General features: G+C 34.0%; 10 protein-coding genes and 1 long non-coding RNA gene across 16 annotated transcripts; 5 read left to right on the top strand and 6 right to left on the bottom strand.

Annotated features, from left to right (window-relative positions):
• Positions 1-2,159: 2,159 nt before the first annotated feature.
• LOC115704308 (uncharacterized) lies at positions 2,160-3,745 on the top strand. Its single transcript, XM_030631522.2, has one exon. It carries the CDS (start codon positions 2,370-2,372, stop codon positions 3,597-3,599), a length of 1,230 nt encoding a protein of 409 aa, XP_030487382.2. The 5' UTR covers positions 2,160-2,369; the 3' UTR covers positions 3,600-3,745.
• Positions 3,746-6,435: 2,690 nt separating this feature from the next.
• On the top strand, positions 6,436-13,712 carry LOC115705597 (dynamin-like protein ARC5). The gene is made up of 17 exons (XM_030632971.2): positions 6,436-6,922; positions 7,668-7,832; positions 7,934-8,056; positions 8,353-8,574; positions 9,291-9,424; positions 9,532-9,624; positions 9,851-9,914; positions 10,074-10,122; positions 10,261-10,343; positions 10,664-10,821; positions 10,901-10,961; positions 11,133-11,195; positions 11,310-11,410; positions 12,185-12,242; positions 12,356-12,697; positions 13,156-13,320; positions 13,411-13,712. The coding sequence occupies exons 1-17, from the start codon at positions 6,599-6,601 to the stop codon at positions 13,501-13,503; spliced, it is 2,298 nt and encodes a 765-aa protein (XP_030488831.2). The 5' UTR covers positions 6,436-6,598; the 3' UTR covers positions 13,504-13,712.
• A 541-nt stretch (positions 13,713-14,253) lies between these two features.
• LOC115704326 (L-type lectin-domain containing receptor kinase S.4-like) lies at positions 14,254-16,220 on the bottom strand. Its single transcript, XM_061107112.1, has one exon. It carries the CDS (start codon positions 16,122-16,124, stop codon positions 14,475-14,477), a length of 1,650 nt encoding a protein of 549 aa, XP_060963095.1. The 5' UTR covers positions 16,125-16,220; the 3' UTR covers positions 14,254-14,474.
• Positions 16,221-29,114: 12,894 nt separating this feature from the next.
• LOC115705604 (prefoldin subunit 1) lies at positions 29,115-30,269 on the top strand. The gene is made up of 6 exons (XM_030632985.2): positions 29,115-29,247; positions 29,328-29,381; positions 29,477-29,582; positions 29,677-29,683; positions 29,772-29,856; positions 29,964-30,269. Exons 1-6 carry the CDS (start codon positions 29,224-29,226, stop codon positions 30,075-30,077), a joined length of 390 nt encoding a protein of 129 aa, XP_030488845.2. The 5' UTR covers positions 29,115-29,223; the 3' UTR covers positions 30,078-30,269.
• A 1,614-nt stretch (positions 30,270-31,883) lies between these two features.
• Positions 31,884-35,985, bottom strand: LOC115705595 (3-phosphoshikimate 1-carboxyvinyltransferase 2). The gene is made up of 8 exons (XM_030632969.2): positions 35,431-35,985; positions 34,105-34,349; positions 33,649-33,802; positions 33,224-33,438; positions 33,018-33,135; positions 32,707-32,917; positions 32,447-32,508; positions 31,884-32,339 (listed from the first exon to the last, which is right to left on the bottom strand). Exons 1-8 carry the CDS (start codon positions 35,776-35,778, stop codon positions 32,121-32,123), a joined length of 1,572 nt encoding a protein of 523 aa, XP_030488829.1. The 5' UTR covers positions 35,779-35,985; the 3' UTR covers positions 31,884-32,120.
• Positions 35,986-38,612: 2,627 nt separating this feature from the next.
• Positions 38,613-42,287, bottom strand: LOC115705598 (transketolase, chloroplastic). The gene is made up of 7 exons (XM_030632972.2): positions 41,666-42,287; positions 41,301-41,391; positions 41,071-41,176; positions 40,681-40,963; positions 40,374-40,522; positions 40,133-40,286; positions 38,613-39,897 (listed from the first exon to the last, which is right to left on the bottom strand). The coding sequence occupies exons 1-7, from the start codon at positions 42,161-42,163 to the stop codon at positions 38,938-38,940; spliced, it is 2,241 nt and encodes a 746-aa protein (XP_030488832.2). The 5' UTR covers positions 42,164-42,287; the 3' UTR covers positions 38,613-38,937.
• Positions 42,288-42,792: 505 nt separating this feature from the next.
• On the bottom strand, positions 42,793-43,648 carry LOC133033660 (uncharacterized). Its single transcript, XM_061108658.1, has 2 exons — positions 43,630-43,648; positions 42,793-43,310 (listed from the first exon to the last, which is right to left on the bottom strand). Exons 1-2 carry the CDS (start codon positions 43,646-43,648, stop codon positions 42,793-42,795), a joined length of 537 nt encoding a protein of 178 aa, XP_060964641.1.
• Positions 43,649-45,816: 2,168 nt separating this feature from the next.
• On the bottom strand, positions 45,817-49,276 carry LOC115707892 (DNA repair protein RAD51 homolog 3). 4 transcript variants are annotated; one of them, XM_061107085.1, is made up of 9 exons: positions 48,954-49,275; positions 48,518-48,622; positions 47,572-47,694; positions 47,435-47,468; positions 47,285-47,355; positions 46,969-47,195; positions 46,631-46,762; positions 46,327-46,393; positions 45,817-46,229 (listed from the first exon to the last, which is right to left on the bottom strand). In XM_061107085.1, the coding sequence occupies exons 1-9, from the start codon at positions 49,063-49,065 to the stop codon at positions 46,054-46,056; spliced, it is 1,047 nt and encodes a 348-aa protein (XP_060963068.1). In that variant the 5' UTR covers positions 49,066-49,275; the 3' UTR covers positions 45,817-46,053. The 4 variants fall into 4 exon arrangements, with proteins under 4 accessions (XP_060963068.1, XP_030491846.2, XP_030491847.2 ...); XM_030635986.2 differs by having other exon boundaries at positions 48,518-48,619; XM_030635987.2 differs by lacking the exon at positions 48,518-48,622 and having other exon boundaries at positions 48,954-49,276.
• Positions 49,277-59,421: 10,145 nt separating this feature from the next.
• On the top strand, positions 59,422-60,054 carry LOC133032746 (uncharacterized). The gene is made up of 2 exons (XR_009685334.1): positions 59,422-59,470; positions 59,551-60,054. It is a non-coding gene; the product is annotated as an uncharacterized LOC133032746 (long non-coding RNA).
• Positions 60,055-60,198: 144 nt separating this feature from the next.
• LOC115719980 (uncharacterized) lies at positions 60,199-63,575 on the bottom strand. 3 transcript variants are annotated; one of them, XR_009685328.1, is made up of 6 exons: positions 63,422-63,575; positions 63,161-63,240; positions 62,932-62,976; positions 62,793-62,840; positions 60,828-62,708; positions 60,199-60,732 (listed from the first exon to the last, which is right to left on the bottom strand). XR_009685328.1 is itself a non-coding variant. In XM_061107041.1 (4 exons), exons 2-4 carry the CDS (start codon positions 62,932-62,934, stop codon positions 61,422-61,424), a joined length of 1,338 nt encoding a protein of 445 aa, XP_060963024.1. In that variant the 5' UTR covers positions 62,935-62,976; positions 63,161-63,401; the 3' UTR covers positions 60,605-61,421. The 3 variants fall into 3 exon arrangements, 2 of the variants coding, with proteins under 2 accessions (XP_060963024.1, XP_060963022.1); XM_061107041.1 differs by lacking the exon at positions 63,422-63,575 and having other exon boundaries at positions 60,605-62,708; positions 63,161-63,401; XM_061107039.1 differs by lacking the exon at positions 63,422-63,575 and having other exon boundaries at positions 60,605-62,708; positions 62,932-63,401.
• A 3,278-nt stretch (positions 63,576-66,853) lies between these two features.
• On the top strand, positions 66,854-67,918 carry LOC115707894 (dehydration-responsive element-binding protein 1B-like). The gene has a single exon (XM_030635989.2). The coding sequence runs from the start codon at positions 67,049-67,051 to the stop codon at positions 67,667-67,669; it is 621 nt and encodes a 206-aa protein (XP_030491849.2). The 5' UTR covers positions 66,854-67,048; the 3' UTR covers positions 67,670-67,918.
• The last annotated feature ends 1,467 nt before the right edge of the window (positions 67,919-69,385 follow it).

The raw sequence follows: 69,385 nt of genomic DNA, 5'->3' as shown, positions 1-69,385 counted from the left end.
TACGTTATTGTTAGAAATATTTTACCAGGATCTAGATTTGCTAACAAGTATGTTTGATTAACATCCTAATATGAATTCTAAAACAATAAAAATAAACACATAAGAGTTTAAGAAAACCTTACAGTGGGTGCAGCGGAATATTATGACTCCTTCCGTTCAGATCTCTAGCCCTTGATTCCTTTCTGTAGCAGAGCATCACCAAGATCTGAACCTGGATCTCTTTCTCTCCTTCTTTGATGCTAATTTTCCATAGTCTTACATACTATGATTGAGGTACCACTTGATGTGTGTGGGCACTACTCATTCACTCAAGGGTTTCGAAATAGAATAGAAGAAAAGAGAGAGAAAGCGGCGTGTGGCTTTTCTCTGAAGGAAACAATGTGTGAAGTTGTGAGTTTCCTGAAGCCAACACTTTCTATTTATAGAATTTCCTCTAGGTTTAGGTTAGAATTGTATGGCATTAAAATAATGAAAACTATAAATGGCAATTTCTTGCAATGTGGCCGGCCATACAAAAGGAATTAGGCCTCACTTTGCAATTTTTCCATTTTGTTATTTTTCATTCCTATTTTCTCAAAAATGCCAATTTTCCAATTTAACCTTTTCAAATGCCAATTCTAATTATTTAATAAGTTGAAAATAATTATTAAATAATATTGCCATTTAATATATTTATTAATTTAGACATATAAAGTCTCTTAATCAATAAATAAACCTAGAATCTCTTTTCTTTACAATTTCGTCTTTGCTTAGTGAAAATTCATAAAGTAGACATAGTCTAACTTTTAGAATTATAATTGATTAATTAAAATCAATTAACTGAGTCTTACAAGCAGTATGATCTCAACTAGTATGGAGACCATGGGTCTATATAACCGAGCTTCCAATAAGTTGAACCGAATTTACCAAGTAAATTCCCTAACTTATTAATTCCTTATTGAATCCACACTTAGAACTTGGAATTGCACTCTCAGTCATATAGAACACTCTATATGTTCCATGATATAGACACGTCATTAGTTATCCATTGTTATAACCCTAATGTGATCAATGATCCTCTATATAGATGATTTACACTGTAAAGGGATTAAATTACCGTAATACCCTACAATGTATTTTATCCTTAAAACATTTAACCATGTATAAATGATATTTCAGCTAAGTGAAATGAGATCTCCACCATTTATTTTCGTTTGGTTAAGCTCGAAGGAAATCATCTTTTACTTTCTATTCACCAGATAGAAGCTATAGATTCCATATTTATGTTAGCGTTCCCACTCAATTGCACTACCGTGTTCCAAAAATTTACGTATCACCCTGACCCAAAAGTAGGCTTAACTAACAAATCAAAGAACACGAGTAACACTCTTGAGATTGAACCTAACCATATCAGGATTAAGATCATTTGATCTAGGATCAAGAGGTGATATTGAATTGAATAGATATTACGGTAAATTTTAATATATATATAAGCAAAGTTCAATATCGGTCCCTTCCGATGTATACTCCATACATCCGATACTGGTAAACTTTGCCAATGTCTTGGAAAGGACATAACACTTTTCCAAGGTGTTAGAATACCTATCGCTGATTATACCATGTCAGTCTAAATCCAGTGTTCTGACAAATCAGGGAATAAACTTTTGAACATATACTTAAGATTATATTCCATTGTGCTGACAATACTATAATCTTTAACAAATTCATATGTTCTGGACTTAAAAAGAATTCATACATTATATACATATAATCATGAAATAAATCATGTGAACCATGCTACATAAAATGTTATTTATGATCTTTATTAATAAGTAAATCTGATTATATTGAAATGAGTTTTATTTAGGGCATAAAACCCAACAGTTATAACTATTTAAGATAACCTACAAAATTTTGAAGAATAATTTACAATATAGAAAACAATGTTTAAAACAGTGTATTTTACACGACTATAAAATAAAATAGTCACGTGTGCAACACACTGTTTGAACGTAATTTTCGGCGTGTTAAACTATTCTAAATTTCTTAAAATTTTGCAGGATGTCTTAAATAAGTATAACGTACATGACCATGAGAAAAAATTTAACTAAAAAATTATTTCGGGTGCTAAAAGAGACAAGAGTGCATCAATGTATCTATTTTAAAAGGGTCTATTGTAGAATTTTCCAATAGTATTTTGCCAATAAAAAATTTATGGGGTCAAATCGGTAAAATTTCAAAATTGGGAAGACAGGAATAGGATAGAAGTGACCATAAAACAAATCCTAAAAGTTGCAGAGAGAACCAAATCCGGAAATCCCTACAAAGAGGGCCGCCATTGTTGTTGTGAGCTTCAAATTCCAATTTGTTGCTTAGATTGAAAATTCTCAATGTTGAGTTTCCTTCCCAAACCTCAGTCCCGCCTCCAACGTATCATCCTCTCCTTTCTCAATACCAACTCCAACTGTACTGCTACTAATGGCACTGGCAGAGCTAACGTCGGCGGCCATGGAAGTCCAGTTACCCTCAAATCCTTCTCCACCCTCTCTCTTTCAACCTCTTCCTCTTTGACAGCCGAAGGTCTTAGAGAGGAGCTTTTAAGCGTACCAAGGCCAGTAAAATCTCTCGGCCTCTCAACTGAGGCTTCCGCGGCGGTGGCGCAGAACATCGGCCGTGAAACTAGAAACAACACCGACGATGACGTTGCCCTTTTCAGTCGATACGGTTTCTCTTCCGATCAAATCGATAAAATCTTCACAAGAAGCTTCCAGATCCTCTCAGTGAAAACACTCGAACCCAAGCTCAAATTCCTCTCCGATAGCGGAATGTCCCGCGAAAATCTGGTTCGAGTCATCTCCGCCGACCCTCTAATCCTCAACCGAAGCTTGGAGAAGCAAATATCCCCTTGTATTCGGTTTTTGAAGAGCTTCTACGGCAGCATCGACCACGTGGTTTCCCTCTTTTTGGTCAAGCGCGGCACTTGGGTTCTCCACCAGTTCTCGGAAACAACAGCGTCCAATGTCGAAACCCTGCGGAATCACGGCGTCTCAGATTACAACATAGCGAAAATGTTCGTAATTCGACCAAAAGCTCTAGCCTGGAGCGTGGACGCATTCACTGAGCTCGTGAAGGAAGCTAAGAGTCTTGGTTTCAACCCATCGAGCTTGATGTTCATCCATGGAATGGCCAGTCTGTCGGGGATGAGAAAGGACAAATGGGTGTCCAAAATCGACGTTTTCAAGAGCTTTGGTTGGTCTGAAGAGCAGATTCGGGGTCTGATCGTTAGACAACCACAAGTAATGGATGCCTCGGAGGAGAGACTGAAGAGGGCATTGGAGTTCTTTACCACCCAGTTGAAATGGGGTCTTAGTGATTTTTGTAAGTACCCTAATGTTCTGTTGTTTAGCTTTGAGAAAAGGATATTGCCAAGGACTTCAGTGCTTCAGATTTTGCTTTCGAAACATCTTATGGATAAGAAGAGTATAGGCACGGCATTGTTGCTTCCGAATGACAAGTTCTTGAAAAGATTTGTTGAGCGTTATCAATCGGACATACCGGAGCTCTTAGACTTGTTTACCATTACAAATGTTGAAGAAGATGTTGTATGCAGTGGAAACTAAGGTGGCATCTCTAACTTGTTATCTCTATTAATGGATATTTATTTTTGTTGTAGTTAGTCCCATTTTTGGACCATTGGTTTGGGAATGATAGAAATACAGGATTATCAATAAAAATTTAAAAAAATAGTAGTTTTTTCTTTTATCAATATTTTGTTGGGTTTATACATTTCATTGGTGTAAATTTTCACTCAAATGGAAGAATTTATCTGGTACCGTTAAGATTGATCGAATTTTTAATTAGTGGAAGTGAAAAAAGTTCGAAAAGAAAGAAGAATGAACCACTTGAAACTCTTACAAGACTTGCTAATAGTTTAAGACAAGGTTAGATAGTTGAAGTCAATATGGGATGGGACAGAATCATTTTGGCCAGGAATCGGTTTTAGATGAGCTGGGCATTCTTACATACTTACATAGACAGTGTAAATGGAGTTTTCTTTCCTCAAAGGTGGAAACAAATGCCCCCATTCCTATAAAGGCATTATATTTCATAAAAATTATTATAAATGATGTAAAAATACAAGGTACATACTACATATGTTAGAATCCATAAATAGTCAACTTATAATCCCTCAATGTACTTAAATATACATAGAAAAAGTCAACATATAATCTGGACTACATATCAGTCAAGAGAATTAAAGAAGCTACAAGGGAACACCCTCCCTCCTGGCCAATGTTTTGCAGCTCAAAAACATATTCTTCAACTTCAAGACACCTACATACATTGGCCTCTAAGACATCTAACTCACTGTCAACAATTAGACCAGGATTTAAGCATTTTCATAGCCACCAGGAAATTTGAATTTTGAAATGATGTATAATTAAAAATACGTCTCAAGCCTCAAACTAACTTTATTTCATCGTATGTTGTACATAACTCAGCCACTGGAGGAGTTAGGGCTGAGACGGACCTAGGTACTAACCCCTATGGGGCTGTAGCCATAGCCACCAGTGAAAAAAAATTACACTTCAAAATGCTGAATATTTTATGTTTAATTTGATAATTACACTGAAATAGCCGTAAATATTTTGTTATAGCAATTAAGTTCCCCATGAAGTAAAATTCTTGAGTTCACTGGTTACTGGTTAGAGCTGTTGAACATACCAGAATTGATAAGCTATAACAACACTTCTTCCATATCCGTTAACGAATATGTTACTCAAGGTTGTGCGGGAGAAAATGGTGGTCTAAGGCAAGGTAAAATTATGGGGCCTTATTTATATAATTTTTTTTAGATATTTCATTGCAATAGAAAATTTTAGTTTAGTAAAAAATGTCTACACAGTTGCCACTATACACTAAGTTAAATATTTTGTTTTATATTATAGTAATTTACGGCATAGATACTTAAGTTTAATTTTCGGTTTTATGTAGGTACTTGACAGTTAAATGTTAAGTCATTATCAATGTTTTATTTTCTTATTAGTATATTTAAATTTAAACTATTTTTTTAAAAAAATAAAAATGTAATGATTTACTTAACACTTAACATCCAGTTACTTACAAAAATTTCAGAATTATAAAGTTAAATATTTATTTGTAACTGAAAATTAAACTTAAATATTTATGCCATAAATTATTCTTATATTATTATTTATTAAGTTTTATTATGTAAAAATAAATTGAATTATTTTTTGGGGGTCGGTAAGCGGGCCCTAGCCACGCGACTATTTCTAAAATCGTTCTTGATGCTACTACTCTCCTTGCTCACTCCCACTCCTACTAACACTAGATACACAATACATTTAGGATTGAGCATCAGTCGGTTTAGTCGATTTTTTTTCTATATTAAAATCCAGAATTTGGTTTTTGGTCTGGATTGGTGCAATTTGAAAACCGACCGACCAATTTAGAACCTATCTTAAAACCGACCGTTTTGAACATCGGTTTGGTCAGTTTAAACTGCCCAAACCGATCCTCTTCTTTTTTTCTTTAAAATATGATCCAATTTATTCTATAAACACATTATTCTACATTTTACAACTACAAACATACAAATTAATTATTCAAAAACTAATTATCTTATTCTTTTAATTTTAATATTAATAAAATAATAATATATTATTATATATTATTAGTAACTACAATAGATAAAGCCAAAAAAAAAAAAATAATAAATTAATGTATATGTATAACGGTTGGTTCGATTTTTTCGATTAGTCTATTAATTTAAAAAAACCAACTAATTAATGGTGGTTTTAACAGTTAATGGTTTTTTCGGTTTTTAGTTCCGTCAGTTTTGATTCTAACAGTATTAGATAAGTCGGTTTGAACAATTTTTTCAATTTTCTAAATTTTATGCTAAGCCCTAAACACATCCTTCTTTCTTAGAGAAAAAAACATCCACGTTAATATACAGCTGACCTTGAGGAGGGAAGGGATTTTACTTTTCTTATTACCATGAGTACCACTGAAGTCATTCAAATACTTTGCACTCCACCAAATTCTTTACAGTCGGGTCATGAATAAAATTAGTCTGCTATTCCAACTTGACAAGCTCATTATAAAAAGATTGAAATCAGCATAAGACAAAGGTTTAGCAATATTAGACAGAAAACTAGTTATAGCATTATCATATTTATTATATTCTTGAGACCAAGTGTTAAGAAACACTCCAATAGTAAAAGGGTAAGGTAGATAAGAAGAATAAAATTAATACTATAATGAAATAAATTTAATGAATTGTATTAAAATTGAATTACTTTTATTTATTCCATTCCAACTAAACAAAAACACATAATGTGAAACAAGACAAAAAGAAAGAAAAAAGTAGTGAGGTGTGAGTGATGTGTGATTTAAATATATAAATTAAAATTTGAAAGTGTTACTCAATTTCTGTAACACGTGTAAGCCTCATACAGTAGAGTAGGAAATCCGAGCGCGGATTATGATTGGAGTGAGTGAAGAAACACCCAAAAACCACACTCCTCACTAGTCACTCTCTTTCTCCTTCTTTCCTTATCTTCCTTTCCATTTTCTTCTCCTTCCTAACAAATTAATGGAAGAGCGGAAAATGGCGGAATGGGAAGAAAAGTCGCCGCTTTATGAGGCCTACAATGAGCTTCATGGCCTCGCTCAGGAGTTCCACACCCCCTTCGATGCCCCCGCCATTCTCATCGTTGGTCACCAGACTGACGGCAAGAGTGCTCTCCTCGAAGCCCTGATGGGTTTCCAGTTCAACCACGTCGGCGGTGGCACCAAGACTAGGCGCCCTATCACTCTCCATATGAAGTACGATCCTCACCGCGAGACTCCCGTTTGTCGTCTCGTCTCCGACGCCGACCCAACTCTCGCCGATGACAAGTCTCTCCGGGAAATTCAGGTGCTTTCGGATAATTGATGTATATGTAATTTTATTAGTTGAATGTGGCATCATATTATACCAATTGTTGGATCTAACTTGCCTGCCATTTCTATAATTTTGGAGGGTTTATTTTAAATCGTTTGAGCCAGTGATTTTGTTGTGGACAATCTGACTGTTATTATTTTTTATTTTTTTAAAAAAATTGAAACTTTTTGCATGTTATTTAAAAGGGAAGAAAAACAGTTTGCTTTACTTGGTTGCTGTTTGTAGAAGATTAAAATAGAAAGTTAGAAACATATTACTCTGTCCTGAAAAATACAAATATTTATTTTTCTTTTGACTAAAATGAAGTAAAAAACTTTACGAATTGAGGATTGTATTCTATGTTATGTGACACTGATAACTATTTATTTTCTTTATTTTTTTTTTCTAAAATGAGAAAAGAAAAAAAACACTACAACAAGACATGAAGACTAGTAATGGACTACTTGCATTCATGCTTGTTGGATTTACATGGATGAAATCTGCATTCTATACCAATTTTTTAGTATTCATGCAGATTGTTTCTCTAACTTATGACTGTTTTCACGTCACTTTTTGTGGCTTATACTGTAAAATAGTAGGCTTTCAAATATTTCAATGTATGCCTAATATGGTGAAACACTCTAGATTCTATCTTATGCTTTTAATTTTAAAGGTCAATTAATTCAGTAATAATATATTATCCCATGAGTCCCTTTCCATAATTTTTAGTGTCCTGCAGGCTTATATTGAAGCTGAAAACAAGAGATTGGAAAGCGAGCCTTGTCAATTCTCTGCAAAGGAAATAATTATTAATATTGAGTACAAGTATTGCCCAAATCTTACCATTATAGACACCCCTGGACTCATTGCTCCTGCTCCAGGACGAAAGAATCGTGAATTACAGGTCAAATATCCAATTGGTGAACCCCTTATAACATAGATTTCATTATTCCTCACCATTGTTGTGATGGTGGTCACAATTGTTTTCTATTAAATTCATGTCAGGCTCAAGCTCGTGCAGTGGAGTCGCTTGTACGAACTAAAATGCAGCATAAAGAATTTATTATATTATGTCTTGAAGATTGCAGTGACTGGAGTAATGCAACTACTCGAAGAGTGGTTATGCAAGTAAGTCATTTTGTTTAGTGCCAATAGTTCTGCTTTTTGTGACTCAAGCAACAATGTTATATGCTGTTATTACTATCATTTCCTGCTTTTTTGTGGACAACTTCTACTTTTCTGCATGGAAAATAATTGGCGCTTTGAGTTTTAGCCAAGCGCTGTAGGCTGTAGCTGCATTGAAGCTCTATGTGCTATAGTCCTGAGCCAAGGACATTCCGTAAAAATATTATCTTTAAAGTGAAATATGATAGTTGTATCTTATTTAATAATTGTTTTTACTTTTATTCATTGATGATGTGCAGATTGATCCTGAGCTTTCAAGGACTGTTATTGTCTCAACCAAGCTTGATACCAAAATACCCCAGTTTGCTCGCTCATCAGATGTTGAAGTTTTTCTTTCACCTCCTGCTTGCGCATTAGACGGCTTCATATTGGGTGACTCTCCTTTTTTTACATCTGTTCCTTCTGGAAGAGTTGGTTCTGGACCTGATACAGTTTATAGATCAAATGACGAGTTTAAGCAGGTTGATTCCTATAATTAATTTGTTCATATATTTATGTAGCGATGATAGGCTTTTAGGAATTTTATGTACTTTTCATGACTACTTCAAATCCTCCTATTTGAAGTTATGGGTAGTGTGACCTCAAATATACATATTCTATTTCTATGGTGAATTAAGGGAGAAAACTTGTTGTAAATGGCTATGTGCATCATAGAGATATTGGTTTTCAAGTATCAGAAAGCATTTTAAACAACTGAACTTGATGAAAGTCATGCATTGAGCACTTGGTCCCTTTGGAAACTTCTTGAAATACTTGGCTTGTCTTGTCTCTGTTGCAAAATGGTAACTCTAACCAGATCTGGTTTCAACTCCTTGATGGAGTAAAAGAGCTGACAGGATGACCCTAATCTGTAGGCTTGTCATTTACTGTAGATAAATGTTAAAATTATGATCTTAAAGTGAAACTAGAAAAGAGAAAAAATGAGTGTGATTGAAGAGGAAGCATGTATCAGCAATGTACAGTTTTCTCTTTGTTTTCCAGTTGAGGGTCGAAGAAGTGATCCCTTCCATTAGAACTCCAATGGAACTCCTTTCAGTTCTCTACTTCTTTTTCTTCTTTGTATTTTTTTTATAAAGTAATTAGATTAGGACTTAAATAACTGTTTGTTGATTTAGCTTCCTGTCTGATAAGCTATTCCTGAAACCTGTAGATTATATCTCTATTTTCTTAAATGTAGGCGATTTCCTTGAGGGAGATGGAAGATGTTGCTTCTTTGGAAAACAAATTGGGCAGATCACTTTCTGAGAAAGAAAGAAGTAGAATAGGGGTTAGCAAACTCAGGGCATTTCTGGAAGAATTGCTGCAGAAAAGGTATGAAATTTCCATACTTTATATTTGCCTCCCTATTCATGTGATGTTATGCTTTAATTTTAACCTACCATATTTTATATTACAATTTTGAAAGGTTATCTTTGCAGGTACATGGATAGTGTTCCACTGATCATTCCTCTGCTTGAAAAGGAATACAGGAGCACAACAAGGAGGATGAATGAAATAAATCAAGAGCTTAGGTTTGATTCTTCATTTTCATTTTTTTTAAAAAGGTTTCTATCTAGGCAGTTTTGTCGGGTTGAAGTATGTAAACATTGTTGAACTAGACAGCTGTGGCCCATGGGGTAGGTCGGACAGTAAGTATTATGTCTATGTTGGCTTTTTTCCCCAACATTGTTATCATAGTTAGATGTTATTCTCTTCTTTACTGTATCTGATTGTATTCCTATATTTTTGTACTTGCAGTTCAGTGGATGAAGTAAAACTCAAGGAAAAAGGAAGAGCCTTTCATGATCTATTCTTGACAAAGGTTTTTATAAACTAAGGCGATCAATATATTTTTTAACTATTTCATTTATAATTATATCTTTTTCTCTTTTTTGGGAGACAAATCTTGTTTATATTTTATTTATAGATTACTGCTAATTTCACCTTTACATGAGCTGAACAAAAGTTATTTGCTACTCAGCTGTCATTGCTATTGAAAGGGACAGTTGTTGCGCCTCCAGATAAGTTTGGTAAATTATCTTGAATTAACTCTCACCATTTGCCATTCTGTTTTTGGGTGTTTGTCACTATTGGAAGCGTGTTATTATTTTTGTTCTAGCCTTGCTGTATTGGTAAAGATATTTATAACACATTTTTACTTTTTGAAGGTGAAACACTGCAAGATGAGAGAAGTAATGGGGGAGCATTCATTGGTATTGATGGTCTTCAGATTCCTCACAAGCTTATACCTGTAAGTTATTATGTTATTAGTATATTTAGGGATTTTTCTTTTTCTCTTCATCTAAAAAGGTGGATATGCCTATGCCTGAATGCTGTTCTTTTACTTATTTATTTATAAATATATATATATTTATATTTTCAAGTGTTTGTGTTTTCATTTCTGTTAATAACTTGTCATTGTTTATCTTGCTGTAGTTATAAATGTAGGCAATATTTATTTAGTTACATTACATCTAACACTAGACTTCACAAGTAAAACTGAGTGATCTAGCTCTCTCAGACTTTTGATGAATAATAAGAGACATTTTGTTTTGCTCCCCAATAATATAGAATGCTGGAATGCGTTTATATGGAGGAGCACAGTATCATCGTGCCATGGCTGAGTTCCGTTTTGTTGTTGGGGGAACGAAATGCCCTCCAATTACACGAGAAGAAATTGTAAATGCTTGTGGAGTTGAAGATATACACGATGGGACAAATTACTCGAGGTACTTGTCATTTTCACGTAATAACACTTAGTTTCTTGAATTTCGGTTGACACTTATTTTTTGATTTCTTGGGAATCAGAACAGCCTGTGTTATAGCTGTTGCGAAAGCTCGTGATACATTTGAACCTTTTCTTTGTCAGGTAATTTGGAATGATGATTATCACATCATGCTTACCTTTTTACAATTTTTTTTTTGGATTGGATTCTCTTTATTTTTTGTAAAGGATTGTACTATTTACCTCCTTTTTTACAAATTACAAAGTTTGTAGGGGAATATTGAAAAACTGATATTCATTAATTCCTTGCTGCAGTTAGGTTCTAGACTCTTGCACATTCTAAAGAGATTACTTCCCATATCGGTCTATCTTTTAAAGGTTTGGCCTGTATCTTGGGGCTGTTTGATGTCATTTATTACTAGTCTTTATAAGGCCTTCTGAATGTCTTTTAGTTACAATTTTGATTATATTACTTTATGTGAAATTCTACAGAAAGAGGGTGAATATCTAAGTGGCCATGAATTGTTTATCAGACGCGTTGCTTCTGCCTACAACAACTTTGCTGAAGCTACTGAAAAGGCTTGTCTTGAAAAGTAAACACATTACCTCAGCTACATTTTTTGAATTTTATGTCCAGGTTAATAATATTACTTTTAAACACATGACTCTCATTGTTTTACATGAGATTTTAAAAAATTTGTAGACAACTGTAAATACACAATGATCTTTTCTCAAGGCACCACTTTTATGCTTTGGGTTTTTAGTATCAAATAAACAATATTTCATGGATTTGAAAAGCTTAATAATTGCTACAATCTTCTCAGGCATTCATGATTAAGATAAAAAGTAAATAGTTAAACTTCCTTGATCAATCATAATTTTTTTCTCCCAAAAGGAGTCAGTAACGCGTGTGCTTTAGAAAAAAAATACTTTTGCATTAAGCCATCTTTAGAAAGGGATGATTCAACACCTATACAGTTTTCCTTTGCAGTTCTGCATGCTGGATTAGAATGTCAAAACTGATAAATAGAAGTGATGAATTGAAAGGGCTTAATGAGCTGATTTTGGTTTGTTAAATTTGAAAGACGCTCCTAGATTGTTTGTTTTCTTCAATTGTCTATGGAAAAAGAGTGTCTAAACTAAAACTATAATTGATCCCTGTCCCAAGATATTTTGTGGAAGTTTGGAGCCTATATATATGTATGGTCGTAAGGTTGTGGAATGGTCATATCTTGCATTCGTACTCATTGGTTTGTTTTGTTTTGTTTTCTTATCATTATTGATACTGCTATTTGCATATTTTATTTTGTTGTATTAATGTGTATCTTAAGGAAAGTGCTAAGGTCTTTCTTTTTCTTTGGCTGTAGATGCATGGAAGATTTAGTAAGCACCACCCGTTATGTAACCTGGTCTCTTCACAACAAGGTTAGCATGGCTGTTCTGTGGTTTTTCTAACTTAGAAATGATGAATTTTTAATTTCCACATTCAAAATTTCTTTGTTATGTTATCTTATTTGACTTTTGGTTTAAAATTGTAGAATCGAGCAGGACTTCGTCAGTTTTTGGACTCATTTGCTGGAACAGAACAGTCCACTGCAGGTGCTACTGTTCCTGTTGGTCTTTCTCCTGATTCATCAAATGGGTTGGGAAATGAGAAGCAGGAGTCAAAGCCTAGGGCAGATGTGAAGCTTAGTCATTTGGCTTCTGGAATGGACTCAACATCTTCAATGCAAGCAACAGACACAAGGCTTGCCGATCTTCTAGATAGCACACTTTGGAATAGGAAACTTGCTCCTTCATCTGAGCGGATAGTTTATGCTTTAGTGCAACAGATATTTCATGGAATAAGAGAATATTTTTTAGCCTCTGCTGAATTGAAGGTTTGCTTCATAAATAATTTTTTTTTATATAGATTTCAATCACACACATAACATTTATTCAATTATCAAAACCAAATCATTGGGGTGCTTCATAAATAATTATTGTTTGTTATATTATCCCTGCCTACAGTCTTTTAAACTTTTTGTATTCATATATTTTGGTCTTTTGTACTTCCATGTTTTCCAATTTGCTTTTTTGTTTTCTGAAAACAGTTTATCGTATTATCAAATCGGTAACAGCTGAATCCATCTGAGATAAAAATGTTTATTGTCACTTGGGGCTAGCTTAAGTGGTGTGAGAAGGAGAGGGGTTCAAATCCACATTATATATAAAAATTGGTGATAAAAATATTTATTGAATTATGATCCGTTAATAATTGCTTCCTTTCCATCTGTTGTTATCATCTTTCTTTTTTTCTTCTTTCATCAATTGATCTTTTTCCTTTTTATTTTTGCAGTTCAACTGCTTTCTTCTAATGCCAGTTGTAGATAAGTTGCCTGCTTTACTTCGGGAGGACTTAGAATCTGCCTTTGAAGATGATTTAGATACTGTTTTTGATATCAGCAATCTAAGACATGCATTAGGCCAGAAGAAGAGAGATACAGAGATTGAGCTGAAAAGGGTATATGTTTTCTTCCCCTTGGACTTGTGAATTGTGGCCCCAACCTTTGTTTCTCCATGTTTGCTTCAATATATATTGGTGGTTTTGCAGATAAAGAGGCTCAAAGAGAAGTTTCGATCTGTACACAAACAGCTCTATATGAATCAAGCTGATGTAACACCTGGTAGCAACTCCCAACAATGATTCTACATCCGGACACCCCAAAAGAAGTTCGAATACACATCTTCAATCCTCGAGATAATATTTATATGTAGTTATTTAATTTCAGCTTTTCTCATTATATTGGCAACTATTATATTATGTTAATTGTAGGACACAGTAAGAGTGACCTTAAATTTATGGATTCCCAGCTGCTAATTTTGTTATTAATATATCTCCTTTCCCATTATAAATGTAGAGTTGCTTTAGCTTTGTGTGAAGCATCCACTTTCTAACAAGAGTTCCAAATGGTTGCTTTTATGAATGTTGCAACTGTTAACCCTCTTTTTAATACCATCTAATGTGACAGGGTGAATGGTCCAGCATTTAATTGGTGATGTCATAAAATCTGTTTGGGTTTAACATTAAATTGACAAATTAAAACATAAAATCAATTGCTACGTGGGATGGTATTAAAAGGGTGGGACAAGAGGTGAGATCTCTAGCATAAATTATAGCAAAATGTACATTTTTCTTTAATAATTAGTGATACTATGGATATTTTCTCGTTGATAGTGCTGTGTATTAAAAGATTTTTGTAGCGGCCCTTTATTTATTCCTTTTTTCTTCATTTGAATAATTAGAACATTGTTTCTGTTTTGGTCGTCACTAATGTTATGAGCTCCGGAAGGGTGGATTAGACGTCATCAGTACGTCGTGTTGCCATGGGAGGAGAAGGGCATGAACAATGGATCAGATATTATCAATGTGATCAAATAATCCAGTTACAGCAGCTTAGATGAATTTATGTTTTATTTTTTATATAAACATTTATTTTTTCACAGTTTTAATCTCCACTTTCAAGTACAATGTCTACAATTTTACAGATACAAATAGTAGTTTAATACTTATTTTTTATGTACATGACATGAGTGAAATCTATATAGTAATGCTTGTGCTCTTATCCACAGAAACCCTTCTATCAAAGCTTTTGAAGCTATTATTCTTAGACGAAGTCAAGTCATCCTACTACAGGACTGATGAGAATCATCTGAGCTACTATCTGAGTGTTCTATCATGACTCTAGGATGATCGATGTGAATGTCAGTTGCTAGTGCTGGAAGATTGGCATGTCGCAATAGATACTGAACAATCCTTCTCATACTTGGCCTGCAGGCAGGATGGGGATGAGAGCAGAGTAGGCCAAGATTGAGCACAAGGCTAACTTCTTCCGAGTTGTAGTTATCCAATGTCTGATCAACAGCTCTGGTAATGTCTCCTCCACAATGTTGTTCCCTTACCCAATCCACCAATACTATCTCTCCTGCATTCTTATAAGGCTCGATTGGCCTCCTTCCGCAAGCTACTTCCAGCAGCAATGTACCGTAACTGTACACATCTGTACTTGGGGTGGCTCTCCCAGTTCTTGTTAGTTCAGGAGCCATGTACCCTAGTGTGCCCACAATGTTGGTTGTATCTGGATTGTGTCCATGCTCATATGTTCTTGCCAAACCAAAATCTCCTAGCTTTGCATTGAGGCCTTCATCGATCAGAATGTTGCTGGGTTTCAGATCTCTGTGAACCACCATCTCTTGGCACTCTTCATGCAGATATAACAATGCTTGAGCTACATCATTGAGGATTTTGTATCTTTCCTCCCAGGATAGCTTTTTCTTCTGGTTTTCATTGTCGAACAGAAGCTTGTCAAGGCTTCCATTTGGTACATAGTCATATACAAGGAGGAGATCATCTTGTCTTCGACACCACCCATGTAACTGCACAAGATTTCGATGTCTCAGCTTTCCCATGCTTGTTATTTCTGCTACAAATTCTCTAATTCCTTGACGGGAATTGTTAGAAATTCGCTTTACAGCTACTTCTCTTCCTGTACTGGGAACCACCCCCTTATAGACACTCCCAAATCCTCCAGATCCTATAAAGTTCTTCTCTCTAAAACCCCTAGTAGCAAAGTGAAGCTCAGAGTACTTAAATCTCTGAGCTCCATATTCAATTTCCCAATCTTCTAGAATCTCATCTTTGCTTTTTATTCTGCGTATAATATAGGCACCAGCAAAGATGACCAAAATAAAAATTGTAATGCTAGCAAAAGTTATGCCTACTTTAAATCCTTTCTGTTGGACTACCTCGTTAGAACTTGATGACAAAGTTGGCAGCTCTGTCGGGTCCAAATCCTGTGCTCTTTCGCCGATCTTAAAGCTCCAGCCATGGACATTGTGAGCAGCAGAGAGTAAACCAGTCGAAGCAGAGAAGCCAATGTACATGTATTCCTCCAACACCTGTGAAAGATCAATGGGAAATGATATAAGAGGCCGTGGTGGCCTCCCCATACCAAGAGGAGATATTGAAACATTTAGCAACTCCTGCAGGCTGTCATAGTCAATCCAGGCCTGAAGAGAGTCACCACTCTTGAGAATTATTGTGGTATATTTGCTGTCATTACCATCATTTGTATTGTAGTATGCTGCAGGCACAGATATGTTGGACACCAAGCTGGATATGTCTATCCCCACATGATTATCGTTGATGTCCTGTAAATCTTGATTCTGAATGGCATCAAATTCTATGGCGATCATACGAGTGGAAGATTGAGAATTGCTAGTGACGTTAGGGAGGCCAAGATACTGGTTTGCAAGGCAACCTTCCATGGGGTATTTAGATGAGAGAACAAAAGTGAGACCGTGGCCTCCGAAACCAGGATACTTGGGAACAATTGAAAAGACAAAATTGGTGCTGAAGCTTAAAGCAGCAGATTTGTTGCTGCTGCCTGGTGTAAACTTAGTGAGTTGTAAAGGAGTTGGGTAGAATGCATGGCCGAGGAGCTTTGACGTGTCATTTGTTATGGCCAGTAACCCGTTAGATCTCACAACAGAAGCTCCATCCAACTTCAGTTTTGCTTGAAGGAAGCCATTGTACACGAAATTTGTCTCATTTTCAAGTGATGCTACAAGTAGGAGACATGAAAAGAAGCTTAATATTTCTAATGCTATAGCAGGATTTGTGAAGCTGGCCATGGTTTCTATTGGTGATGACCATAACCATCAAATGGAAAGTTGGGATATATATAGTATTATTGGATTTGGAAGCAACTCTCGTTTGCCTCAAAGTACGTAATAAATAAATGAAAAGAAGCAAAAAGGGGAATACCGATTTACTTGAAGTATCCAGAAGCAAATTATAGCTGCATTGTGCTTACAATTAATGCAAGAAGCACACATTACAAAGGTGATTGAAATCATTGACAATTGGGGTATATTATACTAGCACTAAGGGATCTATGCAACAAACCAATGCTTTGAATTTAGCAATGAAGAGTTTTGCTTAGTAAAATAATGCCAATTTTGTTAATGTAATGGATTTGGAAGAAGAGTATTGGAGCATGGCATCAATATCATTTTCATCTTGGAGAAGATTAATGCTGAAACAGATTATCCAAGACAATTTAAAGTTATAACTTTTAATAAACAGAGCAAGTTGCCAAGTGTACCTAAAGATGAGATGTAATGAATTTGATAATATTTGTTTGTAATTATATTACAACTATCCAAGCTCAACGCTTGGTTCGACAAATAACAATGGAGTAGAAGTAGCTTCCATTCCAATCCCTATAAAACAATTAACACTGTATGTCTATGTTTTTGGCTACAGCTTGGCTCTTCCATCCAAAATGGTATAAGGCTATAAGCCAACTTGTGTGTGTGATGTAAGGTTTGAAAAGGGTGCATTCACTGTCACTGCCTCGTTTATACTACTTTGAGATTTTAACCATTTGCTATAATTGGAAAAATGTGGTGGGACACTTGTGCTGCCTCACAAGGTATCACACAATCAAATTTACTTTTAATTAGCAGTGATAAAATGTATCATCATGTCGTGTTCGAGTTATATTTTACGTGACTTGTTTTTATATTTTGTATAAGGCGTGTTGATCCGTTTTTAATTAGTGTCTAATTTTCTCAACCCTAATTCGACCCGTAAAAAATTGTGTCGTGTGCATGTTGATCTACTTTGACTTGTTTTGCTATTACTGAAGTTGAAGTTGTAGAAGAAATGATAAATTTATGTTCTATTAAAAAATTCATATATATTTATGTATATATAATTTTTAATATATATAAATAAAATATTTAAAATATTTTCAATTTTTTTAAAAAATTAAATTTAAAATTTTTTAACTTAAAGATTAAATCACTAAATATATATTTTTATATAAATATATTATTAATAATAGCTTTTTTATTTTATTTTATTTAAAAAATTATGTCAAATTCGTTAAGCTGATTGTGTCGTGTTTCATATGTTTTTATTTTGTGTCAAGTCATGTTGACCTATTTTTTACATGCATCTAATTTTTCTGACCTTAACACGTACTACCCCTACCTCTAATAAGGGGATGAAAGTCAAAAAGTAAAATGCAAAAGATCTCTTTTCAAAAAAATAATAATAATAAGGAATTACTTTACAAATACACAAAAATAACAAAAAAAATTTACAAAAATATAGTTGTACAGAATTTTAAATATTTTTATGATTTTATTTACAGAAATTACAGTCTTTTGATGTATTTTTATGTTAGAATCTAGATGATTTGTTGTTAATTTTTCGTTATATATATTTTATTTTTTGTTATTGATTGGATATTATTTTCCTGTTATTTTAAATATTTCTAGTTATTTTCATGTTATTTTTATAGAATACCGTAAAAATATATATACAAAAGTAAATCTTTAAACATAAAAATTTTTAAATGTAAAGTTTTCACAAAACCAAATAGCAAAAATAATAATAGTAATGACAAAATTCCAAAACTCATTTGCAGGGCCGACTCTATAGGTAATAGGTGTGCAAATTGAGCTAGTGCATATGATTCAATATATTTTTTATTTAATGCCTTTTAATTTTTTCAACTTTTTAAGGGCCTAACAACTTATTGTTAGTCACTTCTATCCTAATTCTCAAAGCTCATTTTTAAATTCTATTACTGCTTTTAAGCAAAAAAAAAAAAAAACTATTACTATTATTTATTATTTTTTTTATTAGAATCAATAAAAATTTTAATAAAATAGTTTGAATTTTTTAGTATTTTGTAAAATATATAACCGTATAATAATATTTAAAAATATCATTTATAAATTGTATATTTTTTTTAGGGGCTCAATTAAGAATTTTTTAGTTTTTTTTGTTTCTTTTTTTTGTAATTGTTTATGTTATAATTATTTAAGACAGAAAATTTAAAACAAATTTAAAAAAATTAACACGCTAAAAATAAGCGTCAACATTATATTAAACGTGACTGTTTTATTTTAGATGTGTCCATCATAATCATAAAGAGTAAATGCCAGCTGGGCTGTAGTATAAGTTAGGGAAATTATAGTAAATGACCCCAAATCATAGGAGTATGTTAGTTTATGTCATCTTTTCAAAAAAATATAGCAAATGGCCCTAAATCATAAGACTATGTTAGTAAATGTCCTTATTTCAATTTTTTTTTTTTTTTATTTTTTTAGAATTAGAAGCAAATTATTCAAACATTATGGTATATCTACATTAGTTTTGTTAAAATCTTTTTTTTATTTTAAAGTTATGTCAATTTTTTTAATTTTTTATGAGTTGTTTTGGGTTGTTGGTATATAGATTTTGTTGTACGGTATATTTCTATTTTGTTGTATGGTATATTATTATTCTTAGATGATATTTATTTTTTATTATGATATGTATAATAGTGGTATATAATTTTATTAGCATAATAAAAATATTTTAATGTATGTATATAATTTTATTGCCATGCTACATATATTTAATTATTATTTTTATATTTTTTGATTGTGTGATTATTTATTTTAAATAATATTTAATTAGTTTTTATTTTATTATATACAATGGTCATGGTATATATATTTTAATTGTGGTATATAATTTGGTTAGTATAGTATACATACATATATATTATATATGTATTAGTAATCTATATTTTTATTATTATTATTTTTTGTATATATGTTTTGGTATATGGTATATGTATTTTTTGTTATGCGGTATATAATTTTTTAAATAATATTTAAGTTTTATTTTCTATTGTACTTTTGTTGACATGATATATAATTTTATTAGCATCCTATATATTTTTATTTTTATTTGTTGTTATTATTATATATATTTTCATTGCAAGGTATATATTTTATGTTATAGTATATCATTTTATTTTAGATAATGCATGTTTAGTTTTTATTTTAGTATACATAAAGGTGATATATAATTTTGTTAATATGATATATATAATTTTTTTTTAATAATATTATAGTATTTTGTTTTATTTTTTATTGTAGGTATATACGTTTTATTGTATGGTATATGATATTTGTTGTCTATAATATATTATTTATATTTAATATCATATTTAGTTTCTATTTTATTGTATGTAAATTTTTTGGTATGTATTCATATTTTCCAGGTGATTTATAAAATTTCTTTAGCATTCTCCATATATTTTTTGAGTATTAATTTAGTATTGTTATAATTTTTTTGTGGTATATAATTTTATTACTACGGTATATTAATTTTCTGTACTACGATATATCTAATACTGCTGTATATATATTTAAATGATCTAATATATTTATTTATTTTTGTTACAATATAATAATATGCAATACTAAAAAAATTATGTAACTTAATTTTGTTATTATATATATTTTTTTTAAAAAAAAATATGTGATAAATCTATTTTTATAATTTTCATTAGCTAATTTATTAGATTTGGCCATTTTCTTAATTTTTTTAAAAAGTGGACATTTACTAACTTAGTTACCAAATTTAGGGCCATTTTGCATCTCAACCCTATAAGTTATGGGAAATTTACATATATACTGTTTTTGGACCAAAACTTTACAAAAATACTGGGACACGGCAAAAACAACTTTTTTACTGACCCACCCCATTTTCTTTACTTTTGTACTGCCCAAGCCCAACAACTTAACATTTATACTGTGAACAGTAAAAAATACGGGAAAACGACATGCTTCGTGTGTGGGGAGTCGTCGGAGTCGGAGATCACCAAGAAAAAACCATTAAATCTGGCGAAGAGTTTTTGGTAAATGGAAGCATAATCGAAGAACAAGAACTGCAGAACATTGTCCCCCCAAAAAACAGAGGTAAACACAACAAAACACAAAAATAATCTAATTCTTAAGAAACTAAAAAAAAAAAAAAACAACCCCAGATTTAGATCTGAAGTTTAATAAAAAAAAACGAAAACACAAATGTGATATTCTTTAATTTATGATGCAAAAAGATAAATGAGGGTTGTTCTATTGTTAATTTGACGTTTGTAACACAAAATGATTCGAAAAAAATAGTTGATAAATTACTACAATTATTCATACAACAAATTAGGGTTGTTCTAATGTTGTTTTGCGGTTAGTAATACAAAAACATTCCTACATATATGTATCAGACAAATAGAATAATAAAAACTAATAAAAAATATAATGGGTAGTTTTATTTGGTTGTTTTTGTGTTGTTTTATTGTTGTTGTAGTATTTTTTTGTTGATTTTTTTTTTGTTGTTTTGCTATTGTTTTACTGTTGTTGTACTATTGTTTTAACATGAAATAAGACACTGGAATGACAGGTAATGGAACGTCTACTCGCACTATCGAAGAGCAATGGACAATGGAATGAAGATCACAATTATGTGAACTATGTGGCTAGTGGAGAATTCATACCAACAAAATGCAACTACGAGGAGCTACTGCAAATACTGCTTACTTCATTGGGGTGCGAAAACACCAGCACAACACTACAAATACAGTACCAAGCTAAAGAAGGAATACCACCGATCAAAATATGCAACGATCGAAGCCTCTACTTTTACTTGGAATTGAAAATCAAGGAAACAGATTTCACCACATATCCACTATGCGTCAACCAGCAAAACAACAACACAACACCTGCTGCAACACCAAATTTGATATCGACAACAACATCGTATGAATATAATGTGGCAATGATCGAAAACAACACAACAACTGCTGCAACACCAAATTTGATATCGACAACAACACCGTATGAATATAATGTGGCAATGATCGAAAACAACACAACAACGCTTGAAAACAACATAACAACAACAGAATCATACACAACGGGACAACAAACAGAAGAAGGGGAACAGTCAGAAACAATAGAAGATGAGAACGACAAATTCGACATAATTGACTGTGCAAATCTGGTTGCTGAAGAAATGGTAGAAAAACTTGAAAACACCAGTAGAAAACTGGATCCAGAAATCGACATCAACAATGCAAAGTTAATAACAGCCAAGCATCACCCCGAAGTGGAAAAAGGACAGGCATAAAAAGACAAAGAAACTCTAAAGAATGTCCTCAGCTACTACGCAATCAAAAACAACTTTCAGTACAAAGTGTGGAAGTCCTGCTCTCAAGAGTACAGTCTGAAATGTGTTTACGAAAGCTGCAATTGGTCACTACGAGCATCGAGAAATGGCCCAACAAACACATTCATAATCAGGAGGTTTGTTTTTAATAGTCTTTTAATGTTGTTTTTGTTGTCAGCCTGAACAAATGCCCTTTTTCCACACTTTGTACTGAAATACACATGTTTGATCTCTGCAACAGGTTTGTTTTAATAGTTTTTTAATGTTGTTTTTGTTGTTTTTGTTTTAAAAGTTTTTTAATGTTGTTTTTTGTTTTAATAGGTTCTCAAATATCCACACATGCCCCATAAATATTAGGCATGAAGACCAAAGGCAAGCAACATCGAAACTGATAGGGGAATGCATAAAACCGAAGTTCTTGAACATAAAGACAAAGGCAACACTGATGGACATAAAAGGGGAGTTGAAATACAGATATGGCATCAAAATGAACTATATGAAAGCTTGGAGAAGTCAGGAACATGCAGTAAACGACTTGAGAGGTAATGCTAGTGACTCGTACAGCCTAATACCGAGTTTCTTACACATGGTGGAAAAAACAAACCCGGGATCATTTGTCGATCTGAAAACAACAGAAGACAACAGCTTGCTCTTTGTTTTCATGGCGTTGGATGCATCCATAAAAGGGTGGGGAGCATGCGTGCACCGATAGTTGTTGTGGACTCGAACGTTCCTCAGCAAACCTTATGGGGGAACTTTGTTGTGCGCATGCACACAAGATGCAGCAGGTCATATTTTTCCACTAGCGTTTTGTGTTGCAGATTCTGAGAATGACCAATCTTGGAAATGGTTCTTCAAAAAATTTAAAGAAGCGTATGGGGTCCAGGAACACCAATGCCTAATTTCAGACAGGAATGAAAGCCTCATCAAAGCCGCAAGAGAAATCTATCCAGAAATTACACACAGTTACTGCGGTTATCACATTTTGAGCAACCTTAAAACAAGCTTCAAACAACATGTTGCCAAATACAATCTGCCATTCTTTGGAGCCGTCAAAGCCTACACAGAAAAGCAATTCGAGTTCCACATGGCTGAATTGGATGGATTGGACAAACGCATAAGACCTTACCTAAAAAAAGTCGGTTATGAAAAGTGGTCAAGAATTCATAGCCAAAACAAGAGGTATTCTACAATGACCTCAAATATATCGGGAGAATCAACCGAACGTCGCAAATTTGGCAGCAAGGGAGCTACCAATTACAACGCTGCTAGAATGCTTGAGAGCATTGGTGCAACAATGGACGCATACTAATAGGACAAAAGCACACAACACCTTCACTAAGCTATCACCAACTGGAGAAGACATACTATTGAAAAATTACACATACTCATTGAATCTGGAGGTAACATATTAATTATGCTTCTTTCTTTTTTTTGTAAAAAAAAAAAAAAGTAAGTAAAATGTGTTGTTGTAGTGTTGTTTTAATAGTTTTGTATTGTTGTTGTAAGAATATCAGCTATGTTTGTTTTTTTTGTAATAAAATTTAAAACAGGTTAAAGCAACAACAGATTACTTGTTTGAGGTAACAAGAATGAAAGAATCGTGGGAAGTAGACCTAGAAAAAAGAACATGCACGTGCAACAGGTTCCAAATAGATGAAATGCCATGCGGGCACGCTGTGGCCGTGATGAGGGAGATGAACATGGACCCGTACACCTACTGTTCAGATTACTACACAAAAAATTGGTCCGGCAACTTATTCGTGGGACGCTTACTCCAATAGGACACCAAAGTGAGTGGGAGGTACCTGGAAGAAGTGAAGAATATTATAGTCTTGCCTCCACATGAAAGAGTAAAATCAAAGAAGACCAAAACATTAAGAAGGAAGGCTAGATGGGAAAAGGATCAACACAACAAGTGCAGCAAATGTGGTGAACTGGGGCATAACAAAAGAACATGCAGCAGAAGACGTAGAAGGGAATAAAAACAACAACAGAACAACAGTGGAAAAACAAAAGAAAACTACACATACGTTTAGAGAATGAGATATTGAGGAATTTAAATTTCTGAAATACAAAGGGAATACAGTTTTTATTTGAAAATATTGATTACATTGAGATTTGATGATACTTTAGATTGGATATTAAAAGATGTTGGATACTAAATTGAATATATATATGAAGTTTATTATTGAAACAGTTTGTGTTTTTAATACTGAAATGAATATTTGTATTCAAAAAAACAGAGAAACTATAAGAAAAAAAAACATAAAAAGAAGGGATGTGAAATGAAAATACTAACAAATTTAACATACCAACTTGTTTGTACATAAGAAGAAGAAAAAAAAAACATACAAAAATAAAGATTACATATTGTCCACACAAAACGTAAGAAAACATAACAGAACACCAATATTTGTTTACGAAAACAACATAAAAACAACATAAAAACAACATTAAAAAACCATAAGAACAATGACAGTCTGATTGAAAAAACAAATCACTTCTTGGGAAGGTTGGGAGGGGCCTCGGATTCACTTTCAATGTTCTCAAGTTGCTTCTTCATGCCATATTGATAAAATAACACAACCAAACGATCGCGGTGAATTTCCACATCAAAACTAGAGGATGGGATGGGTTTGCTATCAATGAAATACTCAGCAAATGATGCTACAAAAACACCACAACCACTGGAAAAAAAACAATAAGAAAACACAAAAACAGACACTATGAGAACACTAATAAAAATCAAAGTCACATAACAAAAACATAACAATAGAAACAAGCAGTGAAAAATATTGAACACTATACATAAAACTTACGTGACTCCGTTTCGGTAAACCATCAACAACAACAATAGGGAACGGTTCCATCGTGCTAAACTTAGCTTCGTTGCGAAGGCCTTTGAAGTCTAACATAGAGAAGTAATATGGTAAAATAACAGAAAAAGGCTTGCAAGCCTCTTTTGCAGCTGTCATATACCTTCCAGAACGCAATGAATTGTACAGATATATCCGCTTGTCAACTATGTTTAGACGACCACAAATCCAATGATCCTGTAATTTTACATTGATAGGCATAACAACATGATCAACCAAATGCCAAGGAGTGGCACATAATATCTTACCACCTTGGATGTATCACACATTGTAAGAAAGAGACAACACCGATAGATCGTTGTTTTTCTCAACACACTTCTCATACAAACTTGTTATGCTAGAAAAAAAAAGGCAATCAGTTGTGGTGACTTTGATTTTCATTATTTGAGTACATTATTTTCTTACGAAGATAATAGAAAATAATGTCAATGTGCTGTACAAGAAAAAAAATTTAGTAAAAAATCATTCAAACTTATAAAAAAACTAACAGAACAACACTTAAAAACATAAAAAAAATTAAAAAAAAAAACAACAAAAATATATAAATAATAATAATAATAAAAAAAAAACTTACAGAATTGGTAAGGAAACAATTAGGGTAGGCAAGGTTGTGAAACCACATCTTGTTGCTAATGTCCTTAACACCAAAACGAAAAGGCGGAAATATTGTGTCCTTACCCTTACAATACACATTAGTTGTTGTGCTAAAAAAAACAAATAAAAAAATATCAAAACACAAATAAAAAATTAAAAACTAAATGGAAAACGATAAGAGATATATAACTGAAAACACCTACAAAAATACTTACTTAGATTTATGCTTTCTAAGACCTGTATCAACCCACGTGACAAACTCAGCTTTCAATTGCGGATCGACAGGTTCACCAATCTTGTTGTCCAACGGGCACAAACCACGCACATATTTAACGACTTTATAAACCGAATCATCAGAGAAACCGAGGATGAACCTCGATTTAGATGCACCGAAGCAAGCTCAATGAATGGAGATTTCAAAACAAAGCCTCCTTTCTTCCGATCCCTCTTTTGAGGACGTAAAATGAGGTCTCTTGAAAAACAACCATTTCAAGATCGGCCTTCTCGAAGTCTCAACGTGCTGTGGACATGAGTTGAGGAACCAATCTAAAAAAGAAAAAGGAAAAAAAGAAGACTTATTTTTTATTTCAAAAAGTACAATCAAAACAATATTAAAACAACAATAGAATACCATATAAACACAAATTACAAAGAAAAAAAAAAGAGAAATACAAACCAAATTCTCCACAGCTTTAACAGCAGATGCAATTGTTGCATCAACATCAATGTTCTCCTCCCCACCTTGAGACTGTTCAGGCTGACAACAAAAACAACATTAAAAAACTATTAAAACAAACACAAAACACAAAATCCACACAAAGGGCACAAAAAAAATGATGGCCAAACAAGAAATACACCTGTTTGATCTCTGCAACAGGTTCCACAGGGTCAGAATTCTTGGCATCATCCACCTTGCCGGTATCATCATCCCTCGAAACAACCTCGGGGACAACAACACCATCATCATTACGAACATCCCCCGTGTGAGCCTCATCCGACCAAACACCAATACCAGCTCCACCAAGATCATCATCATCATCATCAGTTTCATCGTCATGATGTTCATCTCCTTTGTCATCGTCAATTTTATCATCCTCATCTTCCTCTGAAGTGGAATCTTCATCATCCTCATTTTCTGAAGAACGAAGAGCATCTTCAGACTGAGATCCATTGTGAGTAAGACCACCTTGGGATGACTGAGAACAAAAAAAACTTAAAAAATTAATTTACTGTATAAAACAACATAAAAACACTACTAAAAAAATAATAGAAAAAAGTAAAGACAATTAAAAAAACACCTCAATAAGAATGTCCAACTTCTTGTTCATCTCAGCAACAGATTTCATAAGTATCCCTTGCTGGCTGATAACAACAGATAGACTCTTTCTAAATTCCTCAAACTCAACTCGGGAGACATTCTCATGAGCAGATGATGAAGAAGCACCCATCAAGCCAGGTTGACCAACAGACTTGGAACCACCTTTAATTTTGAATTTGACAGCATCGGGAGTAGTCTCACCAGAGAAAAAATCAGTAAGGCTCAAACTCAATCTCTCAACAGAAGTTGGAGTGATGTTTCTTAATTTTAACTAAAACAACCAAAACCAAAAAAAAAATATGCACATGAAACTGAAATTATAAAATAACAACAACAATCAAAACATAAAGTATAACTAATGTACACAAAAACAACATTAAAACAACAGTGGAAATAGTGTAAAAAAACAACAGAATTACCTCTTTCAAAGACCGATCGAAAATGAGAGTGTTCATGACATCCATTTTCACCTGACCCTCCTTGTCCTTGGGTAGTTTAGGCCAATTCAAAATCCTTGGAATGCCAACATTTGAGTACAACGACAGTTTCCCAATAACGTACGGGCAACACTCGAAAAACCAGAATTGAATAGCCAAAGGAAAACCCAATAACCTGTAATACCCACCATCCTCGTCACTACGAACTACCCTCTTATAACCAGAATCTATCTTACCCTTCAAAGAATGCATAGTGATATCAAAACAATGCTTGCCCCAACCAAATTCATTATACCGACCACTATCAACAACATTTATTTCCTCAGACGAAACAACTTTACCCGGGGGACCACCCAACAAATAACACTGCACAAAATACAAGACAGCCAACTTGACTGCAAGATCGTCGTTATCCTTAAGATTGTCAGCAATAAAAGCAGTCTGAATAGCACCCTTGGTAATTTTTTTGTACCCCTTAAAACAATGTTTGACCAATTCATTATCATCTTGCTTAAACTAATAAAAATCAGAATCAACATGACAATCTAACCCAGTGACCAACGCAAACTCTTCGATACTAAACCTAAGATATTTCCCTTGGACACAAACCCAAAACTCCAACCCATTAGGCTGCTGAACCTCCCTCAACAGCAAACAATGAAGCAATTGGTAATGAATTATGTACTCCGGAATCCAAAGAAAATAACCAAACACAGATTTTGAAAAAATTTCCAATTGACTTTCAGTTAGAATTCTCTTAATGTCTCCAATTACAGAGTAATACCCAGATGTTACTACTCTAGAATGATAGAATTGAGATCGGGTGTACTTACATTCCCAATCCTAAAAAACATAACAATAAAAAACACTGATAAAACACCATAAAACACTACGAAATAACAATAAAAAAAAACAATAAAAAAAACATAGAACAGAATGCATAACATGACAAACCTCAACAATCCTATTAACAGGAATTTCCTCAGACACACCTGATGATGGCAACACCTTTACAGGGGATTTACCCTTGCCCTACAATAAAACGAAACAACACCAACAAAACAACAAATAAAAATTAAAAAAAAACACATAAATAAATCAAACAAGATATATAAAACAATTACAAATACAGAGACAAAAATAAACATATACCCAGTTATATGAACTTCAAAAATCGAATTTAACAAAAAAAAAAAAAAACTCAAAAACAACAAAAGATAAATAGTAAAATACCTTCACAGAGACAGGCGACTTAAGAAATTCAGATTCCAACTCAAAATCTGAGTCTGAGTTTTCAACCACAGTTCGAGGTCTTTTTCCTCGAGTGTTCTTCGAAGGTCCAACATGAGTTTTTCTTTTAGCAGAAGGGGAAGTGGGGCTAGGAGGGTTGTCTTTAATATTTTTTTACCCATTTTTAATTTGGGTCTGGTTTTTTGGGATTGTTTTGTGGGTTTTGTAGCTTTAGCCGGAGATGGAGATGAACGAGTAACGGCCATTATGAGGAATTATGAAGGTATTTATAGACAAAAATAATAAAAATGGGGGGGAAAATGAGAGGGAAGTTTAAGAAAGTGGGATGAGATTTGAAATTTTTTCAAATGCAAAAACCACCCACTACTCGAAACTGTAAAAGAAAACTGAAAATGGGGGAAGAAGATGAACAATTGAGGGGAGAGAGAGTTATAAGTAAAAAATTTATATTCGAAAAAAATAAAAAAAAAATAAAAGAAAAATGAAAAAGTACATAACCTTTTGATAAGAATAGAAAACCGTCAAATCAAAAAATTAAAAATGAATTCTTTAAAAAAAACGTAGCAAAACCCTATCGTGACAAGTGTAAAGCAAAAAAACTATTGTATATTAAACTTTCCAAAACTGCCAAAAAAAATTAAAATTCAAAGTATAAAAGTAAACTTGAGCGTGTAACAGTATAAACTTAAAAAAAAAAAAGGAAAAAACAGTAATAGGTGTAAATTTATTGGCCATTTGGGCCAAATACACCAATTGGGCCGTAGTACCCAACCCAACCCAGAGGTCGATGGTTTGTCTTCTTTTTTATTCATCTTCTTCGTCTTCGAATCTTGCTATTGTTGTTGTTCTTTCTCATTAACAAGTCTGAGCAACAATGGCTGACGAATCTAACAGAACCGTATGTACTCTTTCTCTTTTCCTCTGCTTGTTTAATTTTCGATCTCTGAGGTTTTTCAAGTGTTAGTATGAATATGACAGGCATTTTTGGAGCTTCAAGGTCGGATGATAGATATCTCCGCAAAACTGAAGCAGGTTTCTTTCTCGATGGACTTGTTTCACAATTACAGTGACATATATTTACATATTGTATTGGCATAAATATAAATATATATATGTACGATGAGCAGGTGCAGAACCAGTTGCGCGGCAAAGAAGGTGAAAAGAAGAGAGCTTTCTTGACCTTAGAGGAGCTTCGTCAAGTGTCCGATGACACAAATACCTATAAATCAATTGGTAACTTAACTTAGAAACATTTCCCTATTCTTTCTCTCTTTTTCAATTTTGCACAAATTTATGTATTAACCTAACTTTGTTTTTCGTTTTTCAGGGAGAACGTAAGTGAGTTTCTTCTTAATCAAATCCACCGCTTATATTCAAGATTCGAAATTGAAAAACTTTTCTTCATTTTGATTTGATGGGCAGGTTTGTCTTAGAGCCTAAGTCGTTCTTAATGAATGAACTACAAGGGAAGCTTCAGGATAGTGAGACTGCTATTGCCTCACTCACGGTATGAATTATGTAACCTTACATTTTTTGGTATTTGATCTCCAATGCACTAGCAAACATTTTAAGCTTACATTTTTTTTTTGTTCTTCTTCTTAATTTCGACAATAGACCTCTAGGGATTATTTGGAGAAACAAAGGGCCGAAGTGGAGACCAACTTGAGGGAGTTGTTAAGCCAAGATCCTGGCCTTGCTCTTCAGATTATGTCCATGACTGTTATGTGATAATGCTCATGTACCTTTTATTTCATTTGTGAAACTATTAGTGTTTGAGCAACCAATTTCTTATCATTTTATGCTCTTTAATAATAGTGTTTAATTTTAATGTAGTCGTATCTAATGCTCTTCATTTTCAATTGGCTGTCATGTCAGCTTCTGAATTGCATTTGTTGGAAAGATATTTCATTATGATGGCTAGTTTGTTGTGCCTCTGTTTTTTATAAGCTCAAGTATCAAATAGTTAACCATTGAAATTACTGTATAGTTTATTTATTTTATCTCGAACAGGTTATACTTTTTGCAGTATCTATTTATTGGTTTTTGACAGTTTGACACATTTCCTAGCAATAAGGCCTGGAATTCTAGCAGTAAGAGTAAGAGAGAGTAAAGTTGATGAAATGGTTGAAATTGAAAGGAAAGAGTAAGCATCTTTATATATACATGTATAAAAAGGGTGTTTGTCTCAATAGGAATTTTCTTTATTTTTTTTTCTTCTATTTGTGGGATCATCTTTTATTGTATAGAAAATTGTATTTAATGTTTAAGCACATTGGTTATGTGTGTTTTCTCCAAAAGGAGAGGAAGGCACTGGAATTGATGGTGATCATTCAATATTAACATCACTATATAGTGATAATACTAATAATGATAAAAAATCACTAGTTTTCATACATTTATATGTGGTTATTAGCTTAGCCTTGCCCATGTTGAGTACATCAGGAGGAACATTTCATCTTTGCATATATATTCAGGAGATGTCTATTCTCTTGCCTTTTGAGAATCATTAATTCTGGTGGAACTGTCTCTGCATTAGGTAGTATACACTCAATTGATTGTAATGTTTCATTTCAAGAAATATACCCCTTATTCTTTGCCTGGGGAATTTAACATACTATAGCAGCTCGGATATGATACTGCTGTGAAGATGGACACAGGATATTGGGTATTTTTATATCTGAATACACAGCAAGTGCGAAGTGGCAGCCTAGGATAACGATATTTCCTGCAGTAGACGTGTGCTGCAGTTTTCAACTTTCTGCTAGAAGAAATACATTTTCATTTGGTGCAGAAATTTTAAGCAGCAAATTTATTGTTCTGGTGTAAGAGCATTGGTAAGAAGGAGATGCGTTGATATATATGTTTTTTTTTCTTTTATGACAATTCAAAAAATAATACACTCCAATCTTGCTGTAAAAAAATGTGCCAAACGTGGCTAGAATGCATGGCGAAGTAACCTTTGATGTATCATTTGTTTATGCCAGTGCCATTGGATCTCACAGCAGAAGGTCCATTGAACACAAAGAAATTCTTATTTATATTAAGAAGAAAGCTAAATATTCTTATTGCTATATAGCAATTTAAGGGTTGCTAGTCATGTACGTGGTTGAAGCTCAGTATTACTTTATTTGAAAGCACTTTCACATATTCAAGAATGAAGAGTAATGCTGAAATTCATGCTCCAGATATCTAACATTATACTTTTTTCTTTTTTGAATAGATATCTCACATTATACTAAACCACCCAATCATGTTCAACATTATTTTTCATATTACTCTTACCTAAACTCAGTTAAACAGAATAAGTTGACAAGGAGAGAAGAGAGAAGGCAAAATTGTGTATTCTAGAATTTTATGTTGCTTTTCTGTGTGCCCAAGAAAAATGCAAAACGAAGACTTACTATATGAGATGAGTCGGTTTCTTTCAATGAAATAAGACTACACGATCATAATAAAGCATATTAAGGATGGTGCTTCTGCTAGAAACCTATACATTGACAAAAGTTCTCTCTACACTCAAGCTCATATAGCAGATATAGAATTTGCCCCACTGGCTTATTAGAAGGGTGAAAAAATAACATGAAGGGTTTGCAGAAGTTACAACAAATAACTACGATTACAGTCTTAATAATAATGAGAAGCTCAACTTGCAATACAGTCGACCAAAATCAAACACATGATAATTGAAAAGGATTGCCTGCCTCCCAACTGCTTTAGTTGTAATGACAGTAGCCGATGCTATTGTTCTCTATCCAGTTAATAAATACTCATTCAGTGCTTTGTAAATCTCTCAAGGACTTCAAAGTAATCTGGGAAAGTTTTTCGGGTGCAACCAGGATCCTTAATGGTAACTGGCACATCTGAACAAGCTGCAAGAGAGAACGCCATAGCCATCCTGTGGTCGTCGTATGTGTCTATTGCTGTGATATTTAGTTTCTCTGGTGGAGTGATCACGCAGTAATCGGGTCCTTCCTCAACTGTTGCTCCAAGCTGAAATGTTTGTTCCCATAAGAACAGATAGCCATCAACAATTACATTCCAAGGCACATAAAACGGTATAACAACTTAACAAGCACATAAAACGGTATAAAACTAACCTTTCTGAGTTCAGTGCAGATGGCAATCATTCTCTCTGTCTCCTTGACTCTCCAACTTGCCACTGGGAATTAGGAAAGGCAAGAAATGAGTATTTAATCCTCTAAACAAAATAATATTTTATTGGTTTTCATTTTTGTCTCTGTGAAATTCATTGCAAATGAGCAGATTATTTTTTGTTATGGCAGACGAGAACCTACAATCTACACCAACCCAAACACCTGTCCCATTTTACCATCTTGCAAATATAAGGAAAACATACCATCTCTTATAGCAGTGGGGCCATCAGCAAAAAGAGCAACTACAGCAAGAGTCATGGCAACATCAGGCATTTTGTTCATGTTGACATCAATGGCTTTCAAGTGTTTACTTTTTACAGAATCTCGTGGTGGTCCAGTGACAGTGACACTGTTCTCTGTCCAGCTAACTTTAGCACCCATTTTCTCAAGAACTTCAGCAAATTTAACGTCTCCCTTTATGAAACACCAGTTAATGTATGTAAATACACTTAATCTTAGATTCTATGTAAACACAAGTACAAGAATAAGAGATTTCAAGGTCTAAGCAAAATACCTGTAAACTACTAGTCCCACAACCTTCTACGGTGACAGTACCACCAGTGACTGCAGCACCAGCTAGGAAGTAACTAGCACTTGAAGCATCACCTTCAACATAAGCGTTTCCAGGAGATCTGACAGATTTTTATTTTGCAATTCATTACTCTTTGACATAACCAGATGTAATGTAAATACTATCAACTATATTCAGAAGAAACCTACTTGTACTTTTGACCTCCTTTAACTAAAAATCGATCCCAGCTATCACTGTGTTCAACAGTAACCCCAAAACGTGCCATCAACTTCAAAGTCATATCAACATAGGGAACCGAGATCAATTTATCAATTATCTCAATTTCAACATCTCCAAGAGCCAAGGGAGCTGCCATAAGCAAGGCTGTCAAATATTGACTGCTAATTGATCCAGAAAGTTTCACCTGCAAAGGGTAATATTACATAATTCTGAGTCAAAATGATGAAGTTTGTCATCATTTAAGATAATAAATTAAATGCTGTAGATGTAATCACTACTTATGCATCATTTGACAATATTGTTTTTATTTAAAAGCAAAACAACAACCTAAAAATAAACCAGTCAATGATGTTTTATGGCCAAAAAGAATAAGAAGAAGCAATGCAAGCCTCACCTTGCCCCCAGGAAGGCCTCCTTTTCCAAGCACACGAACAGGGGGACAATCCGTACCATGAAAACAATCAACATCTGCACCAAGCTGCTTAAGACCAGTCACCAAATCTCCAATAGGTCTTTCTCTCATTCGAGGAACACCATCAAGTACGTAGCTGAGATATAGAAGTTAAGAGATTACTGAGAAAATGTGATAACAGCATACGAAATAATTTATGATATGTGCTAATTCATTTCCAACATGTAATTTCTAGCATAACCACATCTATGAAACACAATCCTAAAGCATTACCTACATCAAAGTAAAGAGGGAAGTATAAATGGTGGTTATTGTTAGCAAAAGTGACTTTCTTTACTCAAAATGTAAGAGTTACTCGGCGAGTAAAGAAAAACAAGAGCATAAATTCACTGCATTAGAGGTACTTTATTTTCAAAAGCAATTGCAATGAAGACAAACCTAGCATTTCCACCAGCAACAGTCACCGCAGCTGTGAGTGGACGCATTGCTGTTCCAGCATTTCCAAGGAAAAGTTGAACTTCGTCAACAGATTCTTTACCTGCAGGAAACTGACCCCCACAACCTTCCACAATTGCTCGCTTGCTTTCCTTGTCCGCTTCAACACGAAGACCAAGGGTTTCCAAGGCACCAAGCATGTAGTGAATGTCATCACTATCTAACAAGTTGTCCACAACAGTTGTCCCCTGAATAATCATAACAAAAAAAACAGTTACTTCCCACCGCTCAAAATATTTTATAGGGCAAAAAACTCAAGTACATGAAAATAACATGAACTGTAACGATAAGTAGTAGCGCCAAAATATGGGGAGGAAATAGAGAAAGAGTATATGGAGAATGAACAGCTACAAATTCTAGATGACTCATACACTAATAGTACAACTTTATTCTAAATCCCACATTCTAAAATTTAGGGAGTTCAGGTGAGACAATGCATCAACGGAACACCTCATATATAATGTAACAGAAGCGTAGAGTTATGAAATTCTCATAAATAATTAACAAAATAAACTGTAAGGACTCCGAATCTCTCCGCAGAGTGGAGCTCTAGACTAAAGTTGTAAAAGCACAAATGAGACCAGAAATATAACTTCAGTAATCCAGTTGAGTTGCATTTTTTATTTCCATCGTATTCTTACGAATTTAACCAAAATATCATATTACTTTACTCCATTTCTCTCAATTTTCCTCCCAATTAAGGGCATGAGTTCAGCTTAAATGAACACTACTCATTTACACCAATAAAGTAAAAATGCTAAGCATTACTCTCCATTTTCTTGAAAAAAAAAAACATTCCATCGCTACAAACTCTTAACATAAAACTAAAAGAAAATTGCTCATAAAAAGCACAATCTTTGTATACCTCAAAAATACTTTTCAAATTTGTGGATAACAAAGGAAGAATTCCATGCAATTACATGGTTTACCAGTTGGGCAGTCGATGCTGATCATGGTTCAGATCTTGCTAATGTAACTAACTACAGTTTCCAGCCACACAATCCATTGGAACTAATTTTAGTGGGAATGAGGGAAATTACAAGGAATATGAAAGCAGTTGACAAAATAATTACGATATAGTATTTTATAGCTGTGGAGCTTGAGATAGGAAAGTAGAGTATGGCATAGCATGACATGATTTGAGAGCTTAGCCTAGTTTTGGTTCATTTTCGTATTGATGTTCCATATTTTTACTCTCTTATCTTTGTATATACAGAAAACTTCCTCGACAAAAATAAATGTTTGAAGTTTTAAAAAATTGAAATATACCTCAGAAAGAGCAGCCAGGAGCAGAATCCGATTGGATAGTGACTTGGAACCCGGCAACTTGACAGTGCCAGAGATATCTTTAATGGGCTGCAACACAATCTCCGGTACCTTTGAAGGCTTCTCCGCTGTGACAGCTGAAGCCATGACTGGACCAGCCATAGCTTTACCAACCGTAGAACAACCCCCAAATTCAGTTCCAATCTTCAAACTCAAAGAGTTAGATGAACCCAAAAACGGTGATCTCAACGAAACTGAATTTAGGGATCTTGGTGTATGAGACTTAGAAATATTTGGGAGAGTAAGGATAGTTTGAGCTCCATTGCTACAGATTTTGCTCACTTGGGCCATTTTTTTTTCTTCTCTCTCTCTCTGAAACCCAAAGCTTCTCTGATTCTCTCTATACAAATAAAGGTTGGATTTTTGGTGGCAATGGTAACGTTAATGGATGCTGTTGTAGGTCGACATTGACTCTCTTTCAATTTTCAAAGAGGGTAGGAGGGCTTACCAACCATCCAAGCCCAAAATCGTCTCTTTCACCAAGAAATTTGGGCCAAAATGTTGAATTTCCAAAACTTAGTCACCTTAATTTAATATCCAAAAAGTTGAGGGACCCATTTGACCGGTAGTAGTTGGTGGTCTTTGATGCAAGTCTGTGCTTGTACGTTGTGCTAACAATGTAGTACTCTACAGTAGTTTGGGGGTATAAAAGTAAAGAAAAGTTGTTCTTGGGGTTTTTTGGAAAAAAGTGGTGAGTCCAATTCTCTCACCAACCCATTACAATTTAGTTTAGTGGGGTCGAAGCCACCAAAGGGGGTAGGTAGGTCTAATACACTTGCACTGCATTTGCAATTTTAATAGGCATTCTTATTTCTTAAAGTGTGTTATTATTAAATAAAATAAATTATTTCACAATTAATAATGGTCTGCAATTACATTGTACAATCTATTCAAGTTTATTATTATCTACATAATTTAGTGGTGGCTTTTAAGTGTGTGCCGGGGTGTAACACAATCAAGACCACTTGTGTTATTCATGTTCACCTAATCATTTATCATCTAATATATATATTTTTTGGAACTTTATAATATTAGTATACTTAAATTTAGTATCTGCACATTTCTATTAAGCAAAACCATTAAGTGGATGGTACATGTTTAGCAATATTATATTGATATGTTAAATTAAATTATATAAAACTCAGTATCACACTTCACATTTAAATAATTAAACTACTTTTTAGCATTTCTCATCTTAGATTAGAAAATAAAAAATAGGTAGTAATTAGGACAAAGTATTACTTAAATATAACCAATCACTCTGGGAACCTGCATTGGTCCTAGGGGCTGGCGGCTTTTCTCAATTATTTTTTATAATTAATTCTTTTTTTTTCATTCAAAAAAAAAATAAAAAAACTCTCTTCTATTTATATATATAATATATTTAAATATATCTACCTAACACAAACCCACAATATTCTTTTATCACATTTATATTAGTTATAATTTCTAATATTTCCCATTTATATATTTCTAACATTACATCTAAATCGAAAAAAAAAAAAAACTTTTTAACTTACTCAACTCGTTCTGTACATGTGCTTAATTGCTTTTTTTTTTTCTTTTCCTGAAAACGTGTGCTTGCTTGTTTTGTTATAAACTATTTATTTTGGCTTTTATTTTATCTCAAATTTTGCTCAATATATTATACTGAAACTAACCCATGAAACTAAATATGTAACCAATAGAAAATGTATACAAATTTTGAAAGTGCTAATTGTATGAGTTATAATGATGGTATGCCTATTAATAAAACAAAGAAAAGTAATCAGAAACTTGAAAGTTAATTATTTCTCAAAGAATAAAAAAGAAATATGATAAATAGAAAAGCATCGATTCTAATTGACTCAATATGTGGCAGGCTTTTCTGAAGGCTTTAGAAGTGGCCCATTTAAACATTGTCACTCACTCACTCACCATCTCAAACTCAAATTCTCCAATAATAAAGAGGATTTTTGACTTATTTATATATATGTATACAATTTTATTTTTTTAAACTTTTAGAACACACTATTTTCATAAAAGATTTAATATCTGCTATTTGTGCTATTTTTGGGATTTTTTACCCTCTTATTCATTTTCACTAATATAAACAAAATGTTTAACTTATAAATGATTAAATGGAGATTAGATTTTGTATGATTTGTTTATGTTCAACTTAAGTTAAGTGGAGATTAGACTTTTTCCCTCTTATTCCTTTTCATTAATAGAAAGAGAATGTTCAACTTTACATAAGTCGAGATTAGCTTTTGTATGATTTAATAAATTTTACTAGTTACTTACAAAAAATCTAATAATACTAAATATACAAAAAGATTTTTAGTTATAGGAGATATTAGGTAAGTATCATGTTAGTTTAATATTTACCATAAATTCAACAACCTAATTATTGCCAGTAAACATGGTATTGTTTTATTTCACCTAATCCACATCTTCATCATCCATACCATACTGTTAGTAAGATAAAACCTTTAATATTTAAAATATCTTATTCAATCCATAAAGTATCTAACTATAATATGAGGGTATTTTTCAAAAGGGTGGGATGAATGAGGTATAAGAGAGAATATGCCTAAAAAAAGTGAGCTGAATATGCTAAAATTCCTAACAACTGTCATGGTATTATAAAATTGGGTGTCATCATCAAAATCCCTTTGATTTTGAAGCAAGTAATGGTTGTAGGAGATAGATAATATGGATAGGTAAGGTGAGGACAGGAGTTACAACAACCACACAAACTTATCTGCTTCATTGTTTGGTCAATAATATCTTCCACATATACAAACCTATGTAGGGACAAAAAAATCAACACAAGGTCCAATCATCTCATGCGTGAGTACATGGATTATGTAGTCTCATTTGGATGGCTTGAAACCATTATCCAATCCAATCTATTTCAATTACATACAAAACCACTTTTTGATTTTGGGAAAAGCAAAGAAAGAACTACCACACTTGTATTAATAATAAGAATAATTCATTCTTTACCCAACTAGATTATACTTCAAGAAAAGGCATATCAAGATTTGAAAAAGACAAAATCAGTTGCAGTACAGTAGTTACTACAACTACAATCAAAAGAGAAAGTAACAGGTGTTGTTGTGCTTTAAATATATAAACCGTGATGATAAGAAAGTGAAAGTGAACCTCATTAATCAACCATAGAACATTACAAAACTCAACAAAGGTCCAAGAGTTGTTTACAAAATACATGAACATTCTTCATTCTACTTTCTCTCTTTTTGATCCATGTTGCTGTGTTTATGAATTAAAAGCAACATAAGGAAATTAATTTATCTTTTATTAAAAAAAAAGTAAAAAAGAGACCTCTCATCAAACAAATCAATTGGGATATGGTCTCTTCATCTTGGCCCCCAACCCGAATATTGTTTGAATTGCTAATAACAATTAACAAAGCATCAAAGATGGCTAATTGGACTCTAACCAAGCTTACAGCAGTGATTTAGCTGCGGCAACAACAGCCTCGGCGGTGATACCAAATTCCTGGTATATTTTTGGAGCGGGTGCACTAGCTCCAAAATGGTCGATTCCAATAGCCTTCCCTCCGCTTCCAACAATTTTATGCCACCCGAATGTTGATCCAGCCTCAATGCTGACCCTAGCTGTTACGGAAGCTGGCAAAACACTTTCCTTGTAGGAATCTGATTGCTCCTCAAAGAGTTCCCATGAAACAAAGGAGACAACTCTAACGGCCTTTCCTTCCTTTCTAAGTTCCTCAGCAGCTTTAGCAGCAATTTCCAATTCAGACCCAGTTCCAATCAAAATGACATCTGGCTTGTTACCTGAAGAGTTGTCTGATATTGTGTAGCCACCTTTCTCAACTCCCTCAATGGAAGTTCCGGGAAGCTGGGGCAACTTTTGACGAGAGAGTGCAAGGATAGATGGTCTCTTCCTGTTAAGGACTGCAACCTTGTATGCCCCAGCAGTTTCATTCCCATCAGCTGGGCGGAGCATCAATGTGTTAGGCATGGCCCGGAAACTAGCCAAATGCTCTATCGGTTGATGGGTTGGACCATCTTCTCCGAGACCAATTGAATCATGAGTCATGACATAGATCACTCCAGCTTCACACAAGGCAGAAATCCTCATTGCACCTCTCATGTAGTCAGTGAAAACAAAGAAAGTGGCACAGTAGGGAATTAGGCCAGGGCTGTGAAGGGCAATCCCATTGCAGATGGCTCCCATACCGTGCTCCCTAACACCAAACCTCACATTGCGTTCCTCAGGGGTATCCTTTTGGAAGTCTCCAAACATTTTGAGCAGGGTCATGTTTGAAGAAGCCAAATCTGCACTACCACCAAGAAGACCGGGAAGAACTTTCGCAAGGGCATTAAGGTTTTGCTGAGATAAATTTCTGGTGGCATCAGCTGGACTCTCAGGAGTATATGTCTGAAAATTTGCAATTACAATATCTCATTAGATGATACATACCCCAAATAAATGATAATTAATTAGTCGATAAGATTCAGCTCAGAAATAGCAGAGGCCCAATAGAGAAACTGGTAGTGTGAAATGCAAAGCCATTGAATTCTTTTAAAATGTATACATTTGCTGTTAGTCAATCCGAAGAAAGTAAGCAAGTAGTATCATAAGAAGAAAAATATTAAAGGAATTTGTTACTCACTGGAAGTGCCTTTTCCCAACCAGCAGGTAGCTCACCGCTGATGATGGACTTCAACTCTGCAGCTTCCTCACTGTACTTCTTCTCATATTCAGCAAACTTGGCACTCCATTCTGCTTCTAGAGCAGCACCCTCAGGGGTATGGCGACTCCAATGCCTAAGAGAAAAACATATTTAATGTTATATTTAGCATAAAGGTGTGATTCACTTCCACGAAATGGAAAATTTATGTCAGGCTTCTTACTGTTTAACATCCTCAGGCACGTGGAATGGCTCAAATGGCCATCCCAGGTTCTTCCTTGTAGCATCTACCTCCTTGGCACCCAATGCACTACCATGCACACTGTATGAGTTAGACTTGTTTGGAGATCCATAACCAATTGTTGTGGTGACCTATGGTGGAAATAACAAAAGATTGAAAACAAATAAGCATTCATGATCGTGTCAACTTTTATTCATACACAGAGAAGCTCACTAAACTCTCTCTTCAATAATTTTTTCTCCAATCAATTCCACATTCATGTTATTAATAAGTACAGCTAATTTCAAACCTTGATCAAAGTGGGTTTGTCTGTGACAGCCTTTGCTTCCTTAATAGCAGCCCGAATTTCATCATAGCCAGTGTTTCCATTCTTCACCCAGATAATGTGCCACCCAAGACCCTCAAAACGCTTGTCAACGCTTTCTGTGAATGCAATATCGGTGTCACCATCAATAGAAATGTGGTTGTCATCGTAAAAAGCTATCAGCTTTCCTAGTCCCCAATGCCCAGCAAGGGAACAGGCCTCATTGGCAATCCCCTCCATTTGACAACCATCACCCAAAATACAATATCTGGCAAAACAAAAAAAAAATAAAAAAAAATGTTAAACCCGAATCATATTTGGTTGAACTTTAATGTGGATAATTAACAACAAAATCTATAAAGAGGTAGTAATTACGTGTAGTGGTCCACAATCTCACTGTCTGGTTTGTTGTAACGAGCAGCCAAGTGCTTCTCAGCAAGGGCCAAACCAACAGCATTTGCAATACCTTGACCAAGTGGACCTAAACAACAACGTATCCATAAGATAAACTCAACAAGTTAGCAAATTTAGCATGTAAGGAAATGAAAAGTAAACCTCAAGACTAGGAGATCTCCACAGAGTAAGATTGATAACAAGAATCTAACCTGTTGTCACTTCAATACCGGGTGTCTCAAAGTTCTCAGGGTGTCCAGGTGTCCTGCTTCCCCACTGACGGAAACTTTTCAAGTCTTCTTCCTATTAATTGAACCCAATACTAAGTTACAACCTTATACGATCTCCAAGGTTATGTGTAACACTAATCACGGAAGTTAAGAAGAAAAAACACACGAGTGGGTGTGCTTGAATAAAGTATAAGAGTAAAAAAAATCAATGCTTTGGGATAGCTGTCTCGTTGACTAAATTAAAATTGACACATTTTTTATGGCTATATGAGCGAAATCCACATGCGAATATTATCACCAACAGATCTAAACCAAAACCCAAAAAACATAAAAGGAAGAAGAAGTACCAGGACGCTATCGTAGCCAGCGAGGTGAAGGAGAGCATACTGGAGCATACATCCGTGACCGGCGGACAAGACAAAGCGGTCACGGTTGAACCAGTAAGGGTTCTTAGGGTTGTACCTCATAACCTCGTCGTAGAGAATATGACCCATCGGAGCACATCCCATAGGCAAACCCGGGTGACCTGAATTAGCCTTTTCGACCGCATCAATGGCAAGGAATCGGATCGTGTTGACCGACTTCTCCACCAAAGAGGTCTCGGTAGTCTTATCCAAAGTCTCCACGGCAGAAGCTCTGACGGGTCGGGTAGAGTGAACCCTGCGGCGTGGCTTAGCGGAGGAAGAAGAAGAAGAAGAAGCCAAGGAAGAGGATTTGAGGCCAGAGAAGGTGGGGATGGTGAGAGTGGAAAGAGAAACTCGATCAGATGATGAGTTTGAGCCATGGTGAGATATGGCTCGGGCCAAGATAGCTTGGGATAGGGTCAAGGAAGAAGAAGAAGCCATGGCTGTGGTGGTGAGTTTGGTGAGGTTTGGGTGAGTGAGTGAGAGAAAGAGAAAGAGAGAGAGAATTGAAAGGAGTGCTTTCAGAGGCCGTTTTATAAGCTTACTTTTAGTTTAGTTTTTATGAGCGATAAAGGAGTTTTTTTTTTTTTTTTTTGAGCTTTTCGTCTACACTAGAGGACAGGTGGAAACCAACGCTGACCGTTGGATCATATCAAGAGTCAATCTTTATCGTTCGCTGAGGCTAGAATTTGATTAATGCTCTGCCTTTCATTTCCTTTTATTTATTGTTATTCCTTTTTTAAGTAAAACATTTTCTGTTCCTTTTTATTATTATTATTATTATTATTATTATTAAAAACAAACATTATAATTTTGTGTTAAAACCAAACAATTTAACTTCGGTTTCTCCGTGGGCCGTCGATGTGAGATCAAGGGTAAAAGGAAGGTTTTTGTTTGCTGTACTTTGGTCCATGCAGCAAATTCATGAGCCTCACTACATCTGATTTTTTTTTTAGTTTATATGTAGTGAGCACTCAATAATAAGTCCAGTATCATCCTATCAAATTTAATTGAACTGAAATAATTTTTTTTTATTTTTTAAAAGAAAATGTTGATTGAAAATTATAAAATTAGACCTCACAGTTATTACACAGGATAGTGTTAGGTATAGCAGAGGGTTCTACAATATCCAAGATATTCTGAGCATAAGCCCATCTAGCGACATTATGAGCCGCAAAGTTACAACTTCTAGGAATAAAAGAAAAATTACAAGATAAAAATTTCTTAGAGAGTTGATTACAAACAGACAAATAGTTAACAATCTTCCAATTGGAATGGACACCTTTAATAGCATTTATAACTACTTCTGAATCACTCTCAATAAGGATAAAATCATACTTCCTAACAGTAGCAGTTTCCAAAGCAAGCTGACACACCGCCACCTCGCCGATCAAAGGATCTGTGAAGTTGAGGAAGTTGGTCGCACCCCACAAAACCATCCCCACATGATCTCTAGCCAAAGCAACTATGCACATGGACTCACCACCAACCTTCACATCACAGTTAATTTTGATCCAGTCTTCAGGAGGGGTCGACCAGCCATGAGGAAGCACCTCTACTGTCGGGGGAAGCAAGCATGTAGCATAATCTGTAAAACAATTAGAGATAGAGTCAATATTAAAAATTAGATTATAATTATAAATTAAATATTGGATTTAATATTAAAAATTAGATTATAATTAAATTAAATTTGATGAGTTATATATCAATCTCAAAATTTAAATAAAAACTAATCAAATATAATTACATTAATATATATTTAAAAAAATATTTATATTTATTTATACATAATAAAAATTTAAAAAATAAAAAATATATATAGTGGCAATTTGTTTTTTCGTGTTGAGTTTGTAACACTTAGTTGTTTTGTGTATTTATTTTCAAGTTGTCTTGCTCTATATTATTACTTCGCAGTGATATCTTCATGAATTATTAAACTTATAAGAATGATATATCTATAGAGTATTAAACTTAAATAAACAATGATATTTAGTTTTTATATTAGGCTAATTAGGATTTTTATCCTCCGAACTTTAGCATGTACCAAATTATATTTCCTGAACTTTTAAGGTCATTAAAAATACCTCATGAATTATTGAGATTGTTGGATTTAAGGACTTTTGTCCAATTTTAGTAAAAAAAATCTAACATGGATGAAAGTTCAAGGGGTGTGATTTAATACATGTAAAAATTCGAGGGGCGTGATTTGGTAGATATCAAATTCTGGGGAGCATAGTTTAGTACATAAACAATCACTAAAATAGTAAAATTGAATGAAATCAGATAAAAATCCTTAAACATAACAATCTTAATAGTTCATGGAGAATTTTTAACTGCCAAAAAAGTTCAGGGGCATGATTTGGTACATGTTAAAGTTTAGGGGGTAAAAATCCTACTTAGCTTATTTTTTTTTATATATTTTTAAGTGAATATTAAAAATTAGGTGTGTAATTAGATATTTAATTAAAAAATCGATTAATTGAATTTTGAAGTCTAATTAGATTTCATCGGATTAGAAGAAAAATATTAAATTAGATCATATGCTCAACTCTACTCACAAATGTTCTAAAATATAAATATATATATATATTTTAAAATATTTAAAAAACTAAATTAAAAATGTACTCTAAACTCTTATTCCCATTCCCATTTTAAGAGAAATTACATAAAATATGGCTTTTTTTTTTTTAACTCTATGCATTTTTATGGGGTTTAACTTTTTATCTTTATTTATGGCTTTTTATTCTTAAAAGTTAATGATATGGGATTATTATTCTATAATTTTTTGTTAAAAAATATATAATTATGTGACATTTTTAGTAATAGTTATAAAAGAAAAATCCATAAAAATTATCTTTCAAATAAAAAACCAATAGAAAAAAGAGAAAAGTTAAATTCTTATATTTTTGTAAATTATTAATTTCAAAATTATATTTTTATAAAATTTCCTTTTAAATTTAACTATTTGTATATTTATGGAATACTATTCATTACTTTAAAATTTTAGTTTTTGTTTTAATATTTTTTTATGTGATGAAATATTTATATACTAAAAAAGTTATATATTGAAGTTTTAGTATGTATTTTGAAAAAACTAATTTATAGTGTAATATATAAGTATGAGGTAAAATAAATAAAAAAAAAATGATATTTATAATTATGTATTTTAAAGGTAGAGTTAGAAATTGATGGAAGCTTGATACAATTTAGTACATACATTGGTTGTGGACGACACTGATTATTATGATATTTTAAGCATATACATATACTCTTACACTTGACTCAACTTTTTATGACAATTGCATCTCAAAGAAGAATACAATATGTACACTAAAACAATTAACAATATTATAAATAAGATTCCCGGCTGCAGGAACAACTCCAGTTTGTTTAGCAGACCTAAATAAGAATTAAAATAAAGATTAGGCCTTAATATTAGTTTTAGTGGGTAGTTGAAAAGTACGGAACTTGGAAAAAGGTTTGGTGGTAGAGCTAGAGATAGAGAGTGGTCAATCAATAATAACATAACAAATAATTTGCTTTACTTTCATTTGAAGATTTGTTTAGAAGTTGGTGGTAAAGCATAGGACAGCCTTTTTGACGTTCAAACTTAAAATAAAGAAATAAACTAGCTGAGCTCACCACTTAACCAGTTCAGTTTTCAAACTTATGACGAATGAACCATTATTCAAAATATAACAGCATCCTGTTTTTGTATATACACACCACACAATTGAATACATCATACTGATTTTTAACTGTTTTAACAAAATATACAAATGTATCCTATAATTTGTGACGAAGCTTGAGATACAAACATTTTATCCCAAATCTTTTTTTGATAACAATATTTTGTACTAAATCAACTTAAAAGGTTATGATAAATATCAAGAGCAAAAAAGTAAAGGTAAAGGTAAATATAATTTTGGTTATTGTATTATTCTAAAATTATTGATTGGAGAATTTATTTTTCTGAATGACAATTCAAACTCGTATTTTTTTAAAATTGTACAAAAAAATATATATTTATATAACTAACCTTGTCATAATACTTCAAGTTAAATTATTATAAAATTTTAATTTGACAAAAACTAAACTTAAACTCTAATTTGTATAGAGTCTGAATTATCATTTAACAAAACAGAAAGTTTATTCAATAGCTTTTGCAAAACAAAAGATTTAAAATGATATTACCCCCAAAAAAAAAAAGTATGATATTAAAAATAATATTTTCTAAAGAAATATATATTTGTACTCCTGAAAAAGCAAGCAACTTCTTCAGCCATCACAAAAAGGAATGTCTCTGGAGTGTATTACATCCAATTTAAATCTCACATCAATTTGGCTCTCTTACTGGTGGTAGCAGTGTTCCGGATCCCTTTGCCTGTGACCGAAAATGGAGCTGAGGCTGATCGGAGAGAGGGTGACTTGTCTATGTATGCATTTCGCTCATCCTCGTTCCAGTACAAGATGATCCGATTTGTGCAGGAATGTGACCAGCTATCACCTGCAGCAAGATCAAACCACAAATATGATCAACTAAATGGTAACTATTTAACATGAAAGATCATTTGAGAGTAAGGTGCAGTAAAAGCATGACTTGCCAAGTGCCAGAGCTAACTGAAATGATCCTTCTGTGAGCTTTGTGGTGACTTGATTAAATATCACAACCTATCAAAATAACGGAAAGCTCAAGGAAAGAAGAGATGCAAAGAAATTAGAATACAAGTCAGATGCAATGATCACTTCAATTAATAATGCTAGGCCTATGCAAACCATGATAAACAAAAACCATTTAGCTAAATGCTTAAAGATATAGGAAGCTGTATTAAGTCAGGAATGAAGTGTTTCACATCACAAAGTGTGACATTAAACTATTCAGAAATAATAATGATTTCATTGCATTACCGCTACATTGAAGGTTTTTGCAAGGTTCATCAACTTTAGGGCCATTCCATTAAGTAATCGAGTCCTGAGAGCTAAGTCCTCAAAATCTTGGCGGAAATGGAAAGTAACACTGTCAACAATGACTATCTTAACCTGGAAAGTTTGTCAAGATAGAATTAGTATCAATATACCATTACTAGTATAATAGCACAGCAGTAAAATAGATCCCAAGTAAGAAAATGACAGCAAACCAAAGTGTTATAACAAGATATTAATTTCAATCTTTCCAACAGAAAGAACAAACAAAAACAAAAACCTGTGAATATTGTAAAGAGTAAGAATATGCCTAAAACACCTACATCTTTATGGTCTGAGATGAACTTTTCCAAGTGATTTATCAGAGCCATTTGCTCAGTGTAACTGCAGACTCGAAAATAAAAAATGTTTTCCAAGATATCAGCAGGCTTAAATTTGACTTGGCACACACGATTTTGTTTAGCTAAATGATTGTTGTATTCCAACATGTCAGAAATTGAAGCTTCAGCAATTTGTGTAGCCCTCTCTACCATGAAGCTGCCTTCCGTATCTAAAAGAATCATGCAAGCATAATACTCAAAATATGAAGTGGAACTCAAAATCATAGCAAAAAAAAAGAACAGATCAATGACACTTGACCTATATATACTGCCTTTCCACCAAGGCCACCTAAACCCATTGGAATTTGAACGTTAACTGCAAGCTGAATCCTGTAAATCAAAGCATGCGTTCAACTCCCTATAGCAAACATTAAAAACTAACAAACAAATAAACAAAAAAAATTCATACCCCAACTGTGTTTTACCAATGCCCGGTACTCCACCTATAAGTATTTACGACAAACATATCTAATAAAGATTCTTCATTCATGAAAACAAATTGTGGAACATTTATAATTGTAAAAGAAGCAGACAACAGTAACTAACCAATTTCAGTTACTTCTTTGCAGTTTATTCCTCCACCAAGGATGTTATCAAAATCTGCACAAGAAGTAATAATGCGCAGAGAAGACTGTTCCTCCCGAAACATGTCCCATGCAGTCTGTGCACCTGCAACCCAAAAGCCAGAACATAAATCTTTTTAGCATACCTCATATGTCCCAAACTTTACACCAAAGTCCATTTAGTTTCAATGAGATAATGGAGCAAACCTAGTAGCATAAAACAGTGACAGAAATTTATACCCCAGTTTTTGTGAATGCTTGTAGTTGACGGTAAAGGATCTAGTGTCTATTAAGAGAGAATGAAAAAAGAAGGCGTCACACCATTTAAGCATCATCTTAAGAGTAATACTAAACCCCAAAACACTTTTACACTAAAATTGTACACTATTTGAAGCAACACAATGAGGAGATATAAGAATTCAAATCATGCCGAGCCATTTGTCACATCAATTTTCATAGCACGAAATATGCATGTAGGAATAACTACTACCTATAAGTAGGGTCGGAGGACGAATAAGGCAAGTTGGGGCTAAAACTATGGGGAAAAAATTATCAAAGTCCTATAAATAGGATAGGCTTAATTAATAGCCTTATAACCTTTCTAGCAAATAATTGATCCAAAAAAAAGAAGCTTACTAGCAAATATATTAGCCCATAATGCAAAGCATAAATATACATGGAAGACTATTATTGCAATTCATATAAACAAAAAACCAAAATACAGTTTTTGCCCGGATCAAAATTTCTGGCTCTGCCCTGCCTATAGAACTTGACAATAGTCAATACTAAACTCTAAATGGAGACTACTTGTTCAAATGCTATTGCTATAAAAACTAAACTAAGATAAATCCATCTTCTAAACATTACATAAGTTTTCCAACCAATAATACTCGTGATAGAACTAAATGAGGTCCAAAGAAAGTAACTACCATTAACTATAGAGTGGCCTCCATCACTAGTGTCTAATCTACTATTATGTGATGCTGCTGCCCCCAGAATTTGAACAGCTTCTTCCTCAGGAATATTAAGGTCTGCTAAAAAAAAGTATGTATCATTAAAACGGTAAATTAAAAAGCCGGGACCAGAAAGGCTAAAGCTCATGTAATGAAGAAAAAATACATAAATTATGGGCCATTATTGACTAGGGATAGGGTGGACCGTGGATCAATGGATAGGATTAGGCGGGGCTATGGCATTCGACATTTTCAATAGTAGCTTGTTTAGTTTAAAAATTAGGACTAGCAGTAACAGACCCAGGTGTGGAATTGTTGGCATATCGAAGAAAACTATTAAAGTTGAGATCTCACATAGTAAATTCATCGAACACTTGGTGCGTCCATGGTATGAAAGGGGGGAGGAGGTTACCTCGAGCAAGGTGATGGGGAGAGAGGGAAGTAAGGGAAGATATAGTAGTATAGCCAGCTGATATGAGTTTGCCTCGCTGCGACGGTGAGATGGGTAACCCTGCAACTTCCATGGATGCCGTGCCTTGGGAGGTTTCGATTTTAATTTTCGATTTGTTTATAAACTATTGGGATGGTAAATTGGAGGGAATTCTTGCTCTTTAATTTTAGTATATAGAAATTGGCGGGAATTTATTGAAGGAGAAATGGAATTCGGTAGATATAGATGGTCAATTTCTTGTATATTACAGTAAATTTTGAAAAATTGATTTTCAAAGTAATTTATCATATTTTTTTTATATTTTTATAAAAATTCACATAGCAACTAACATATTAACTTAAATCTAAATTGTAATCAAAATTTAAATTGTAGCTAAAACTTATATAACAATCTACATAAAAAACACGATAAATTAAAAAATAATATATAAAATAATTATAAAAATATATATAGTTTCATACACACAAAATAAAATAGCTAACGTATGTAATTTTATTTAAATTATACTCAAAATTAAATGTTGGAAACACAAAAGAAGTGCACAGGTGTAACGAGATTGGGGCACGTAGGATTATTTGTCTCATTCAAATAGCGGTATAAGTATCTAAAATTTTATATTTGTAAGCGGCATAAACGTTTATTTTTAGCTGCATAAGTACCCAATATTTGTAAAACTGTAAATTTTCTCTAATTTTGTCAATACATACTCTGTTATTATCTTAAACAGGGCACATATAAGGCCTAAATTCTTGTTCATTGAGTCCAAATAAAAATATGTAGTATCAGTATGAATGTCAATCTGGGCTATTTTCGCGGGCCGGGCCGGGCCCCCGGCCCGACGGGCCGACCGTGGCCCGAATTATTCGGGCTCTTATCGGGCTTCTGGCCCGGCCCGGCCCGGCCCGGTATATATTATTTCGGGTCGGGCCCGGCCCGGCCCGGTTTTAAATATTAAAAAAAAAAAGTTAAATCCCTAAAAAAAAATCCCGGCCCGGCCCGTTCCATATCTGTTTACTCATCATCATCTTCTATTTCCATATCTGTTTTTATTGCACATTTTACAGATTTAGACATGATGGTATTAATGAATATGGAGCTAAAAGCTACTCTTAATTATCACAACCTTAGTGACATGGGTAATAGCTAGTGTTAATTATTTTGACGGATCTTTGTTGGAATATATATATATATATATATATATATATATAAGTGTTCTGCATTTGATGGTATTAATGAATATGGAGCTTCACTCGTTTCTTAATTAAATGTGGTTTGAGCTAATCATGGCGTTTTTTTTTTTGAAGGAAAATGGTAAACTTTATTAGAATGAACTTTCAACCATTACAATAGATAAAAGATCAAGCGGGAGCTTGATCTCTCTCCGAAAATACGATCTGAATACAAACAAGAGCTACGAGCAAGACAATGTGCAGCTTTGTTTACAGAACGTTTAACAAAATTAATAGTGACTAAGGGTAAGGAAGCCAACAATGTACGACAAGCAGAGACATGTTGACCAAAAGGAGATGGAATGAATACCGAACCTCGAACTGCTTGAACAACAACCAAAGAATCTGTCTCAACATCAACCCGACCCCATTGGTGTCTCTTTATCCAACTCAACGCCTCCTTAACCCCCACAACTTCAGCTATGACCGGGTCCACGCACCCCTCCAAGAGGACCGTGAAGGCTTCAATGAACCGCCCATCATGATCTCGAGCCACTCCAGCCGCTCCAAATTTTCTGTCATTTGCAAAGATTGCGCCATCAACATTTACCTTAATCTTTCCCATAATCGGTTTCACCCAATGCTCCAAGTCTATGTTCGAACCCGAAGGAACAAATAAAGACCCCATTCTCCTTTGTTGAGCATTTCTCCATTGATTAAGGACTACTCTTGCCAATAGATTAACCTCTGCCGCTGACAATGATTTCTCCCGCCAAACTAGCTCATTTCGGGCATGCCAAATTGCCCAAATCACCATCAATAATTCCTCTTGTGCCATAGTAGAATGCTGAAGTATCATCTGACTAAACCAATCCCAAAATGACGTCCAAGACACTGAGACCATATTTAAACTCGACCTCTGCCAACATGATCTTGCAAAGGGACACAAAACCAATAAATGGATGATCGTCTCAGACGCTTGGTGACACATGGGACATAGTTGATCCAGAGGAATGTGCTTGGTATTAAGTTGAACTTTAGTAGCCAAACAGCCTGTCAAAGCACGCCACATAAGTTGGTGAACTTTCGGGGGGACTTGAAGCTTCCAAGCGATCTTCCAGATTTTTATCTCAAAGTCACTAATGTTAGTGACATCAGCCTGATGTAGCAAGCGATAGGCCTCCCTTACAGTGTAAACACCATGCAGATCCAGAGACCAATACCACGTATCAATTGTAGACTCCTGAACAATGTTGGTCTTCAAAATTAACTCCTTATCCCGATCATTGAAAATATCGGAGATCACTTCCAAATCCCAACATCTTTCTCCTGGCACCATGAGATTGTTAACCTTCCACTGCTCCATACCATTAGCGATAGTAGTGACCCACGGATGAGAAGTGTCTTCTAACCACGGATCAAACTGAACACTAATACTTGTACCAGGACCAACAACCCGTCGAGCGCCCTTCTTAATCAGCTCTTGTGTTTCGAAGATGCTTTTCCAAATAAAACTAGGATTCGGACCAAGAGAAGCAGTCAAAAACGACCCATGAGAGTAATATCGAGCCTTATAGACCCGACTAACCAAAGAATGCTCATTCGAGACTAATCTCCAAGCTTGTTTTCCGAGCATAGCTAAGTTGAAATCCCGCAAGTGACGAAAACCAAGCCCACCATGATGTTTATGCCGACACATATGCTTCCAACTAGACCAACTGACCCCACGTTTTTGATTGGAGCCCGAACTCCACCAATATTTACTCATCATTCCTTCGAGCTTATTACAAGTTTCCACGGGCAACAAGAAAACAGACATAGCATAAGTAGGGAGAGCTTGGGCAACAGTTTTGATCAGCACCTCTTTACCTGCTTTAGAAAGCAACCGACCTTCCCAACTCAAAATTCTTTTCTGCATCTTATCCTTCAAAAAACCAAGTATGGCATTCTTATTACGGCCCATAACACAGGGGAGGCCGAGATACATACTATTGTCAGGAGCTTCATGCATGCGGAGTAGATTACACATATCTTGTCGAGCAGTGGAGGTAGTGTTTAAACTAAAGAATATATTTGATTTTGAATAGTTAACACACTGACCTGAAGCTTGTTCGAAAAGTTGAAGTAAAAGAAGAACGCTATGAGCCTCCCTAGCAATGGCTTTGCAATAGATGTAGCAATCATCAGCAAACAACATATGAGAAACAACAGGAGCACCATTACACACCCGACACCCATGAAGAACACCCCTGGCTTCAAATCTCTTTATAAGAGCAGAAAGACCCTCAGCACACAACAGAAACAAATAAGGAGAGAGGGGATCACCTTGACGAAGACCCCTCCCCGGTGTAATCGGCCCCATCTCACGACCCCCATGAGTAATTGTGTATGAAACCGAAGAAACACAGTGCATAATAAGATCCACCACTCGGTCTTGAAAGCCCATTTTAAGCATCATGTGACGAAGAAAAATCCACTCAACCCGGTCATAAGCTTTGCTCATATCAAGCTTCAGAGCCATATAACCTTCCTTTCCGACCCTCTTCCGCTTAAGATAATGCATTACCTCAAACGAAACCATAATATTATCAGTGATAAGACGCCCCGGGATAAAAGCACTTTGGTTTTCAGAAATCACAGAAGGAAGAACACTCTTCAGCCGATTAGCAAGCACTTTAGAACACACCTTGTAAAGAACATTGCAGAGAGCAATAGGGCGCAGGTCTCCCATGGTAGTGGCATTTTTCTTCTTAGGGATCAACACCAGATTAGTATGATTAAGACCAATTGGCAAATGACCAACTAAGAAAAAAGAACGAACCTGTTTAATTACATCAGCGCCCACAACAGCCCAAAACTTCTGATAGAACCCTGGTGTCATACCGTCAGGACCCGGAGACTTATCAGGGTGCATCTGAAAAAGAGCTGCTTTCACTTCTTCATCAGTCAAAGGTTGCATTAAAAAATCATTCTGAGCCGAAGAAATAGAGGGTGAAATACCATCAAGAACATCATCCATATGACAAGTAGAGCTAGTAAATAGGTTTCGAAAATAAGAGCACATAACCTCAGATAAACCCGAATCCCAGTCGACCCAATTGCCATCGTCGTTTTGAAGCTTCTCAATAGCATTCGACCGCCGCCGAGAGGAGGCCGTAGCATGAAAGAATTTGCTATTTTTATCGCCCTCTTGCAACCACAATTGCTTCGAGCGTTGGCGCCAAAATACCTCTTTTTGAGTAAGAACTTCGAAAAGCTCAGTCTCGGCCTCTTTGTACTTAATAATGGCATCAGGGTCACGGCCAGCTAATCATGGCGTTGATTGAACTGAAGTAAACATATTTATAATTCTCTTGCACACCACCTGTTTGATGAAAGTCATTGTGATATTCTATAGTTTCCCTTTGAGTATGTTTAATAGGAAGTGTGGACATCATTTTCTGACATCGAACCACTTAAATCTCTTTTTGGTAACAGATTAAACTAACAGTATTAAAAATTATTTATAGAGAATTTTTGTTTTTAAGGTGCCAAATAGAATTCACTTATTAGAGCATTAAAAAACGTTTCCTGTAATTTGTTTCCAACCTTATCTATTATTAAAGTAAAATTGAAGAAAAAATATTACCATCACACCCTTATAATTCTCTTCATTAAAAATAAATTGACTTACATAATTATTACATATTGATTTTAAAACATAATCAAACAACATAATAGTTCTCCCATTACCCATGACTCAAAACAAGACAAAACCAAAGAAAAAAGAAATCCCTTTTAATAAGGCATGTCATATTGTAATAGTATAATAGTTATAACTAACCACTTCCTAATAATAATAATAATTTTTAGAAAGAAAATAAAAAAAAAAAAAGAGGACAAATAATAATAATAATCAATGGTGGGTTTTGATGCATTATCTATTTTCTCATCAAATTTTCTCTTTCTAAAAATAACATAATATATAAAAAAATGTGTCTATAATGAATTGTCTCAACCACCACCAAAATTAAATACTCAAATGAAACAAAACAAAATAATAAGTATTCTATAAAAAAAAAAAAAAAAAAAAAAAAAAAAAAAAAAAACCGGGTCGGGCCTAACCCGGCCCAATTATCTCGGGCCGGGCTTGACCCGCTAGGCCAAAAGAAGGAGTCGGGCCGGGCCGGGCCGGGCCAAAGTGATGTCGGGCCGGGCCGGGTTTGTGGCGGGCCGGGCCGGGCCCGGCCCGACTGACATTCCTAAGTATCAGTTACTTCCAAATGTTCTTTTAATAAATTCAAACAGAGTCTGTATTGACGAAATTGAAAGAAAAATACAGTTTTACAAACATTGGGTACTTAAAAATAAACATTGGGTTTATGCCGCTTACAAACATAAAACTTTAGGTACTTATATCGCTATTTACCCATAATTATATAAAGTACTATTTTTTTTTTTGTAAAAAATTTACATTTTTACGTTTAATGATTTTTTCATATTTTTATACAGTATTTTATAAAAACAACACGAAAATAATAAAAAAAAATTATATAAAAATAACATCAAATCAACAACAACAAAATAGCATACAAATAACAATAAATTAATATAAAATGCATTAAAATACTGTATTTTTTATAAATAAAATCATAAAATTAAATTATAAAATTATTTAAAATTCCGTACAATCTTATTTTTGTAATTTTTTTTTTATTTTTGTGTATTTGTTAAATAATCCTTTATATTTTTATTCTACATATTTTTAGTTTTGTATCTTTATAAAATTTATATTTTTTCATATTTACTTCACATATTTTTGTTTTATCTCCACAAATTTATATTTTTTCCAATAAAATTTAGAAATTTTTACATGAAAAATCCTTTTTACACACTTTATTACATAATTACCCTCACACGCCTATTACTACATTTATACTTACAAACTTATTTTTATTACACATTTACCACTTACTCATCATACCATGCATACACGTGTTCTCTCCCCATGCATCATCAATCAAATCATACTCTCTTCCCTCTCTTTTTTCATTTTGTTTTCATTTCATTTTCTATTCTTCATTTCTGTTCTCTAAGTTCATTTTGAATTCAAGTAACCTCCATTAACCACCCATAATTTATCACGTTTTTCCCTCTTATTTTTGGTTCATCCACGAATTTTCAACTTCCTCTTAGCCCACGATTTAGCAACTGTTTTTCCCTCTCTGTTTCATTTTTTTTCAATCTTATTTATACCATGGCAATCACTCGGTCATCTTCATCCCCTTCTCCAGTTCTCAAAAAAAAATCAAAAATGGGCAAGAAATCTTTGGCCAACAAATCCAAGGGTAAACGCCCAATCAATGATGATTTTGATTCTGATTTTGAAGCTCCCATGCCGAAGCGTGTGAGACCCCATTCTTCGAAGAAATCGAAGCTGAACTTGGAGGAGCCCACGCTTCCAGAAATTTCTGGGAAAAAATTTCAAAAATCTATTACACATGCTGAAGATCGGACTGAGGTTGGTTTTTCGTTTTATTTTCGTTTCCCCCTTTCTTCCATTTATGCTTTACCCAGATTTTGGCGTTTTCATGTTCATTATGCTTTGTGTGATTTTAGGGTTTCATTTGCGCATTTTGTTTTATGTTTTTAAATTTTTTAGTTATTTATTGTTGCTTTTGATCATTTCATTTGATTCTGGTCTGGGTGTTGTTCTTTAATTTTGTTTTGTTTTCTTTATTTTCAGTGTTTTTTTGTGCTTACAGGTTATGTGTTTTGTTTTCGTTTTTGGTGTTTTCAATCATTCTTCGGTAGTTTCTTTTCAGTTTTTTAATAGTTTGTTACTGGTATGTTTTGATGTGTTTTCGATTTTCATTAGGTTTAGTTGTTTGCTGTTATATTTTAGATTTCAAAACGATTTTCAAATCTTTGCTCTATATTTTTCTATAGTTGTATATGTTTTTTAGTTTGTTTGTTGTTTTAATATAGTTTTGTTGTTCTTTTTAGTTTGTATATGTTTTTTAGTTTGTTAGTTGTTTACTGTTTTTTTTATGTTTCCAAACGATTTAAGGTCTTTGCTGTTATTTTCTGTGTAGTTGTTTGCCATTGATAGTTTGTTTTTAGTTTGTTTGTAGTTGTATTACAGTTTTCATACTGTTTAACTCAGGATTTATAATTTATATTGGCCCTTTTTTGTTATGTTGCAGGTTTGGGATCAGTAAATTTAGTCCTTCGATTTTTACGGATCTAAGTGTGTGTGCACCGAGTGTGTGATTCCGTGATAAATAATATTAAAAACACTTTATCTGTTAATTTGCTTTCTTTGTTTCGTCAAACTCAGTTTGGGCATTTTCTCGGATATGCCCGAGTTTGTTTTTCACCCACAAGTCGTTCATAGTTTATTACTAAGGGAAGTTTTACGGCTAATCCTAAGGAGTTTTGGGCTAAGGTTGCTGGCCGTTGCATACGGTTTAGTGCCGAAGAATTTTACCTTATTTCTGGTTTAGATTGTTTCGGTGATTGCAACAAGTTGTTGTTTTCACAGGAAACAAATCAATTGGTAGAAACATGTTTCCGTGGTGTAAAAACTATTGACAACAAAGCCATCGAGGATGCTTTTTTGGGTAGTCGGTGGGGTTTGGATGAGTCTATTGGTTTGAAAATGGCTGTTTTGTATTTCATTCAGTGTTTTCTTCTTAGCAATACTCCTGACAAAGAAGTGTCTAGGTTTGTTCTAGATGTAGTTGATAGCGGTCGGTGGGATGAGTATTGTTGGGGTAGGGAATCATTTGAATTGACAATTGACTCATTCAAAGGTAGGATTGAGCATGGGATCATTATGAAAAATAGAAAGGCAGAGAAGGGAGGCCAATATGATGGCTGGTATAGGGCATTGGGATGTCCTTGGGTTTTTACTGTTTGGTTTTATGAATGCTGTCCTGCAATGGTGAACTCTTTCTGTAAGAGAGTTTCATCTTCTATTCCCGTGATTCGAACTGGAGCAACACCATCGTCACCAAAAATCCAACCGCTTCGAGACTTGAAGGGCAAGATTTTTGATTTACCTTTGGAGAAGGTACTTTACGCTTCTTTCTTGTTTTTTTCCCGTTTCTTTTCAGTTTTATATATGTTGTTGTTTTTTGGTTTTTCCAATTGTTTTAATTTTTTTTCATATTATGTTTAATTATGCTGTTCAGTTGAAGATAAAAAACATGCGTCCTACTGATGAAGAGAGGCAGCAGCTTCAACTTGACGGTCTATTTCTCGATGAATCTATTGATGAACGTGGTGTAGCGAAGCAATCCTTCGAGGGTGGCTCATCTTCAAAGAAGTCTGATTCAGCAGATATTGATTGGATGAAATCTAAGCTGGAGATGCTCAGTTCGAATCAATCATCATTGGCCGAGGACTTCATTTCGTTGAGGTGTTTTGTTGATTTTAATTTCAAATCCGTAATGACTGTAATTAAGGATATCCAAGAGAAGGTTAATGCCATTCATCGTCGTCCTTCTGACGAGGTATTTATTCTTATTTTATTGTTTAGGTTTTTTTATATTTTTTTTTGTATAGTTTCTTTACTGTTTTATTTAAGTTTCATTTATGTTGGTTGATACAGGGAAAGTCATCGGATGAATTAGTAACTCAAGATTCTGATGATGATCCTGATGATGATGATGATGATGATGATGCCGAGGATGATGAGAAGCAATTGCCTGATCCAGAAAATATTGATTCCGACTCCGACGATGGTGGTGAGTTGGTTAAAGTTGGTGGGGATGCTGATGATGCTGACAAGGTACATTCTTCTTGTCCCTTCTGCTGATGTGAATCCTTCTGAGGATGTTGGAGGGAGTGATAAAAATGTTAAGGATGTTGAGAAGCCGAAGGGCGATGAGTCTCGATTGAAGGGGGACGATTTCTTTGATGGGTTGAGCCAGCTTGTAATAGATGATGATCAAGTTGTGTTGGCTGGCTTGGAGGCTGTTGCTAAAATCAATGTAAGTTTACTTTTAATTGTTTTCAAAAAAACTAGGTTTCTTTTTGGTTGCTCATTAGTTTCTAGTATGTTTTGCAACTGTTTTAATGCATTCTTTATTTTTTAGGTCCCCGCACCCAATCCAGATGTTGTTGGTGAAAAGTCAGATGCCCTTCATACTGATGAAGAAACTGAGGATACTGTCTCTGATACACCTCTGTTGGATAAGAGGAAGCGTGCTCCGGCCTTGAAATCTCCATTTGTTGATTTCGGGTCTGCGGATGTCGGGAGCACTCCAATGGAGCTTATGTCCTCAGGTTCTCAGTCAGCTGGGGATGATAGGGATTTCAAAATGGTGACTTATGTGAAGGGCCTTTATGCTCTTAATGATGCTTTTGCTGATCCCGTATCTACCGAGATTGAGGCAAAATTTGACTCTTGGATTGGTGAAGGATTGCTTAAACATCCCAGGTGACTGTTTTTTATTAAATCTGTTTTTGTATTATTTTTTTTTTCCAGTTTTATTCCTGTTTTAATGCTATTTTTTTGCTGTTTTTTTGTTGTTGTAGGCATTATAATTGTTATGAAGACGGCGCAAAGAAATTTACCCCGGGTTTTAGGCTAGGTGTTGATTATGTTGAGGATAAAACTTGGTTTTACCATTTGGCCACATGCGACATGTTTATGAACGACTCGGTAAAGTTTCCAATTTATATTGTACTTATGGTAGTTTGTTTTTAGTTTCTTTATAAATGTTTTTTAGTTTTGATACTACATTTCAGTTTTTTTACAGTTGTTAAACCTTTTCATTTGTGTTTCTGTGTTGTTTTTTTTTCTCAGCATATGAACACCATATTCTATTACCTTCGGAAAAAAGGTAAGTATTCTTCCGCTGTGACGTTGAATTTCGCAACCACTGATTGTCTTTTTGATGATTCCATCCAAGCATTGTACCACAAATTTAACAAGGCCAAGTCAATGAAGACTAAGATGTCACACATTCACGCTGCCCACCCAATTGCGCATTACATCCGAGGTATGCGCATTCCCTGTTCCAAGCCTTGGTATGAAGCCGATCACGTGCTTTTCATCATCAATTTAAGAAGGGAAAGTCATTGGGTTTTTGGGCGTCTTGACGTGCACGAAAGGACGTTATTTCTGTACAATTCTTTGAGAACCGCGAAGATGAATGCCGCAGCTAGGAATGCGATGAAGGCTTATTCCGTGTTGCTGCCTTTGTTTTTCGATTTACTTGGGTTCTGGAAGAATAGAGCACAAGTTCCTGCCTCGCTTTCGACCCTACGGCCTCCATTCAGAATCGTGGAGCTTAGTGGTCTTGCGTCTCAGCAGAAGAAGTGAGTGTTTCTTTTAAGTTTCTTTTATGTTGTTTTTTAGTTTCTAATCTGTTTAGTTTTTTCTCTATGTTTTTTAACAGTGATTGTGGAGCATATGTTGCTGCCTTTGCTGAATTCTTTATACACGGAAAGGATGTCCCTGCAGACTTTGACATCGAAGTTTATCGAACCCGACTTGCTTCACTTTTCTACTCGTACGGACAAAGGAAAATTGACGAAAGTATTGACAGCGAGGATGAGAAGCAAACCAAGTCTTCTAAGGCATCTAAATTGAAGAAATAGGAACTTTTAATTTGGTGGCTCTATTATGTTATTTGTTGAATCTATTTACTTGACAAGTTTTAGTGTTGTTGTGTGTTTAAAACTATGTAGCTGGTTTAAAACTTTTAGGATATTTGACATTCACTCCTTATAATATCTTTATTGTATAGGTTTGTATTCCCAAAGTTGTGTGTTTTTTTAATTGTTCAAGTTCTTATATACGGTCGCACAACTATGGAGAAACTATTAACCAACTAAATACAAACTATGTTTTCATTTTTCCTAAATAGTGCTATGAATGTATATTTATTCTTCGTATTCCATTAACTCTTTTCCCTTATTCAAGTTATGTTTTATCAATTATTGACTGACTGCCTTTAAAACTGTAAAGAATAAGTCATTCCGGTACTTAATATTTTACAAAGGGTCGCAACTGTAACAAAACGATTTTGAAACTATTAAAAAACTGTTTCAAATTTCATAAAAATGAAATCCCATGTATTTAGAGCATCACAGATCAACCTGTTTGAATTTGCACACAAAATTAAACAATTCAAATATTTCATATGTATCTATTTTATTGCTTGATTGTTGCATGTCTTTCGATTGTGTCCGTGTTGTCCACATTTGCCGCACCTGTTATGTTTTTTTGTATCCCATTCAGATAAAAACCTTCGTTTCCTTGGTCTTCCAGATCTTATTTTTTGGTTTGGTGGCAGAACAATGATATCTTTTATGTTTTGTGGCACATCCCAAGTTGTGTGATTGTGTACCGGATATGTTGAGCCGCTGTATGTTTCAAGCCATGTTCGCGTGGTGTAATAACCCGAACAATAGTTGTAAACATTCAAGTTCATCTCTTTTATAACAGCAAGCGCATGAGCACACGGTAACTCATCAAGTTGGAATCTGTTGCAACTGCATGTTTTCTCCTTGAGGTTGATGACCCATGATCTGGTTAGTTCAATGACTTCGAACATGGTCTCGTTTATTGGTTTTACCTGCGGATTAAGTGTAAAACTGTTAATATGTATAACAACGAAAAACAAACTATAAAGAAACTAAAATGCAACTAAAATATTTAACATGTCATTACATTTTCTGTCAATGATTCCACAAAGTTGTCGACTAATTTCTTTTCTGCTGTAGGTGTTAAAAATGTTGTTGTTTTCTGTGCTTTTTTCCTGTTTGTGTATGTCCATTGTTGAATCAATGCTCTCAATGACTCCATCAGTGTTGTGATTGGTAGCTCTCTAGCTGCCAAGTTTGCTGCATTTAGAGATTCAACAATGTTTGAAGTCATAGTTGAATACCTGTTGTTTTTGCAGTGGTATCTTGACCATTTGTGGTATCCAACTTGTTGTAAATATGGTCTTACACGGATGTCCAAGCTGTCCAACTCGCTCATATGGTATTCAAATTTCCTCTCTGTGTATGCTCTGGCTGCAGCCGAAGAATGGTTTATCCAGCTTGCTTGCATTCTTCTTGAAGGTTGCTTTTAGGTTGCTTAACAGGTGGTATACACAATAGCAATGTGTGATTTCTGGAAATACTTGACAAGCTGCCTTACTTATGCTCTCATGTCTATCTGAGATCAAGCACTGTTCCTCTCTAATCCCATATGTTTCTCTCACTTTTGTGAAAAACCATTGCCATGAGTTGTTGTTTTCTGAATCCACAACAGAAAAAGCTAGTGGAAAAATGTGCCCATTTGCATCCTGTGTACAAGCAGAGAGAGCAGTGTACCTCCATATGTTGATTTAAGGAAAGTTCCGTCAACAACTATTATAGGTTTGCATTTCTTCCATCCTTTTATTGATGCATCCAGTGCGACAAACAAGTACTTGAAGCTGTTGTCATTCTCTGTTTCCATGTGCACTATTGTTCCGGGATTAGTTTTTTGCAACATGTGCAAAAAACCGGGCAGCAACCTGTATGATTCGTTGGCTTTTCCTCGTAATTCTTCTTGCGCGTGCTCTTTGCTTCTCCATGCTTTCATGTAGTTCATTCTGACCCCATACTTGTGTTTCATTTCTCCTCTGATGTCTTGTGGCGTTTGAGTTGTTTTTATGTTGGTGAACCGTGGTTTGATGTAGTTTCCAATCAATTTCGTTGTAGCTTGTCTCTTGTCGGCAAATCTGATGTTTAGATCACAAGTGTGTATCACCTTTCTGTCGTACTTTCGAATGATGAATGACTTTGTTGGACCGTTTCTGGATGCTGTTAGTGCCCACTTGCATTTTGGATCCAAACAACAAATCTTGTATGTTCTTGCACATGATTTTTTAACTCTGAATTGGAAGTTGTTCCTAATTGCATAGAAACCAAGCACACTCTGCAGTGTTTCTTTGTCTTTGTATATTTGTGCTTCTTCTATTTCTGGATGATGCGGATCTGTGATTAGTAGTTCGTCATAATCTGTGATTTCTGGTTCCTTTTTTCTGTTGTTTTCCAGTTGCTCAACCATTTCCTCTGCCACAAGTTTTGCATAGTCCATGAAGTCAAAACTTTCTTCCCCAAATTCCAGTACTCTTGCTTCAATTATATGTTGTTGATTTGTTGAGTCTTCTGTTGTTGCTGCATTGTATTCGATTGGTTGGAAGGCGCTTCTATGTGTAATTAATGAATTGTCATTTCCAAAGAATGTTGCATCGATGGTTGTTGTTGGGTTGTTGATGACATTCACACACATTGGGTATGTTGTGAAGTCGGGGTCTTTCAGTTTGAGTTGTATGTAGAAATGCAGGCTTTGATCATCCTTTATCCTCAATGGTTGGTATCCTTCCTTCACTTGATATTTCAGTTGCAAAACAGTGTTTTCTTGGTTGCATTCCAGGGCATCTTTGAGTTTCTGTTGCAAATCTTCATAGTTACAATTGGCAGAAATGTAGTGTCCACTGGCTTCATAATTTTCATAATTCATTCGATCATCGAATTTTCCATTGTAGAAGACTAGGAATGGAATGTCTTTCCTTTCCTGTGTTTTTGCAATGGTTATTAGTCCGAGGCAACGAATTTTAAAACTGGTTTTATTATGTTATGAAATAGAGTACAAACTTACTTCTATCTCTGTTCCTTTGTTCAAGCATTGTATTTCCTGTCCTGATTCCTGATTTTGCCATTTTTTTGGTTGTTAATAAACTACAAAGAAACGAGAATAAAACTATTAAGAAACTTCATTTAAATTTTGGGAAGCTAACCATTTCTCAAACTGTTCTGTCCTCTATCTTTTCCACAATAAATTCCTGCAAAAAACGTAATGAAACTATTATTAAATGATTATGCAACTGTAAACCAACTGAAAAACCACAATTATATCCCCAAAATTACATAGTTCTTACGCATTGTCATTTTTCATCATGTTTATTCGAATCAGATCGATTTACAACTATTATAAAACTAATTTGCTACCATTAACATAGATCTTACCTTGTATATATGCTAGCTCTTGGTACTTGTCATATAACACTTCTTCATGATTTCTAAACCATTTTCAAACGATAATGCAACTGTAAGCCAACGCAAAAAAAAAAATAAAAAAAAGTTATTAGTATCCCTTGTTTCCTTAATCAGAATCAGTTCTTGTTTATGGGTTTTACCATATGAATTTCCTGTTGCACACCAGTGAATCAACCAGAATGCAACTAAAAATGCCGTGTATCATTGTTGAAAAAAAAATTCAGTTCATACCTTTTTTTTTTGGATTTGAGGGGGAGCTCCAGATCTGTTCAATACAGATTTACATTGCTTCAATCTGAATTTTCGACGATCGTTTGAGTGATATTGCACTATAAAAACCGAAATCAAATGTTGAAATTCAGTTTCTCCACGGTTGTCCTGCTCTTTTTTTAAAAAAATTTTTAGATCGTTGGATTTGTTCGTTTCCTATTGAAATTCGACGGGATTTACAGTTGTTTTACGTTCGATCTGGTTTCATTCTGGTTGCGTGGCCGACTGCATCGATGGAGCTTCATTCATCCTCTCCGTTTGTGACGTGCGGCTGAAGGTAAGGGCAAGTGGTATTTTTGTAATATTTTCATTTTGGGCTGTACAAATGTTCATTGGGCCGGCCCACAGTATTGTTGTAATATTTTTCCATTTTTAGAATATTCCTGTTTTTTTCCCTAAAATTTATTAGTACTCATTATTTTTTTTTAAAAAAAAAACCCACTAAAAACATGTGGCTGCCCCCAGTGCAACAAAGATTTTCCCCATAATTTATATATCCTTAACATGAAAAAAGATCAAACAACAACATTTGTTATTGACTTTTTTAAAAAATAAAATTATTGTTGAATATCATTTCTTATTGCAAGGATATTTAGGTGGGGTTTGGTTGGAGGTAATGAGATGGAATGGAATGAAAAGAAAACAATTTTTATTCTATTCTTTTGTTTGGTTGCATTTAAAACTATTGGAATACCATTCCGATGGAATGACATTTCCATCATTTTGGTGGAATAACTATTCAATTTTGAAATAGATCAGGAAAGACCATTACAATGTAAAATTTGAAAAAAGTTAATAATTTTTTTTATGCATTTTAAATTTTAGTATATTCCTATTCTTATATTTTCATTCCTCCCAACCAAACGCCACCTAAGAGTTTAGATAATTTTTAGAGTAATTTACTATATAAATACGTAACTTCAATTATTATTTGTAAATAAATATTTAAGTTTAATTTTTTATGGTAATAATACTTAAGTTATATTTTAAAAACTTATCTTACCGTTAAATATCAAGTTATTATCTACGAGTTATTTATTTATTGGTATAATTAAATTAATTTTTAAATAAAAAATAAAAATTTAATAATATGAATCAATCATAAATTGTGACGTGACTATTGAATTAAAATTCAATAGTCAAGTACTTACAAAAATTTAGAAATATAATTTAAATGAAATATAATTTAAATATTATTACGGTAAAAATTAAATTTAAATATTTATTTAAAATTAAAAATTAAATTTATATATTTATACTACAAAAATTACTCGTATAAATTTTTTTATGAGATAATGTCATTTTGGCGGTTAAGAACTTGAACTCTCCAACACTTGACATTGCCTTTAATTTCGAAAAATTTACACCCATTACTGCCTTTATCATTTTTTTTTTCATTTGTACTGTCGCACGGTCATTTTAACTTTTATACTGTTTTTTATTTTTAAATATTTTTGGCAGTATATTACCTTTAGTAAGTTTTATTAATAATGGTTTTATGACTTTAAAGTGTCATGCTGGGGTTATTCCACGTTTTTTTTCTCTACTGTATCATTTTTTTCCAAAACATTTTATAATAATAATAAAATAGGAAATAATGAGTAGTTGTGTCTCCCACATCAAAATTTAAATTTTTTTGTTTTATTAGAGTGATTGATTTGGACGTGAGATGTGACAACTCTTACACACACTACTCAATAAAGTAACCCTCTCATCAACTTTATTTATTTATTTATATTTTCCACTCTAAACAAAAACCAAAACCATGTTACAGTTCTTTTTCACAGCAGCTTTCTCTGCAATCCCTTTGACTCTCTACATCCCTCCCCCAAGAAACCTCAACCTCTTCGTTGAAACCATGGAAGATGCTCTCAGAGAGTCCAGACCTTACACTGATATACTCTTCCCTAGAGCTCGCCGTGTATGGTCATGGATCTTATCTTGGGTTCTCTGTGGACCAAGAAGAAGAACAAGGTAGAAAAAACACACACAACAGAATTTTCAATTTCAAATCATTACCCTTTTGTATATACAACTCAAGTTTCAATTTTTTTTTGGGTTAATTTTGTTATTATTGATAATAATAATAATGGTGTGTGTGGACTATGATGGAGTTTTCTTCTTGTGTCGGCAGCTGTTTGTTTGTTTTTTTTTCTTTTTATTTTGTTAATGTAAAATTTGCCCACACATGAATGAGCAATAGTTATAATCTAGTTTGTGTAAAGTTGGAACTTTAGTTTGTTTTTCTGTGTTTTATTATTTATCAAATCATGAGATGTTTGAAACAAAGTAAAAGATGCAAACAGCCGAAAGAAAGTTTAAAAGTCTCCCAAATCTGATAAGTTTTTTTTTTTCTGTTGTTCTTGTGTTGTTTTAAGAGTTTTTTCAAGTTGATTATATTTCCTATTTCTTTTTTTTTTTCTTGCATGTTTTTTTTTGTTAGTATTTTTAATGTTTTTTTATGCTTGTTGTTTATGTTCTTTAATTTTTTTTTTTTTTGTGTTGTTTTGGTAGTGTTTTCTTATGTTTTTTTATAGGATGGGAATCCAAGTACACCCGATCGAAATACTACCATTCCAAAGTTTTTTTATGCTTGTTTTTTTATGTTCTGTATTTTTTTTGTGTTGTTTTAGTAGTGTTTTCTTATATTTTTTTTATAGGATTGTCACATTCTCTTGAAATAATTATGTTCTTTTTCCCATTGTCCATTGCTCTTTATGAGAACTGATATAGATTTCATATCCTGTCATTTTTTACAATATTTCATTTATGTGGCCTTTTTTTCATATTAAAACAATAGTAAAATAACACTACAAAACAGTAATTTGTTGTTGATTTAGTTATTTTTTCTCTTTGCCAGATTTTATGGTTTTTTCTTGGTGTTTCTATGATTCTGGTGTTGATTTGTCCGTCCCCAACCACGAAGGAGGTGCCGTTTGTGCTTTGTTACTGTTAACAGTATAAAAGTAAATATTTTAGGTCTGGACAGTATGAAAGAAAAAAAAAAGGCTTGGACAGTAAAAAAGAAATAATTGTCGTGACAGTATTATTGTAAAATTTGGAAAAAAAACAGTAATTTTGTAAGTTTCTCTTAATTTCTGTGTTCACTCTTAGTTTGAGTTGGTCAATTCATAGGACAACATAAGTAAGATACGTGTCAAAATCCCACAAGTTGAGGAATTGTATAGTTTGGGTTCTTGGGTCCCTCCAGCTGGCAAAGTATGTGATTGTGAGGGGCTATTTCCTTCCCTATCCAATATTTATCACACCTTATTCGTAAACTCTTTGTTAAAAGCGTGTGACATTACTTCACAGCCTGACTTCTTATCACCATGCACCATTCCAATTTTCCAATACAAAATCCGTGTTCTCTTTTCTCTGAAATGTAAACTAACATATATATCATCATCTGATTTGATTGTTTATTATTGCATTCACATCTATGATCTATATATACATACTTACACTATTATATAAACACAACACCAACAAAATCATTTTTAATTTTTTATATACAGTTATCACTATCACTTAAAGAAGAAAAACTAACTAAAGAAAAGAGAGTTACTACTCAGTCTTGACCATTTCATGGATAATACTTTCGACTCTACAACTTCAAATGTTTGGTCCATGTCACTTATGAACTCCTCCGATGAAGAGCCGGCTCTTCTCTTGGCTTCGAGTAATCCCAAGAAGCGAGCTGGTCGGAAGATGTTTAAGGAGACACGTCATCCTGTGTACCGTGGCGTAAGGAGGAGGAATAATTCAGGTAAGTGGGTGTCCGAGATTAGGGAGCCTAACAAGAAGACTAGGATTTGGCTAGGCACATTTCCCAATGCTGACATGGCGGCGCGTGCACATGACGTAGCAGCCATTGCTTTGAGGGGTCGCTCTGCTTGTCTTAACTTTGCTGACTCGGCTTGGAAGCTTCCGTCTCCCGCTTCTTTGGACCCCAAGGATATTCAGAAGGCAGCCGCCGAGGCCGCCGAGGCTTTCGGTCCACAGAAGAGCACGGCGGAGACGAAGTCCGAGACGGTATCGGAGAATGTGTTTTGTATAGAAGATGAGGTGTTTGGGATGCCGGGGTTGCTGACAAGTATGGCGGAGGCGATGCTATTGCCTCCACCGCAATGCATGGATCAATGGTATTATAGTAGCGATGACGTGGACGTTTGTGCTGACGTGTCACTGTGGAGCTATTCAACTTAGTCAGTGTAGTGTTTTTTTTGTGTTATGATGTATAAAGAAAGATATGTGTTGACTCTGATTTGATAGTTGTATTAGAGCTGTGCTAGTCAGTCGGAATGTGTTGCGTTAGTCACCTGTTACAAAATTGGACTGGGAAGGAAATTTTTGTACCGTACTAGTATTTTTTTTTTTGTTGATAGCATCATTGCTATGGGCCTATAATTATTTGTTTTTGAATGAATGATAATTATTAGGGAAATTTACTTGGTATACTAACTTTTGTTATTTTTTTACAAAAATATTGACAGGCGGTATTTTTTACTTTTTTACTGTGTTTTTTTATAAGTTTCATACTGCAGTATACTGTGTTAAGTTTTACTGGTGTTCTACTGTTGTTTTGAGTTGTCTTGCTTTGTGTTTTACTGGTATTTTATAATAACACAGTATTTGAAAAGATTTCCGTGTGACAATATTTTTATAAAAACTAACCTAAATTCTAGTATTTTTGTAAGTTTCCCTAATTATTATTTGGCCAAAGTGAAAACAAAACCGAACTTTTACAAAAACTCAGGTAATCCAAACCACTTTAACTCTTGTCTCAACAAGAGAAAGAGCCAGCCTAAACTTACCACAAACTAAATAAATATCTTACAAAATTAATTTTGTAAGTCACTAAACAAGCTTCTTTTTTGTTCACAAATTTTATAAAATCTTGGCAATCCATCTTTATCTCAATATTATAACCTCTCTATAATTACTTAACGGTTTTTATAATCTTATTATTAAAAGAAAATAAATAAAACCCTATATTAAATTTCACTAGTGATATTACACTAAACGAGGATGATATTATACAATTTTAGCAAAAAAAAGGATGCTATTACAACCTCTATTTTTGTTCTCTTGTACGGGGACTATTAACAGTAATATTGAGAATTAAAATAAAGCTGTGAAAGCAAATAAAAAGTAACTCTTTTTTGGCCATATTATACAACCTATAATGATGCTTGCTCATTGAAATATAATGTATGGGCTAAAGTCTGTAAATATATAGAATACTAGCGCTTCACATTATTGTACAATTCATGCAAAAGATAAGCATTTATGTCAATTAATAGATCTGATGTTTAACACGTTGACATTTCCAAGTAACAACAGATAATCTCAGACACAAATACGCAGTATCAATAAATGTTCTTTTATATGAAATCAAAAATGATCAAGAACTTTTATATGAGGGAACCAAAATGTAACCAATACAAAAAAAAAAGACAAAAAAAAAAACTTTCCTACTGGGAAGGAAAAAGGTGTAGCAGCAAAATTTGCAGACCTAGAATCATAAATAATGTTGTGTTTAAATAAATAGCTAGTTTCTTAGCCATGTCTACAAGGTTTACGTTTCTTTAATATGCTCGCTTGCTAATGCCAGAGCTGAAAACTCCTGTTCAAGGGACTTCAGCTTGGCCTCGTTGTCTTCTTGAATTTTGGCTGGAACCTTATCTTTATAGCCAGAAGCATTCATCTTTTTCCACAATTTCTCTTTTTGCCTGTAATAATGGAACTCAGTTGTTATAAGTAACACTTGCAAAGTATACAAACTAGTAAAGACTTTGGATACAAAGGCCTATTTTTAAGTCAAGGTAGATAAATTGATTAATAACAAGACCTCTTTGTTAGAATTATTTATTTGTGGACTAATATAATACCATAATAACAATCATTAATTATGTGCCTAAT

The sequence above is a fragment of the Cannabis sativa genome, chromosome 1 (assembly GCF_029168945.1).
Source record: "Cannabis sativa cultivar Pink pepper isolate KNU-18-1 chromosome 1, ASM2916894v1, whole genome shotgun sequence".
Classification (NCBI taxonomy): Eukaryota; Viridiplantae; Streptophyta; class Magnoliopsida; order Rosales; family Cannabaceae; genus Cannabis; species Cannabis sativa.
This window is presented reverse-complemented; position numbering and strand designations above follow the sequence as displayed.

What these genes read in the sequence shown, in the direction of transcription:
- LOC115707894 (XM_030635989.2), top strand. Translation starts at nt 67,049, where the DNA reads ATGGATAATACTTTCGACTCTACAACTTCAAATGTTTGGTCCATGTCA.
- LOC115705595 (XM_030632969.2), bottom strand. Translation starts at nt 35,778, where the DNA reads ATGGCCCAAGTGAGCAAAATCTGTAGCAATGGAGCTCAAACTATCCTT. An exon ending in GAGGCCTTCCTGGGGGCAAG is followed by an intron (nt 33,439 to 33,648) that starts GTGAGGCTTGCA and finishes TACCCTTTGCAG; the next exon opens with GTGAAACTTTCTGGATCAAT. An exon ending in CCCCACTGCTATAAGAGATG is followed by an intron (nt 32,509 to 32,706) that starts GTATGTTTTCCT and finishes CCTAATTCCCAG; the next exon opens with TGGCAAGTTGGAGAGTCAAG.
- LOC115705604 (XM_030632985.2), top strand. Translation starts at nt 29,224, where the DNA reads ATGGCTGACGAATCTAACAGAACC. An exon ending in TCTCCGCAAAACTGAAGCAG is followed by an intron (nt 29,382 to 29,476) that starts GTTTCTTTCTCG and finishes TACGATGAGCAG; the next exon opens with GTGCAGAACCAGTTGCGCGG. An exon ending in CTGCTATTGCCTCACTCACG is followed by an intron (nt 29,857 to 29,963) that starts GTATGAATTATG and finishes TTTCGACAATAG; the next exon opens with ACCTCTAGGGATTATTTGGA.
- LOC115704308 (XM_030631522.2), top strand. Translation starts at nt 2,370, where the DNA reads ATGTTGAGTTTCCTTCCCAAACCTCAGTCCCGCCTCCAACGTATCATC.
- LOC115704326 (XM_061107112.1), bottom strand. Translation starts at nt 16,124, where the DNA reads ATGGAAGGTTGCCTTGCAAACCAGTATCTTGGCCTCCCTAACGTCACT.
- LOC115705597 (XM_030632971.2), top strand. Translation starts at nt 6,599, where the DNA reads ATGGAAGAGCGGAAAATGGCGGAATGGGAAGAAAAGTCGCCGCTTTAT. An exon ending in CTCGAAGAGTGGTTATGCAA is followed by an intron (nt 8,057 to 8,352) that starts GTAAGTCATTTT and finishes GATGATGTGCAG; the next exon opens with ATTGATCCTGAGCTTTCAAG. An exon ending in GAAATAAATCAAGAGCTTAG is followed by an intron (nt 9,625 to 9,850) that starts GTTTGATTCTTC and finishes TTGTACTTGCAG; the next exon opens with TTCAGTGGATGAAGTAAAAC.
- LOC115705598 (XM_030632972.2), bottom strand. Translation starts at nt 42,163, where the DNA reads ATGGCTTCTTCTTCTTCCTTGACCCTATCCCAAGCTATCTTGGCCCGA. An exon ending in CGGTATTGAAGTGACAACAG is followed by an intron (nt 41,177 to 41,300) that starts GTTAGATTCTTG and finishes GTTGTTGTTTAG; the next exon opens with GTCCACTTGGTCAAGGTATT. An exon ending in GTTGGGAAAAGGCACTTCCA is followed by an intron (nt 39,898 to 40,132) that starts GTGAGTAACAAA and finishes GCAAATTTTCAG; the next exon opens with ACATATACTCCTGAGAGTCC.
- LOC115719980 (XM_061107039.1), bottom strand. An exon ending in ACAAAGGAACAGAGATAGAA is followed by an intron (nt 62,709 to 62,792) that starts GTAAGTTTGTAC and finishes GCAAAAACACAG; the next exon opens with GAAAGGAAAGACATTCCATT.
- LOC115707892 (XM_061107085.1), bottom strand. Translation starts at nt 49,065, where the DNA reads ATGGAAGTTGCAGGGTTACCCATCTCACCGTCGCAGCGAGGCAAACTC. An exon ending in CAAAGAAGTAACTGAAATTG is followed by an intron (nt 47,469 to 47,571) that starts GTTAGTTACTGT and finishes AAATACTTATAG; the next exon opens with GTGGAGTACCGGGCATTGGT. An exon ending in TCAGTTAGCTCTGGCACTTG is followed by an intron (nt 46,230 to 46,326) that starts GCAAGTCATGCT and finishes ATCTTGCTGCAG; the next exon opens with GTGATAGCTGGTCACATTCC.